Genomic DNA, 72,089 nt, shown 5'->3' with positions numbered 1-72,089 from the left:
TGTGGAGTCACATGGAGAGACAGGCTGTCAAATGAGGATATAAAGCATTGTGGTGTGGATGTGGATGTGATAGGAAGAGTTAGGAGGAATACACTGAGGTGGTTTGGCCATGTGGAGAGGATGGAGGGTGAAAGACTGACGAAGAGAGTGTATGTGGGTGAGGTGGAGGGGGGAAGAGGGAGGGGGAGGCCGCGGATGAGATGGAGGGATGGGGTGGAGAGGTATATTAGAGAGGAGGGTGCGAGTTGGGAGCAGGACAGTGAAATGGCGGGGGACAGGGCGACGTGGAGGCGATTTGTTTGTGGCCACCCTGAACAAGATTGAGGAGTCTGGCAATAGATAGATAGACAGACAGAATACATAACCTATGGGGAAGCATCAGCAAGAGGACACTGAAGAAAACTACAGTAAAAGAGAGGTGATAAAGATGTAAGGAAATTCTGTTTCCCAAACAGGGCAACTGATCAGTGGCACGCACTACCAAATGAAACAGCGTGTGCCAAAACTATTCGTAAATTTAAGGATATGTAAGATAAAAATGACTTAATATACGGGACAGTAAGAGCTTGACTCATTCCTGTAAAGATACAATTAGGTACAAACAATTACGTAAGAACACACACATTTAGTAAACATTATACCTACACTTGCACAGGCGTACCATAACTAGAAATCTTATGGACACTAACAAATCTAACGATGTCCAATACTCACCCTGTCTGACTTCTCAACTCTTGATCAATTCTCCTGGCCAATTCTAAGTCACGCTCTTCTAACTTCTGTCTGTAAAAGAAAAAAGAGTTTGCACATTTACCATATGCTTATTGCTACAATACTACATACAAACATAAATGCACACATACATACATACAGTACATAAAGTAATAAACCCTACTTGTGATCATCATCTGTTAGTTATAGTACCATATTTTTCTAATTATAAAATTATATTGTGTACAGGCAGTTGTGATTCGTTTTGTTTTGTTTTAAAAGGCTCCACCATGTTTCCATGCGTCGGCCTTGGTCACCTACTTAAAGAGGGAGGGAAAAAAAAAAACTTTCCTTAGCTTGCTTATGGTAAAAATTATAAATACCAAATGCTGATTCTGTAAAAAAAAAAAAAAAAAAAAAAAAAAAAAAAAAAGTAACTGGCAACCCTATAATCCATTTCAACGATGCTTGGTGGCCTTCACCTCCCTCCATCCTCAATAAATGCACGTGTAATGGCCAAAGATGAACAACAAACTGCTGCGTTGTATGCTATATTGAAATATTTGACAATGTCGGAGAAGAGCACCTAATTGCGCTATATTCACTGTTCAGTAGTGGTCGGAAACCTACCTCAGGCATGAGAAACAAGCCATAATGAGCAGGAAAAAAAAAAAAAAAAAAAAATTGAGTATGAAAGAAAAAGGTGAAATTTTGGATAAACATGATTGGGGGTTAGGGCCAAGCATCATCATCATCATCAACATCCAGACCTCCTTTCCCACCCTAGGGCAGGGTGAGGAGAAGCAATGCCAAAATTTGCCCAGTCCAATGGGCCATGTTTCCATTCACTCATCATTCATGCCAATGGAATCCTGGCTCTATCGGATACACCAAAAACATTCACCACATTCTGTAGCTTCACAGACACATATCCGACAGAGTCAATCTGGACGCTGCCACAATAAAAAGGGATGCCAAATCCTTGATCATGCACTTCTCCTCACAAAATTCATCCAGCCAGCTCGATCTCTTGTCAATTCCCTAGCCTCACCACCTTCCAAACCTCTCTTCCTTGCTCAGTCATCCACCATATCTCTCCACCTTCTCCTTGGCCTACCTCGCTTCCTCCCTCCTTCAAATTCGTTCAGATATACCTTTTTCACCACTCTGTTGTTATCCATTCTCTCCACATGACCATACCATCTCATTACACTCCCTTCGATTCTGATGTCCACTGAATTCCTCACTCCACACCTTTCACGAATCACATTATTTCATATCCTATCCACCCTCTGTACTCCACATACATTCCTCAGCAGTCCCATCTCCATTACTCTTACTCTTGACTTCATTTTCATGTCACACCTTAGTCTCACATCCACATGTTAAATTTGGCACTAACACTTCTTCATGTAAGCCTCGTGCAACTGCAACAATCAAGCCTCTGTTTCTTATCAGGCCTTCAATGCACCAGCTACTTCTTAGCTGGATCACTGGAGAAAAAATAAATAAAAAAATAAAATAAAATAAAAATAATGTCACAACACAAAGGCAATGCCAAGCACACGTGGAGTTACTGCTAACAGTAGGGTGACCATGTGAATACTGTATGAGCTGCGCAACGTCACCCACTCCCCACCGTTGCCACTAGCCAGGCTGATTGGCAGGGACACGTGGCAATACCGCACCGCTGGACACGGAAGTGGTCTGCTATGGACTTGATGGCACACTTAATTTACGGAACTTTTTCCAGTAATTCAATTATTTTCAGAATGGAACTTCCTTTACAGACTTTTCTCAATTAAATGGAAATACCCTTTAAACGGGTGAAAAAATTTTAAAACTCTTGTTATTTCGGGCTTCCGCTACATCGGTGTTAGTTAAATCGAGCATCTACTGCATTGCAACTTCTGCCTATCAGAAATCTTTTATTCCCACAGCTGCATCTCTCTGGAACTGTCTTCCCCAGAGTGTTAACTCCTAAAACTTCAACCTATGGCTGTTAAAGTCCAACTGTTACCAATTTTTTATGAATGGAGGACACCTGTAATCTGATTTATGGATTATTTTCTTAATTCATGTTTTTCCTTCCTCAGTTCATGTGAAAAAAAAAAAAAAAGTGTGTGTATGTGTGTGTGTACATGTACCATAGCAACTGTCAGGCAGCAGTGGCACTCTGGCATAACAGTGGATGTTTTCACTATATGGGCAAACCCCGATCTATGATACCCCTAGATGCGATACCCCGGAATAGTGATAAGGGTAGAAATACCACCCCACCCTGCCTATCGTAGGCCTACCCCTGCTTTTGCAATGGGTTTTTATTTTTTTAACGATTTTGATGATGTTTTAGACTTAAATTTTGTGCTTAAGTTGATTTATAAACTGTTTTTAGACTTAAATTAATACGTTTAGTCACAGGTGGAGTGAACACTGTCATTTGGGGTATGCCCAAAACAATTGGGCAACTAGGCGTCTCAACAAAGAATATTTCGTGTTTGACCACTGAACATCTAACCCATCACTAAATACAAAACAATAATTATACATAAGTATCAGTAATTATGAAAGCCCTAAAGGGTATATATTTCATGCATTTAAGAAAACTGTGACCAATAAATCATGTGTTTACATTCGGGTTGTTCATGGAAAAATGCTTTGAAAATACATAAGAAATTTGTAATTCAATGTTGGACCATAAAAAAGAAGAAAATAAAGGAGATCAACAACCTGAACAGTAACTAAAATAACATAAAGAGGGGCCATTGAAAAGGCTATCCCGATTGCAACATCAACTGATAAATTGTGTTTACATTTGGGCTGTTCAAGGGAAAATGCTTTGAAAATACAAAGAAATTTCTAAATAAATGTTGGAAAATAAAAGAGAAGAAAATAAAGGAGCTCAGTGACCAGAACAGTACCTAAAATGACATAAAGAGGGACTATTGAAAAGGCTATCCCGAATGCACCACTGATATATAAATCACGTTTATATTCGGGCTGTTCAAGGGAAAACGCTCTGAAAATATAAAGGAATTTCTAAATACAGTAAAACCTCAATATAACATACTTCAATAGACCAGAATTCACTTTTGTAAGGCTTGAGGAGCTACCGGACTAAATTCCTGTATGTCAGAAAAAGTCCGATAAAGCTAGAAGCAGTCCGGACTGCCTGACCACTTCAGCTATATTCATCACAATAAGGTAAATAAAAGACATGTTTATCAGCGAACAGTACAGTATTATTATATATATTATACCATTTGATTAATGTAGAGAAGTTATAACACAGTACAGTACCACAATGGTAGTCAAAACAGTATAAAAACTATACATGCAATCTAGACTAATGCCAGATATAGTCCGTTATAGTGAGGTCTTACTGTAAATGTTGGAAAATAAGAGAGAAGAAAATAAGGAGCTCAGCAACAGAACAGTAACTAAAACAACATAATGAGGGGCCACTGAAAAGGCTATCCCAATCTCATCACCGTTAAGAGAATTCCCTGTCAAAACATCAACTATTCTTCGTCACAACAATTTGCACCTTGGACAATTCTGCGTTATTCATACTTTATTATTATGCATAACAGATGTTTATTTGCTTGTCTCAGGACCGTCTGATGGTGGGATTGTATACAATGCTGCTGCTTCTTCTCTGCAATGTCTGAATTAGAGTTGGAGATCTCATTCTCCGGTGACACTGACCGGGTACAAGTGAGACAGACACTGGTTTCAGGCTTAGGTTAGCTTCTTTTACAGCTGTCAGGCCATCTAGATTGGCTTTAAACTTTTTTTTGGACTCATTTGGGTGCGCTGAGAACTTTCGGGGGAAACCCAAGGCTCAAAAACACATCCTTATACTTTACACATTAAATCTACACCGAGATATAAAGCCCCGCCTGGAGATGGGTTTTTACTTAACAAATTGCATTGTTAAACTGGGGTTTGCCTGTACGTGTACTCAATTCATTTTGAGATGGATGACTGTTTTTAGTAAATTCTGATCAGTTCCGTATCCTTTATTAAATGATGATGTTGCGAGGCAAACATAACTGACAGTGAGGGAGTGATACTGACAGAAGAAGGGAAAGACAGCTGTCTTCCCTGTTCCCAAACAGCATTGCTATATTGAACTTCAGTTGTAAAACACTGTAATTTTCTTTTTTTCTTTCAAGTGTGTATTCAAGATCTGTTCAGAAATCTGACCTTAGGCTCTAAAAAATTAAATACCTAACCTGTTGAGCCAAGACACTAATCCCCCTCAAAGTAGGTGCCTTCTGACTTGACATGTGTAGCCCAGCGTTCTTTCCACTGCCTGGAACATTTTTCAAAGTCGGTTTTCTGCATCACCTGCAGGTGCTTTGTCGCATCTGTCATGACCTCTTCTCTTGGATGATCGTTGCTAAAGCCATGCTGGAGTGTGCAAATGGCAATCCAGACTTCTGAAGACCATTATCACTGGAGATTAGACTTGGGTGTACGGGTACGACCCAGAAACCAAAGGACAGTCGTCCTAGTGGAAGCATGCAAGGTCTCCTCAGCCTAAAAAAGCACTACAGGTCCACAGTATGGTGAAATGCACTTGCATGTTGACAGTTTTTTCTACTACCATGGTATTGTGCATCACAAATATGCACCAGAAAGTCAGACTGTCAACAAACATTACTACCTAGACATTATCCATCATCTTCGTGACACAGTTTGGCAGAATAGGCCAGACCTTTGGAAAGTGGCAAGTTGGAAGCTGCACCACGACAATGCGTAGGAGCATTCTTCTCAACTGATTCAGGAATTTTTGGCCAAGCACCACATCCCGCAGGTCTGCCAGTTTCCCTACTCACCAAACGTGGCTTTGTGTGACGTTTGGTCATTCCCCAAGCTCAAAACTCCACTGAGGGGTTCATGATTTGAGAGAAGAGATCATGATGAATGTGACGAAGCACCTGCAGGAGATATGGAAAACCGAATCTGAATAATGCTCCAGGCAGTGGAAAGAACATTGGGCTACATGTGTCAGGTCAGAAGGGGCCTACTTTGAGGGGGATGTGTGTCCTTGCTCAATTGGTGAGCTACTCAGTGGAATCTCATAAATCACGTATTTCTAAACAGCGAATTCATAATATGAGTAAGTGGCAACATTATGCAACAGTTTGCAGTATCAATAATTTGCGAAATCATACGTAATTCGTGATTGGAACCTTGAAAGTGAAGGTCTTCTGGTGCACTTTTGAACATCTATTATGCTATGTTAGCACAAATGTGGTAGGTGGGGGCACTCATCATCCACTCACTCAATGCTGTAATGCTCTCAGGTGACTGCCTTTTCCTCTCCTCCTTCCTTCTTTCCATCCACTTCTGTCTTTCTTTCCTTCTACAGCTACCGTAAATTGACTTGGGACCTCCCCCCACAAGATATTAAAAAACACAGAAATCATAGTATATCACAATGTTTGTTCATGAAATGCTAATCATTAATATGATGTCATGTTTCCCTTGTTTTTTAGGATCAGTTGAATACATTTTGGCATGGTGTCACTTAGATCTCTAAAGTAATCTAAGGACATTTCTTTTGCACCAAACATTTGTCAGTTCAGTCTTGAGGTTGTCCAGATTGGGTGTCTACTTCTCTGCCATGATTTCCTTCATCTTTGCCCAGAAATTTTCTATTGGATTTAGATCTGGACTGCTGCCAGGCCAGTCGAGGACCTCAATCCGATTATCCTGAAGCCATTTTGTCACCTTTCTTGACTTGTGACATGGAGCTGAATCGTGCATGAAAAAGTTGCATCCACGAATAGCAAAACAGTTTAACAAATGATCTTTCAGAACTTGAATGTACCGGCCACCATTAATCATCAAGTTCCTAGGAAGAAAGTAGAGGCTTCCTTTTCCCTTTTCACTTGAGGAACACCCTCATACCATTACTGATTGTGGGTGCTTAACAGTCAGCACTGTGTAAGCAGGGTCATATTGACTACGGGAGGCAGTTCAATGAACCTTGGCAGAACGCACCTGGAACATTTAAAATGTGCTTTCATCGTAAAACATAACTTTTCCCCACACATCCGATGACCAGTATGCATACTTCTTGGCAAACTAAATGTGCTGCTTCTTCATGAGGTCAGTGAGAAGTGGTCTCTTGGCTGTGGTGCGGCTTGGCAAACCCAGCTCCTTCTGCAAGCGGTGTTGGATAGTTCAAATTGAGATGTCTTGTAACAGCTGGGGATGCATTCTCTTATCTGTACCTCTGGAAGTCATCCTCTTCTTTCCACCACCATCCTTGTGCTCTGGAATGACATCAGGTGGCAGGCCGCGTGCTGCAGCAAGAATCTTCATGACAGTCGACTTTGCGCGTCCAGTACGTTCACAAATTGTGTTGATAGGGATATTATCCTGCCTCTATACAATGATACGGACCCCCTCATCCCTTGAGCAGTACCTTCCAGGCATTGATAACGAGGATTAGTAAACTTGAACAGAAAGTGGAGAATTTAGTGTTAAAAGATGTGTCTAAGAATACGGAAATTACTATACAGAGTCTGATCCAGTCCAATGAGACGGCGAATGAAGAAATAAGAAATTTGAAGCGTGAAAATACTGAATTGAGGAGGAAACTAGAAAAGAGTACTAATAAAACAGAGAAGGTGAGTAATGTATTAGAAGAACATAAGGCAAAGTGGGCACACGTAGAAGAAGAACAGAAAGAAATGGTCAGCTTAAGAGAAATCATCCAGGAAGAAAGGGAAATGAATAAGAAAAAGATGGAAGAAAATGTAGTGAAAATACTGAAGAAAAAAGAGAAAATAGTGAGAGAAACTGTAGAAAGGAACAGATGCGTGGTAATATTTGGAAACAGGGAGGAGGAAGAAAAGGTTAGATTCGTGAGACTTGAGAGAGACACGAACCAGGTGAGAGGTATATTAGGCAAAATTGACCCCGAAGGAGACAAGTGGGTAAAAGAAATTGAGGAAGTAAGGAGGATAGGGCCTTATAAGAATGGGGAAACAAGACCAATGAGAGTCAAGCTGACATCAGAATGTTTAGTAAATGATATACTCAAAATGGCCTGGAAATTAAGCATAGAGGCAGGGATGGAAAATATTATAATAAGAAAAGATTTAAATGAAGAAGAAAGAGAAGTTTTAAAATCATTGAAGGATCAAGTAAAGGAAAAAAATGATAAGAGGACAGAGGAAGAATGTAATACTTTTTTTTTGGAGAGTAATGGATATGAAAATAAGGAAGCAGAAGCGAAGGAAACTAAGGGGGATAGCTATGAAAGATCAGAAATTGAGGAAGTGGTACTGATGGAGAGGAGGGAAGAGGGTAAAAAAAACATCAAAAATAATTTAAAGGTGATATACACTAATATTGATGGTTTAATATCGGCAAAGCTTGAAATTAATGATTTCTTGAGAGAATATGAACCTGATGTCATGTGCTTTGTAGAGACCAAATTAAGAGAGGATATTGATGCTCGTTTGGGAGACGGTAAATACAATCTGTGGAGAAGAGACCGAAAAGAAAAAACGGGAGGAGGAGTGATGATAGCAGTGAAGAACAACATAAATTAGATACTGTGGAAATGGGAGAAGGCAGGGCTGAAGTGAGAGATATGAAATTAGAAACTGGAAAGAAAGTTAAGAGAGATATGGCGGTAGTGTATGTTCCCCCTAAGACGAGAGCATGGAATGATGATGAATACCAGGAGATGTTGTCAGATATGGCTAGTTATTTACAAAAAACAATTGAGAAAAGCAACAATATAATATTGGTGGGTGACTTTAACTGTAAAGAGGTGAACTGGGAGGAATGGGACTCAGGAGGCAGCGAGGATTCGTGGGGCACTATATTATTAAATATAATAATGAATAATGTGATGACGCAATGGGTCAAAGAAGAGACACGGTTCCAAGGTGAGGACACACCAGCAAGGTTAGATTTACTGTTTACCAAAGAACCCGACGTAATAGAAACAATGAAATATTTCTGTCCTATAGGAAAAAGTGATCATGTGGTCATTGTATTCCAGATGATAATAGGGAACGTCGAGCCAAGAGACGAGCTTCATAGACAGGGAAGATACAACTTTGGGAAAGCTAATTTCACAGGATTGAGAAAATTTTTTGAAAATGCGGATTGGAGAAAATTCACAGAATCAAGAGAGATACAAAGGAAGTGGGATATCTTTCTAGACCTCTATAATTTGGGAGTGGAAAAATTTGTACCAAGAGTAAGAGGGAAAGAAAACAGGAAAAAGGAGTGGTTTAATAAAAGGTGTATGATAGCAAAAAGAGAGAGAGATAAGGCGTGGAACAAATGAAGAAAGAGAGGCAACACCAGAACAAAGGAAGAATATAAACGAACAGTGCAGCGAACAGACAGAGGTTGAAGGGAGTCAGTAAGAGGAGGAGAGTTAATGAGACAAAAAGCTTTTGACTCCACCCTATTGAGAAAAGCTGTATGTGGGGAGCCTCCCCACACATGAGAGTTGTACTCTACACAGAGGTGAATAAAACCTGTGTATAAAGTCAACAACTGTGAAAGGGTAAAGAAGTTATGGAGTTGGCTTAGCACACCCAATCTCTTGGAAGCAGATTTTACAAGAGATGTAATATGATCTTTCCAAGATAAATCCTGAGAGAATGAAATCCCAAGCATGTTCAAGGATGATGCAGGATTAAGCTGGATATTATTAAACATTAGTGGGTACTCCAGTGGAAGATATTGTCAGGTTGATAGGTGTAAGAACTGAGTATTTGATGCATTAATGAGAATGGGAATATGGTTTAGGTATATGTGAGGGAGTCAATGAGAATGAGAGGGCAAGAGAGGGAGTATGTCTGATGGTAAGCAAGAAGTGGAAGGAGAATATAAGAGAATGGGTGCAAGGATTGTATGGGTGAGGATGAAAGTAGGTATACAAGCGTGGGTGATTGTATGTGTGTATGCTCCGACAGAGGACAGGGAACGAGTGGCAAGAGTGAAAGATGAGTTTTGGGTGAGAGTAGAAGCATGTATGGACAAATTTGAGAGGAGCGAGAGAGTGCTTTTGATTGGAGACATGAATGGCAAAGTTGGGAATGTACGAGTGGATGGAGTGGTTGGTCAGTGGGGTGTGTCAGCTGAAGTAGATGGGAATGGTAGTGCATTGGTGGACATCTGTGCTGGTAAGAGGTTGGTAATAGCCAACACCTACTTTTGGCATAAGATGATCCACCGGTATACATGGAGAGTAATGAGAAGGATGGATGGTGAACCTGTTGAACGAAAGGCAATGATAGACTGTGTGTGTGTGGATGAGCGAATGAGAAGAGAAGTGTTGGATGCAAGAGTTCGGAGAGGGTGGGGGAATGGAGTCTCGGACCATCACTTAGTGATGGCCAAAGTAAAGCTGCAAAGAAAATGGTTGAGGAAACGAAGGGGAAGACAGGAGGAAACAGCTCCTGTGAGAAGAGTGGAGAATTTGCAAGATAGTGAGAGAATGGCAGAGTATAAGGGCATAGTGGAAGAAAGATTGAGAAGGTATGAGCTAGAGCAGATGGAAGGGGTGGAAGACGTATGTAAGATATTCACGGAAGAGATAGGCGCAACATGTGAGGTGGTTTGTGAAGTGAGGAGGAGATGCAAGGGTGTGCAAGGGACAGCATGGTGGAATGATGAGGTGAAACGAGCTGTAGAACAAAACAAGAAGGCATATAGTGAATGGTTAGCGAGTAGAGGTACGGGAGAAGATGAGAGACAGAAGAGAGAGGTATATGTGAGCAGGAGACGGGAGGTGAAGAGACTGGTGAAGGAGAGTAAGAAGAAAGTGGATGAAGAGTTCAGGAGGAATCTGAGTGTGAAATGGAGGGAGAGTAAGAAATTGTTTTGGAAGGAGGTAAAGAAAGTATGGCAGTGTGAAAGGGGAAACAGTAGGGTAGTAAAAGATAGGAATAATAGATTGTTGGTGGAGAAGAGAGAGAAATTGAGGAGATGGAAGGAGCACTCTGAGGATTTGTTGAATGTAGAGAGTGACAGTAGTGCGAGTATAAGGGGTTGGGGAATGGCTGGGAGAAGAAGAGATGAGAGGAGAGAGGAAGAGATCAGTAGGGCAGAAGTAGTGCAAGCAATGAAGATCAAGTTGGGAAAGGCCCCAGGAATTGATGGAGTCTGTGGTGAAATGCTGAGGTATGGGGGTGAGACTGTTGTGGAGTGGATATGGAAGTTATGTAGATTGGCTTGGGAAGAGGGAAGGGTTCCAGAGGACTGGAAATCAGGTATAATTGTTCTTTTACACAAAGGAAAGGGGGAGACAGAAGTATGTGGTAACCATAGGGGTATTTGCCTTCTTAGTGTGACTGGTAAAATATATGGTAGAATACTCCTTGACAGGGTTAGGCATATGACAGAGGAGCTAGTTGGAGAAGAACAAGGGGGATTTAGGAAGGGAAAAGGGTGTGTAGATCAGATATTTGTTCTAAGATGTTTAGTGGAAAAGTATCTAGAGAAGGGAAAGTAAGTGTATCCTGCCCTCATGGACTTGGAGAAAGCTTAGGACAGAATAGATAGGGAAGGTATGTGGAAGGTATTAAGAATATATGGAGTGGAGGGGAAACTGTTGAGTGCTGTGAAGAGTATGTACGAAGGAGCTAGGGCTAAGGAGCGAGTGGATGGTGAGCTGAGTGAATTCTTTGACCTCAATGTAGGACTGAAACAGGGTTGTGTGATGTCTCCATGGCTGTTTAATATATACATGGACGAGGTTGTAAAGGAGGTGCAAGGTAGGGCAGTGGATGTGGGGGTGGCTCTGATGAATGAGAGTGAGATTTGGAAGATTCCAGTGTTGTTGTTTGCTGATGATACAGTATTGTTGAGTGAAGATGAATGGGAGTTGCAAGGTTTGGTGAATGAATTTGGGACAGTGTGTAGGAGGAGGAAGCTGAAAGTTAATGTAAACAAAAGTAAAGTTACGGTGTTTGAGAGGAATGAAGTCACAGAATGTACAGTAAGGTTGGATGGTGAGGATATGGATAATGTGAGTGCATTCAAGTACTTGGGTAGTGTGATGAGCAAGGATGGAACTTTGGGGGATGAAGTGCGTGAAAGGGTGCAGCAGGGAAGGAAGGTTGTTGGTTCACTGAAAGCAGTGATGAGGAATAGAGAGGTGAGTATGGAAGTTAAGAAGTCACCGCATGATAGTATTGTGATCCCTACCCTGACGTAAGGAAGCGAGGCGTGGACCCTGCAAGAGGGGAACATGTCAAAAGTGGGAGCAGTAGAAATGAGTTACTTGAGAGGAGAATGTGGAGTGACATGGAGGGACAGGTGGACGAATGAAGAAGTGAAGGAACGTTGTGGGGTGGATGTGGATGTGGTTGAGAAGATTAGGAGAAATACACTGAGGTGGTTCGGACATGTGGAGAGAATGGAGAATGAAAGACTGACTAAGAGGGTGTATGTAGGTGAGGTGGAGGGAGGGAGAGGGAGGAGTAGACCGAGGATGAGGTGGAGGGATGGAGTTCAGAGGTATTTGAGGGAATGGGGGGTGAGTTGGGGGGAGGGTAGTCAAATGGTGGGTGACAGAGCGACTTGGAGGCATTTTGTCTGCGGCCACCCTTTGCGGGATTAGGGCGTTGGGCTATAGATAGAGATAGATAGAAGAACAACAAGGTTACTTTTACCCCAGTCAGAAATATGAACAAAGTCAGACATTAGATGTGCCATAGCCTCATCCCTTGTTTGTTGAAGTAACTGCTGAGATGGACATTGTGGGAATCAAATGGAATGGTGAAGGGTGGAGTCATCAGTATATGAATGGATGGGATTAAATGTACAGCTTAGAAGGTCACTGATGAATAAAAGGAAGAGAGTTAGTGATAGGACAGAGCCCTGAGGAACACCAATACTGACAGATCTAGAAAAAAGGTGGCCAACTACAACAGCAGCTATATAATGACCAGAAAGGAAACTACAGATGAAGGCACAGCTAGAAGGTTAGAAAACATAGGAGGGCAGTTTGGAACGAATGATTTACGTCAGACTCGATCGAAAGCCTTTGAGATGACAAGTGCAATGGCAATACTTTCGCCATACTGCCGAAAGGAGAATGACCAGGAGTCTGAAAGGTAGGTGGATTGCCAGTGGAGAGTCCCTAACAGAACCCATACCGACAATCAGAAAGAAGGTTGTGATAGGAGAGATGCTTTAAAATCTTTCTGTTAAGAACAGACTCGAAAACTTTTTAAGACATAGGATGTTAAAACAACTGGGCGATAGTTAAAGGGTTCGGAATGGTCACCTTTCTTTGGGACTGGCTGAATGAAAGCAAACTTCAAGCAAGAAGGAAAGGTACAAGTTGACAGACAATGGTGAAAGAGTTTACCAATGCGGGGTATAAGCACAGAGGCACAGTTCTTGTGGACAACAGGAGGGACCCCATCAGGCCCATATGCCTTGTTAGTACTGAGGCCAGTGATGGCAGAAAATATATCTGCTGAAGAAATTTTAGTGTCAGCCATGAGGAAGTCAGAGGGGGGGGGGGAAGTGATGGAAGAACAGCACCGGAATCGTCTAAGGTAGAATTGGAGGAGAAAGTCTGAGCGAAGAGATCTGCTTTATCAGTAGAAATAGCTACAAAGCCATCAGAGTAATAAGAGGAGGGAAGGATGAAGAGGTAAAGTTGTTAGAAAAGTTTCTGGCAAGGTGCCAGAAGGAGTGGGAAGAATTCGAGTTGGAGAGTTGATAGCATTTAGTACGGACAAAATTATTTTTAGCAGAGCGAAGAACAGACTTAGCATGATTCCGGACAGAAATAAAAAAATAGATGTGATTCAGGGGTGGGTTGGATCCGGTACCTTTTATTCCTTCTCCTTATTGTGGACAGCATTAGAACAAGTGTGATTAAACCAAGGCTTTTTCACACTAGTCAACAGATATGAGAAAGGAATGTAGGCTTCCATGCCCGAGAGAATAACCTCCGTAATGCGCATGGCACACTCAGTTGGGTCCTGGTCATGGAAGCAATAATCATTCCAGGGAAAATCAAAGAAGTGCTGCCTGAGGACCTCCTGATCAGCAGCTCCAAAGTGCCACAACCGACGTTTCTTTGGAGGGTACACAGGCCGTACTGGAGCGATAGGACAGGTTAAAGTAATAAGGGTGTGATTGGAGGAACTCAATGGAGAACAAAGATTAACAATGTAAGAAGAAGGATTAGTTGTAAAGAAGGGGTCAAGTATGTTGAAACTCTCTCCAAGGTGGTCAGGGATATGGGTAGGATGCTGTACAAGCTGCACTAGGTCATTAAGGATAGAAAAGATGTAGACTTGTTCACCAGGTGGATCAGTGAAAGGTGAGGAGAGCCAAAGGTGATGGTGAATACTGAAATCTCCTAGAATGGAGATTTCAGAGAAAGGAGAAAAGGACAGGATGTGTTCCATCACAGAAGACAGTCAAAGAATTTTTCATAGTCACTAGAATTAGGGGATAAGTAAACAGCACATATACATTCAGTCCGAGAATGGCAGGAAAGTGGAAACCAGAGTGTAGAGAATTCAGAAGAATCAAGTTCAGATGGACAGCTTAGTAGTGACCCATCTGGCTCAACGCCAAATGGACAGCTGACTGGGGATACCGATGCAACACCCGGCATTTTGCATTATTCAGCATGGTAGTTGGCTGAATTACACTGGATAGCTGAGATTATTGTAACAAGTATTACTCATAGGTTACTTTCTGTACGTATACTGTGACTTGATATGTAACCACTTTACTCCATCAGGAAACAAATCAGTACCGTATCCCACCACCATACTTTTACAGTCCCCACCCTCCTTGTCTCCCTACCATCGCCCACCCTTCCTATCCCTGTGGCTGTAGCACGATCCAAGACAGTCTATTGACTCTATTATTTCAATGTCTAGAGTTCCTCCCCATATTTTTGTGTCTATATGTTTATTTACATTGTTACCAGAGCAAAATGGTCATGGAAGGGAGGGTGACGTTCTTTTCTAAGTGACTGTACACTCACTCTGAAGATGAATCACTGAGTGACTGTACTTGTGGCTGAATGTTTCCTGCCTAGGAGTGAACAGTGTGTGGTAAGGTACCAAGCTTACACCCACATTTCACTCTCATGGTAATACAGTATGCTTGCATAGTACGCGTGATCACAGTGCGCAAATCACCTAGTACACAAGTGACCAAAAATCACAACCATAAAACTATGAAAGTGTGGGTTTAGTCTATGATACGCGAAGCAGAGGCAAGGAGTGGCCCAAAACCGCTATTTTCCCTGACTAAACGACCCCCCCCTCCCCGCACGACGCGCCAATAGTGACTTAGAGACTCGTGGGGAAGGTGCTCAAGAGGAGTCTACAGTAAGATCTCGCCAATAACAACTTCGACAATAACGTTTTCAGCAATAACGGTAAGTTAGAATAGATACCCAGTTTCTCTACTAATATTTGGATTCACTTGAATGACGGTTATTTCACGAAGGCCAAGTTGTTATACTGGCAATACGTTCATAACAAGATGAAGAATGAAACAGACAAACAAGAAAAGACGAAGGAAATTGCCAAAAATGTGAGCAGTAGAGAGGAGGAGATAGAGGATCCTCCCCTTACCACCTCTCCTGACTCACCTGCCACTGTCCCCTCCTCCTCCACTGCCCCACCTGACTCACCAGCCACCTCCCCCTCCACCTCCACAGCCCCACCTGACTTGCCTACTTCACTTGGCATACCTGCAACCCCCACCATAATGACTGCTGCTGCGTTCTGGAAGAAATGTAACATTCGATGGGCTGTAAATTTCTTCATCAAAGTCTGGAACATAACAACACTGGCAACCGTTAAACAAGCGTGGTGCAGCCAGGGCGGCGGAGGGCACTGTGTGTTGCCGCGCCTCAGAACCCCTGTTATTAAAGTCCATCAGGCTTGTTGTCTGTTGTTGTTAAGGTGACTGGCCATATTTTTGTTATTGTCGCTATATCTGTAGTGTATGTCTGAAAAATTTTCCCTTTATTATGTCTGTAAGGGTAAAAAAAAATGTCAAGGTAGCCTATGAGGGGAGTACTGCCCATATGTAATTTTTCCCATGAGATTATGTATCCATAGTGTACAATTTCACAGTGCAGGAGGACCAGGACTGCGCATCCCCTCACATACTGTGCGAGCTTACTGTACTTCCCATGGTCAATGGTAACCACTCATCTACTACTGAGCTGTGAAATAGGCTGCACAAAGGCAAGAATCTCTCCGAAGTTAAGACAGACAAACAACAGCGGAGTACATTGGGCTATATGCAGAACAGGAGGCATCATAGCACCTCATCTTTGGTAAAGTATTTTCCACATTATATACAGTATACTTTAACATTTAGTACATTATTTTCACTATTATATTGTACAGTACAGTATTAGTATCATACAAGATACTATGGTATAACATTCAGAATAAATCATTACAGTACTGGTAGTAGTATTACAAAACCCCCAAAGCCACTCAGAATATGACCCTTTATGTGCTGTCTTCACGGCAAACTATGCTGTGATTCCGACGAGTTCTGGTATGCTAAGACTGTGTGTTTGCTATGTGCTGTGTGGTGGTTCTTTTGTGTGTTCTATGGTCTGTGGTGAATGGTGGGTAATATTGTGCATAATGTGTAAGACCAATTAACTTTTTAAGTACAGAACCATACTTTTAAAATATTTTCAGTGTTGTATCTTCATGTGTAAAATTCTCCCGACAATCTGCTGCCAGAATTGTGTCCTACCTTTGATATTTCTCATTCCTCCCCAAACACAAGACAGTATTTTTAATTCAGATACTCATTTGCTGCTTGCTTCATACTGCTATGAGAAAAATTTTTAATGCAGCACCTTCTACTATCACAGCCTGCTAAGAAGTGTTGGTAAACTTTTTACTGTAAAAGTACAAGCCAACTGCAGCCAATGTTTACATTGTGCATTATATTGATCCCCCTTAGCTCTGGCTATAGTAAACCATGATTTGCAACTGGGGGACATGTATCAGTAATTTGTTTCAGTAACCTCTGACACATTACTAAACATGATATAATTACAGTACCATACTGTTAACATCAAAACTGTCACTGACTCACTCCACTAAAACTGCAATAGCCTAGATGCATGAAGAAAAAAAATTACAGAACCCTTCAAAATATTTCAAGCAAAAAAGACTAACGTAATGGAGTAGGGGCATGGACGACACCATGGATACTGGTACTGTAATTTACAATTTAGTGGCCATGGGAAAAGAAGTTTGATGGTGACATGAAAATCTGTGAATCTGCAAACACAGCCTACATCAGAAGTGCAACTGTACTGTCATACACTACTGCTGTACCAGTAAGAACCTAAATACTGCAGCTTACTAAACTGTATTACAGTATTCAAATCAAGTGTATATAAGAGACAATATGCTAACCTGAGGTGCGTAAAGATGACATGATTGTCGTAGAGCTCATCAAGCCTGACTCCTCTGTGCAACATGCGACACATTGAGCACTCCAGTGTTCCATCCCGCCGCCACAACAGCCGAGTGCAGTTGGCACAAAATGTGTGGAGACAGAGCAGCAGCTTGGGATATCGCATGGGGTCACTGATGTCATAGTCTTCAAAGCAGATGGGACATGAGAGCTCACGAGGTACCAAGTCTTCAGGACAGTAGGTTGCCATGTTAATTTTTTTTTTCTTGTTATGCACACAGAGAATTGTTTTCCTGTGAATTTTTCTTCTACTTTTTCATACTACACAGTATTCAATCATCAGCTCATGCTAATCAATATGCAATCTGGTTTACATAAAAAATTATATCACCTTCATGATGACAGCATTTTCTTTACTTATTATAGCAGTACATTAGTCATGTACAGTACAATACTTAATACACTAATTTGGGGAATCCAACAGATCAGGTTAGTTAATTCATTAGCTTAGATACGGTACAAAATAAGGCCACAACCAATATCAATACTATGGATAAAAAATCTTGATGTGATGACTTGGTAATCTGAAAAGAGAAATGATAAATATTTACCAGTACCGGTAATTCAAAACTATTCCTACATAATATACATGACTGAATATGCAGCACACCCTCGATATAATGAACTAATTGGTAACAGACCATTGACGTTAGAGCCAATAGTTCATTAAAACCGAACATCATGCTGTTCTGTAATTTCCCAGGTGTCTTGGCTTATACCAAACAGAGATCTTTAAATGCAGAGCATCATTCGGCCACACAGTCGTAAACTATAACAAACAGCTAGGTCTAAATGGCTCTTTTTCTCAATAAATGCTCTATTTATGGCTCCTCTCAAGAAAATGGTCACTCAGAGACTGATGCGGCATTCTGTAAGATGCGAAGGAGCACGTGTGTGTGTGTGTGTAATTCACCGGGTCGGTCAGGATCACTTGATGGTCGTAATTGTCAGCTTTTACCCTCCCGGAAGGGAGCTGAGAGCTCATATAGCCCGATCTAAGGGCAAGGCTGTGACCTTCACACACACACACACACACACACACACACACACACACACACACACACACACACACACACACACACGTCCCCTTGCTCAAGGGGAACAGTAGCCACCCACTTCATCAGTGAAACTTTTCGCAACCTAAGTGAGGCGCGAACTCCCATCTACCAGATGGCAAGCGAGAACGCTACCACTGAGCCAGCAAGCGGGGTGTGTGTGTGTGTGTGTGTGTGTGTGTGTGTGTGTGTGTGTGTGTGTGTGTGTATTTACCTAATCGTATTATACTGGATTTGTATTATACTGGATTTTCTACAAATATTTATTATCCACTATAGATTTAAAAACATGGAAGCTCTCTGCTCGCACCACCTCTCCCTCTAAATTATCCCAACTGTCTATAGTTCTGTTTGGAAAACTAAATTTCTTTACATCATTGAGGCATCGACTCCTCTTCAGCTTGAATTCATGTCCTCTTATTCTTCCATCATCTTTCACAAAGAGGTCCGCTCTGTCCACACATTCTATTCCTCTTACTCCTCTAAACACTGCAATGAAATGTCCCCCCTCACTTCTCTGTCTCAGAGTTGGCAATTTCAGCTTTTCTAATCCCTTCTCATAAGACAACACCCTCAAGCTTAGGGTCAATATTGTGGCAATCCTTTGTATCCTTTCTAGTCTATTGGTATGCATTTTCAATTGTGGTGACCAGATCACTACTGCATATTCCAGTCTCGGTCTTGTCATGGTCACTATTAACTCTCTCAGCATCTCTTCATCCATACAATTAAATGACACTCTCATGTTGGTCAGTACAGTATCCTCGCATCCAACACGGTAATATTGTCATGCATGGGTCACGTGTTGGACCAAAAACGTGTTGGACAAACAATAGAGCTTATGGGGAAAAATGAATTATGTCAGCAACCCTAGGAAAAGTCACCCTAAATACCTACCATATACCTATACATATATTGGTACTATTGTAATTATAATAAATGGTACTGTGCTATGAATGATAACTAACCTTTTAGGATAGTGTTGGTGGGCTTGCTGGGAATGGAAGGTGGTATCCAAGGCTGTAGGTAGTCCTACTGGGTCCCCGGAGGATGGCTGCTGGCGTCACTAGTGGGTAATGGCTGTTGCTCCTCCTCAATCTCCCTCATAAATCCTTCGAAATCACACTCAGAATCACTATCTTCGTCCACAGCCATGGAAGGTCCTGCTTCTGCCTGTCCTAGCACTCTGTAATCCTCGGCAAAGGGCATGCTTCTCACACTGTTGCCAGAGCCCCGTCTCGTGACTGTGGAAAGTGATCGCTGTCGCTGACTCGGTAGAGAATAAGGAGAAGCAACTTTGTTTATAAACTGGTACACACGCTGATGAGAAGGGTTTCAAAACGATTGATATTTATTCTAAAATATTAATATGTATTCAGTGTCAGGCTAAATGTTCAATGCTGTAATACGATACATTCTCTGTCGAGTCGCCTGGGTTTTGGTCACACTGTTTTGCCCATCGTATCCTCGGCAGGAATCCATCCAGATGAATTCCAAATGCCCGTGGTATCGTCGGAAATTTTACCACGTTACCGTTCCGATTTACCATCGTATCCTCGGCAAACCTGGTATGAAGTGCCGTGTGATAGCCTTCAGCTGCCAGGATCTTCTCTTGGTTTTTTATTATGGTCCTCACGTTGGCTTCATTCATGTCGTAGGCCTTGGCAATGTCAACTTTCCTCTCCCCTTTCTTCTTCCTCTCGATGCTTTCTAGCTTGGTGGCCTGAGGGGGGTGCCGACGCTTCTTGGGGTTCTCAGAAGGCTTCCTAGGCATCGTGAGCAGGGTAAAATGCAGTAACAAGGGCAGAAAATGCAGCAAGAAAAAAGCACCTTCCAGTGCGAATGATGCGACTGAGTGGCCCTGTGGCGGGAGAAATTTAAACAAAACATCACGTGACAGCAGAAGCGTTTTTAATTGGGCAGCATCACGATCACGTTACGATTTGCTCTCCGTGCTGGACATGAATCGTGCTGGACTAACGCGTGTTGGACGCGAGGGTACTGTACTCCTGTTTATGTTTCTCTGGCAATAGCTTATCCTGTATAGTCACACTAAGGTCCTTTCCTGTTTTTCCCTTCCCTATTATTTTATCTCCCACACTGTGCACATACCTTGGTCTCTTATTGCTGACTCCCACTTCCAATACATAACATTTATTCGTGTTGAATACCATTCTCCACATTTGACTCCACTTGTAGAGTTTATCTAGATCGTTTTGCTATTCCCTACAACAATTTATTCCTTTAATATGTTTCATAATTTTTGTATCGTCTGCAAATAAACTCATATAAGTACTCAACCCTTCAAGCATGTCATTTACATATATCAAGAATGTGACTGGGGCCAACAACAAACCTTGGGGCACTCCACTAGTTACCGTACTTACTAGTCTGTGTGTGTGTGTGTGTGTGTTGGGACACCACACTGGTCAGTGTTTCCCACGCATCCATTCTTTTACTGAACAAAATTCGTTGCATGAACATAACATTTGGCCAGCTCAAAGTGGTCGTTAAAATCGAAATTTGTCAATAGAGGGTTCAGTATATTGAGGATTTACTGTACATGGGTATGTCAGTTCCCTCCAGTTCCACATTTACATGCAGGCCAAGCTTCCAAGCAATACTGTATCTCTGAACTCGAAGACTTTGTTCAATATTTTTTTTAGATCCCTGTATTCCACAGCATGTCTCCAATAAAAGTTTCACCAAGTCAAACATAACAAACACAGCACTGCCACAATGCTTGAAACCTGAAGCCTGCCTGTCACTGTAGAACAAGGGAACTGTATATGCACTGAACAATAACAATGTTAAAGCAGCTCCAATAGTTTTCTCCACAAGACAATTTGAGATGCAAATCCATCATGAACCAAACACATGTATAACATGCCCTCATTTTACGATCAGGATGCATTTTTAAAAATGGACTGAATAACAAATTTACTAGCACTGTAACTACTATTTAAACAAGCAAATAATTGCAGAAAAGGAAACCGGGCACCAGAGTAATCATTTATTTTAAAAAATAAATAAATAATAATAATAATAATAATAACAATAATACAATAATCATCATTCATCATCATCATCCAATCCTGTGTTGCTGCATGAGAAGCGTAGGGGCCTGGGGCTAGGCAGACATTTATCCCTGAGTGGCATTATGTGAGCAATAAACCCCAAGCGCACCTTGGATAGAAACCTTCACAGGCTCAATCCGATTGGAGAGCCTTAACTCCCAACTAAACCACCAGGCACCATAAAACAGGATTAATATAAGCAGAATAATATAAATTATAGGTAAAATAGGGATGGGGTGAACAACCAGCCAAGTAACCTCCACTGACCACCAACACCTGTGACGACAATTTTAAGCAGGAATAAAGGGTTAATACACATGAAATACATGACATCTGCGGCAAGACTCTCGAATCGATTCTCTAATTTGGGATATTACCTGCTTGTTAAACAGGCAGTGGTGTAAATTTCAAGACCTCGTATTTGCGAATTCTTGTTAAGCAGTCACTCGTTACACGGGGCTTGCCTGCATAGTGATATTCTACCTAGGCTTCAAATTAACACATATACAAAAGGCAGACTTGTTCACATCACCTGGTTAAGAAATACTGAAAACCTAAATACAGTCACCTCTCGCACAACGTGTGATCCTAGTGCACAAAACTCACATAACACGGAATGCAAAATTTGAGGCCAAAAAATGGTCACAAAGCAAAAATGATAGGCATAACGCAGGTGGAGGAAGCTGGTCATTTTTTAAAAAATTGTACTACACTGTGATGATAGAGATAACGCAGCCAGAGGCCCCAAATTACGGCTGTCATAATGCGGTGGGAACAGACATAACACGGCCAGTGATAATCATAGCACAGGTTGCATCAGGCAATGACATATGGCTGTCATGTGTCTCTGTGGGGTGTCGTCACAGTCCACTGAACATTCCTGCCCCAGCTGAACCTACCTTCTCCCCTTGGTCTGGCTGGACACGTGCTCTGTGTGCTTTTTTTTTTTGGCCATGGAACTCCACTCCACCTCCCCCACAGTTGGAAAAATCACAGATTCTTTAAAAAAAAAAAAAAAAAAAAAAAAATTTTTTTTTTTTTAAATTGGATTTTTTGGATTTAAATCAGATTTTTTTTTCCAATCCAGTTTCTGCCTTTAGGAACTGTGTCAAAAGAGTACCATACGGGGTCTTTTTAGGCATGATTATATATCACTATTCAAATAAACAGACTTGGAAAATTGAAAATAATATATTATAACGTGAATGGGAAGTGGGAGTAAGGCAGTGCATCACAGGGTAGCACTTCTTGGTACACTCACACTCAGGGTTGGAAAAAATAGCATATATACATACATATATATATATATATATATATATATATATATATGAAATCTATCTATCTATCTATTGCCAGATGCCATAATCCCATTAGGGGTGGCCATTTGACTTTGAGTTATTTGTTTTACAGGGAGGGGCACTAACCCTCCACCAACCCACTTGTTGACATGTAGGAAGCACATATGTTTGGATGGTTTCTTGGCTTATAGGAAACCATTTGGCTTGTCACTCAATGTAAAGCCACCTGTAGAGGAAAGAAAAGTAATAAGAAATGACAGGAAAGATGGGAGAAATAGGAGAGGAGGGCAGGCACAGAAAAAGAATGATAAAAGGCTGTAGTATTTTATTTCGGTCAGATTTTTAAATTCAAATTGTGGTACCAATAGGTGGTGGTGACCATCATCCACTCACTTGATATAGTGCTGCCTACTTCTTCCTTAGCCTTTATCATTCTTTTTCTGTGCCTGCCCTCCTCTCTTCCCATTTCTCCCATCTTTCCTGTCACTTCTTATTGCTTTTCTTTCCTTTACAGGTGGCTTTACATTGAGTGACAACCCAAATGGTTTCCTGTAAGCCAAGAAACCATTTACAATGCTGGGTGGTAACCATGTAACCAAACCATGGGGTTATGAAAGAGATACAAGGTAGGGCATTGGATGTTGGAGCAGCCCTAATGAGAGGGCAGTGTTTGGAAACTCCTTATACTGTTGTTTGCAGATGATACTGTGTGGTTAAGTGATGATGAAGGGGAGCTGCAAGGTTTGGTGGATGAGTCTGGGAGAGTGTGTAAGAAACGGACTCTAAAGGTGAATGTAGAGAAGATTAAAGCTATGGTCTTCGAGAGAAATGAAGTCAGTGAATGTATACTGAGGTTGGATGAGAAGGAAATGGAAAATGTGAGTGCATTTAAGTACTTGGGTAGTGTGAAGAGCATGGTTGGAAGTTTAGGGGGCAAAGTGCTTGAAAGCGTACAACAAGGAAGAGAGGTTTCTGGTTGTTTGAAACTAGTGATAAGAAACAGGGAAGTGAAAAAGTTACTGCATGACAGTACTGTGATACCAACTTTAAAGTATGGAAGTGAAGCTTGGACCTTGTTGGAGGGACACAAGTCAAGAATGAGAGCAGTGGAAATGAGTTATCTGAGGGAAGCATGTGCAGTCACATGGAAAGACAGACTGACAAATGATGAAGTGAAGGAACATTGTGATATGGATGTAATAGGAAGCATTAGGAGAAACACATTGATGTGATTTAGCCATGTGGAGAGGATGAAGAGCAAGAGACTGATGAGGAGTGTGTGAGTGACATGGAGGAGGGGAGCGGGAGGGGGAGGCCAAGGATGAAATGGAGGGATGGGGTGGAGAGGTATATGAGACAGGGAGTGTAAGCTTGGGAGCAGGGCAGTGAAATGGTGGGGGACAGGATGACAGAGGCGATATGTTTGTGGTCACCCCTTATGGGATTAAGGCGTTTGGCAATTGACGGATAGATTGACTGCTACCACTAGAGGTCCTTACTGAAAAAAATAGTTTGGTAATAGCAAGAATTGGTATATCCGTACTGTGGTTATTGGAGTTAACCAAATGGCAAAGCCACGTGGTATTGTGCTTCGAACGCCAGTATATGCTTTACTTAGTCCTGCTCTTCGACAGATATATACTGTACTTAAACCCGAGCGCCTCCACCTCTTCCTACACTGACCTAACGTGTTCACCCCCCCCCCCAGAACTTCACTACAGAACGCTATCAAACTGTAATATAAGTAATTTCTAAAGCAAGCCACGATACAGCAAACCTCCATCATTCCTCACACTTTTGTCTTCCAAATTTCGGTAGAACTGTCAATACCAATGTCATACTTTTTACGGAAACAGTAATGGTGCAAATGCAACCCGCCACCATAACACAGCAACTGTTGGTCGGGCAGACGGTGTTTGGTTTCTATCTCGAGGTGATTTGCTAATAATTCTGTCTTGTATTTAGAGATTGTCGTTGTATGTACTTGCAGCATTCTACCATAATATATTGAAAAATTAATTCCAAATGGGTCTGGCTATTTATTCAAAGGTAGATCTTTATACTTAACACAATTTTCAGCCTCCTTTTAACTGAACCGGACAATGTTTTGTGTTGACAAGTACCAGTTCGGGAATTTTGGTGACAATTATTATCGCGCTTTACAATATTGGACATGTCATCTGTATTGATTGAATGTGTTGTTGACTTGAACTACTATTGGAGATTCCCTCTTCAGCGGCACTGATTACATCGTTATTTTAAACACTGGTTCTCTCACGGTATCACGAGAAACTGGTCATCTATTTTTTTTTTCTTTTTTCCATTAAGAGAGAAGGGTTTGGGCCGCTCTATTCAAGGCCAAAATGACCAATCGTTTGTCCTTCAATGGAATTACGTGAAAAATAAAATCATACGTCCCTCTGATGTAAATTATTTATGGTCCACATCCTGTCAGATATAAACCCCAGTGGTCCACATCCAGCTAGGGCACCTTAACCCGCTAGACAACATGGTTACTACAGACGACCATAGCAGTCCCTTGGATGTAAAGCCTTTATGGTCCTGTAAACCCTATGGTCCACATCCAGCTAGGATGCCTTTTTCCGGAAGACCACTAAGCGTCCATTTGTTCACACAACAATAGCCGTAGCCGCGACACTACATCGGACTGTCTGGCTTTTCACGAGAACGCGAACCCTTAGGGATAACAGGTCTCTTTGGGCCAAGACCACGGTCCAGACATTTGGTAGCTTGGATGAAGGAGCGCAGTCTGTCCAAGCATGGTAAGAACGTGGAAATTTTGGAAAGATTCGCATATTATGGTATATTGTGGTCCATAATAACGGTCGGTCAGATGATCAGATTTCTCGTCTGGCCTGCAGAACTCGGGTGCTATATTTCAAAGTCTCAATATATATTTGGACTTTTCTGTATTTGACGTTAATTGTCGTTATTTGGGTAGCAGAAAAAAAAAATCGCATTAGATGTACTGCAATAAGTGACCTCACATGATCATGGAATATCGCTGGTACTGACAGATACATAACGAGCGACTACTCCATGAGACTCGGGCCCATACCCACACAATGCGTCAGCGTCAGTTCCAGTTATATGGGCATGTGGTCCGTTTATCTGAGGTTGATCCCTCACACAAAGTTAGCTAGGAATGGAAAAGACGAAGAGGAAAGCAGGGCGATCGCTTCTGTCGACAGCCACATAGTCTCTACCTGAAGGCTTGCACGAAGCTTACCCCCCCCCCCTTCGGGTATGAGTCACGTCCAGGTTTGCCTGAACAGGCCGGCCTCTTCAGGCCACCGGTTGGGCTCGCCTGTGAGTGTACGACCCATGGCTCTACGAGTTCAACGTCCTTCCCTTTGGTATGTATAATGTGCTAGCCACCTTCTCCCGCTTAATGGAGTAAATCCAATGAGGGCTCACCTGGGAGACTTGCCTAGCTTACCTGGTTGACGTTATCATATTCGGACGCACCTGGAAAGCATACCTTGACTACATAGGACAGGTGCTGCACTACATACAAGCCGCAGGTCTGAAACTCTAACTGTCCAAATGCAACCTTGCGAGAGAATCCATCACCTTCATTGGTCACATTATCTCACGCTAGGGACTCGCCCCAGATCCTGATCTAGCCATCGCAGAGATCACCCTGCCTACTGACGTCAAAGGAGTTCGTGCCTTCCTCGGCCTCAACTCTTACTACAGGTGGTTTGTCAAGAATTTCGGCACCATCACCAAACCGCTACACAACCTGACCAGAAAAGGTGAGGCCTTCCAATGGACTGCCCTTAGGCTCGAGGCGATTGTGACACTCAAACACCACCTCGCCACGGCGCCAATAATCGCATTTCCTGGCTATACCCAGTCCTTCCGACTGTACAGCGATGTCTTCTTGGTCGCGATAGGCGCCGTCCTCGCACGAGTCAGGAAAGGTAAGCAGCACATCACAGCGTGCGCCAGCCAGACTCTGACCCCATCGGAAGTCAACTATATGCATCCACAAAACGCGAATGCCTTGACATGATCTATTGAAGCACTTCAGAAGTCCCAGCACCTGCCCTGGTTGTTAGCCAGTTATCCCCACCCCAGCTCCTTGATCCTCGTTGAATACCCCACCAGAGAACCCAGTGAGTGATCCCACTCCTGGTAGCCTACCACCTCCTCCACAAGCTCAAACCAACCACTGTCACTAGCCGAGAGCAACCATTCGACCTCCTGCCACGAGGATGTGGCTTTCAAGACGACGGAGGTGGTAAAATATCCGGGGCCCCATCATGACAGGTCGAAAGGCCTACCACAGTTTCGGCTAAAAGGGGGGGCAGGGGAAAATACACACAGCCAGATCCGAGTCACGGGGATATGAGTGTCCACCCAAGAAGGACACAGGGAGCCGGCGCATCCCGCAGCTGGAAGTCCCTCTAGCCCGGAACCACCACACCACCCATATCACTGATCGAGCCACTGGCACCAGCAGCAGCGAAGGCTCGTCAACTTATTTCTTGCTAGAGGCAGCACAACTGGGCTTGCAGCTTGGCTACACAGAAATGGGAGAAATGGCGTTCCCCCAAGCTAGACCCTGTATTACATCGTATAGCCCCGCTAGGTTACAGGAGCGCGCTACCACTCCCGGCACGGCAGTCCTGGGCAAGGCTCGAACTCACAATCCCCCGATTACGAGCTTGATGCTCTACCACTGAGTCACCGTGCCCCCTTGGCAACACAGGAGTTCCTGTGTTCCAGTGTGCTTGCTAGATGCGGCACCCCCGAGCTTACTAGAGGCGACTTGGCAATGCATCAGGCCCGACTCACACGACCCGTTTTGGTTCCGACAGGCAGTCCGTGGGCTTGACGTTGTCAGAATGTTGTGTATTCACATGACGCGTTCCCGGTCCATCCAGCACCGTCATTAAGTGTGTGTGTGCTCATTGTTGCGTGAGGATCATCGCCGGTCGGTCGCTAAGGAATTTGGCGACAATTGCTATAAGAAGAAGAGGAGGAAGAAAAAGTTCGTGGAAGGATGAGAAGGTTATGGGTACACCAGTCACTGAAAAAGAGAAGGTTCTAGGGAGAATTCTGGACCCTGAATAAAGAACTGGCAGATGATGTATTTTCAGTGGTCCTACTGAAGCAGTACCTTGGGAGTGAAATAGTATATCCTGTATTAAGGCAAGCAAACACCGAATTTTACCTGCAAAGATTATGAGTTATAATTTAATGTATAATAAACTATTGACACACTCACCTGGTTTGTTTACTTCCTCGCCAATCGCTTTCCGTATCTTTATGCAGGTTATCACAGTACTTCTTGTTAGTCACATCAAATAACTCTTCATAAGAAATCACAAGTTCGATCAGCCTTTCGTCCATGATGCCAAACAATGAACTGTATGTGTTATCTGTATTGACAAGGCAGTAACAGCGAGTCGTGGAACAGACGGGTTACTTGACGTATCCTCGGTCACATAAGCGATTACCAATTACCCGTCAGTCCGGCGTCAAGTCGCCAGCTATAATAGCCGGCCAGCAGGATTTCTCGAGAAGATATCCGTGATGTGTCTGTCGGCTGATGGACTTCTGCCGCCGTCAGCTTGACGGGTCATGAGAACAGTTACATTAGAATGCATGTAAGAAATCTCGACGGCGTTTAGCCGCCGGGCTGCCTGTCGGAACCAAAATGGGTCGTGTGAATCGGCCCTAAGGAGTAGCAGACCGTGCACTCTCCAGTGTCCAGCAGGCTTCCCCAACGTGACGGTAGAGAGTGCCCTCCTGCCTCTGGAAAAGGAATCACAGGCTTGGTGACATAAACTTGTTGTTCCGACGGTCTCGGGTCCCTTCTATACCTTCACCGCTAGACCCTCTCTGGGCACAAATCACATCGCCAGACTACGAGGGAGAAGAGCCAGACGTCGGGCCTCCACTTTTCCGGAGCCAGGTTCATAGCCTATCTCCCCCGTAGCCTTATCACCACTCATGCACCACACTGCAACACCCGTACAGACGTAGAGGTAAACCCCGGCCCCCTTCCTTTTCCAGAGAATACTCCAACGGCGAGTTTAAGTGTCTTATCCGGGACATCTCCCTCCAGATTTCCCCCTCCCCAGTTCCCATTCGCCCCACTTAACCGTTTCCTCCAGATAGATCTCGCGATCTCGGACGTAAAGCTGTGCGTAAAGGCTAAAGGGTAGTGTAATAAATTAATAATAAATCTTTCGCCTTGCCATCTGGAGTTCTTGTGTTTACCCTGTACTCTTAAGGTTTCTCGAGTGCTGTTTTGGCGTTTCTCCCTGTTTAGAAGAACCCCACTGTGCTAGGAAACTCCTAGTATAACAACTTCCTATCTAGCAAATCCCGCTTCGGTCTTCACAACATTCCATATACCAGAGTTGCCGTAGATGCAGTGTGTGCTGCAGGTGCCCGAGAAACTGCACATGGTACTGTACAGGGTCATCAGACTCATCACTGGTGAATTCACAATAATATCTACAACCAAGTCTGTCTCGTTTTGTTGGTCAAGGTATTTTACCCATTGGTGTAAGCACACTGGCTATTTAGTCAGATTTAGGACTTTTAGACGCTATAGTGTACTGCAGGGAGAATATTCGTTTGGTAGGTTTATTGGTGGTAGGATCTTAGATTATTTTTTCCTGTAGAAATTAGTTAATAATCTCGTTATCAATAAAAAAATAAAACAAATGTAATAAAAACGTAATAAAATAACAGCTACTTGGGCCTTCAGGCCAGAAGATAGGAAACAAAAAAGGGTTTCAGTGTTCATAGCGTTCAACTCTTTTTTTGCATTGCACTCAACACATCTCTTTCCTTTCATTTCTTAATAGACGTGTCCGACAACCACTGTCTTCACTGACATTTATTTAATTAAGTTAATATGGGTTAATTTACGCAGTTTCGGTGTTGGGGTTATATATGGGTAACTTTGAGTAACTCTCAGATATTCCTGAGGGCAATACAAGTTGTGAGGTACATGGAGCATTAAAATTGTTTATTTATCAGGTAAATGGAAGATTTAAGTTTTACGACTAATATGTGAATAGGTTTAATGTTTATAGTAAGAGTTTTCCGAGTTTACAGATCAATGTTACCTTGAAGGACTAGGCTACAATTGCTCTGGTAGTGGTGTGTGTGTGTGTGTGTGATGTAATTTAGTCAATAGAGGTGTTCTTCAGTATTTTAGGTATATCGATGTTGCCATATTCCTCACAGAATAAAGAGCAGCTGTGAGCCGATGATGCAGGAAATGCTGTAAGAGAAATACCGGTAGGTAAACATACACTATTTCAAGCAGCAGGCGTTTTGTCTGCGGCCACCCTTTGCGGGATTAGGGCGTCGGGCTATAGATAGAATAGATAGATAGAAAGACTACCAATTCAATTCATATTCCTCTAGTTTGTTTTCTGTATTTTCATGACTATTTTCAAGGTGGTAAAGGACATTTTCTTGCTGAATAATTCCCTCATATTATTATCATCACATTCCTTAAGCCCTGCCTCTGAATGTTTCCAGCGTAATGGAAGAAACTTACTTAGCGTTCTCAAAGGTGGAATTTGTTTCCCAGTTTCCTAACTGCAGGTTAAGTTAAATTATTATGTTGTTATAAGGTTAGCTTAGGTTTAGTTAAATGCTTAGGTTAGGACAGTCCCTTCAGCCATTACGCCAACAAATTCAAACGAGTATTCACAATGGAACAGCTAAAAACAACGGTGAAACAGATTTAACAAGAAATGTTTACTTACCAGTCCAGATATAATCAGTAAATTATAACAGACTGGGAAAGTAAAAGAACTGATTTAATAAGGTGCATCTACTGCATAAAACTTATGTTAACTGAAAAATCACTTCATTTTCGGTAAAGCTTGCTGAAACTTGGAACAACACCAGAACTGTTGGTTAATATTTAGCAGAAGCCACAGTGCAGTTTCAGCAGTGAAGTTATTCTCATCTTGGTAATGCTTAAGGGGACAGAGGAAAGTCTTTTTTTTTTTTTTTTTTTTTTTTTTATAGCTCTTCATAGCATTCTTTGAATACCAGTATCTTCTGACTGTTTTAAAGACTAAGGACTGAACAAATGACATGGTATGGATAGCTACAAGGAATGTAATGGGTGCAAATGATGAGGTGAAAGAAAGAGAGATTGTCCAGGTGCTTGAAGGTGCGAAGTGGATGTATGTGAATTAACTGAAACTAAGTGGAGAGTGGTGGATGGTGGGGGCATTTATGGTCCCTTCCCCCTGAGGACTCCGAGGTATCAATATCATGCGCCATTTTTAATTTTCAGTTTTGAAAAGGAAGTGTAGTGTGTAGTGTGCATGTAGTTTGGTGTTGACAGTTAGAGAAACGTGTATTAGAGAGCATGCTGGCCTACTCTCTGTGTTACTGAAACACTGAAAAAGTTCAGCAAAGAGGAATGGTCAGGAACTAGTCCTGAGGGCTGATGAAATGGGAGCTCCAGCTCTCCCTGTCATCAGCTTTCTACCCACCTTAGGAGTACTGCCCTGCTCGACTGGTGCTACAGCACAAATGCTTAACAAATAGTGCAGTGTGTGACATTAAATGAAGTGTCACCCCTTACGGGATTGTGGCATCTGGCAATAGATAGATAGATAGATACCATACTTTTTTGTGTGGAGTGATTGTCCAGTGGCTCTCCAACTGTTGTCCCCCACCTGGGGGGGGGGGGACATTTTGTGACGACTCGTACCGACACAACAAATTTCATTTTTTTTTTTTTTTTTTTTTTTTTTTTTTTTTTTAATAAAGATTCAGGGTCAAAGTCATCCTCCCCAACCCCATCAAACCCATGTTATATTGGCCTCATTATGAGATAAATCATTATGCGATAGGTCTTCACTTGATGCAACCCAATTGCATAATAAGGCTGGACTGTATTGAATTTGGTTCACACTTCTGTCACTCCAGGAACCATCCCTCATCACAAAATCGACATTCAGGTATCAGGTTTAATGTTGTCTTTAATTTTTTTTTTTATATGTCTTTTCTTCAACACTCGGCAGACTTATTCCACAATAATTAGTGCACTTTCTTCAGTCACCATTACATTTGTAAAGTGATGCAGTAACAGCCTTGTTCCACTCCTCTAGTGCAGTGCCTCTCATTCAGGCTTGCTAGTAAACATATATTACTCTAAGTTCATTCCATTCTTTCCATTGCATTTTATCATTTCTGCATGCCACAACTATACTTCAGCACCAGCTGGCTTCCTATCCTTATCCTCTTCTGAGCATTCTTCTCAGTTACTGCTTCCTTCTGTGTGTGCCACCAATCCCAGATGTATTTGTCACTTCCTTTCTCTCATTTCCATTCTCCAGTTTTTGGAGTATGGTAGTCTCTTTTTTCTGTATTCCGTCTGTCTGTTCCATTTTCATCCTTATCTGTTCACAAGTTTCCCACACTCATTCATATCAAGTGGAGTGTGTGAATAGTAAATTCTTGTATGAAGAAAACACCTTTTTTTTTCTTTTCTGTGTGTGAAGTATACTGATAGGTAAATAAAATGGCCATGAACCACCTTAATTAGATGGAGTTTCACAGTCTAAGTACAGTTATGGCCTTCTGGGTCTGGTTAGGTTAAGTTGCAGTATTTTTGGTTGTGTAGCTATTCAGTTAATGGTGAGTGAATGAATGTGTGACATATTACAATGGACATGCTGTTGATTAATTTTCCCTCTTGATTAATTTTCCCTCTCATGCTAGAGAGGGATGAGTTCCCAGGGTTGCATCAGTATAGCTGCCTGTAGCTGGACACTCCACTCCTGTTTTGCAGATGTCCCTCCCTCCCATCTCTGTTCCACAAAAAGAAGGTGGTGGACTGCAGGAGAGGGGCAGTTCAGGCAGCAGTCTACTGGGTTTACATTTAGATAAAGCTGGGACTGCATCTACTACTGCTGCTACTTTTCTCATTTTTTGCTTTCTGAAGCCTACTTCAGCTCATCTTTAGGTCTGAAAAAGAGATTGGGATGATGGTGATGACTACTGTATGGTAAGACACCAAAAGAAAGTAGCCTAGTTCAAATTGAATAGCTTTTCTCAGGGTAGATTAACTTGAGTGTGTGGATAAGAGGAGATACACAATCAAATGAGGAAGTATGGAGTGTTGTCGGTTTGATATGGATGTGCTGGAGTACCCTGAAATGGTTTGACCACGTGGAGAGAATGGAGCATAACACTAACTACAGTAGGAGAGTGTATGTACATGAATTGTAGTGGGAGAGGGAATAATAGACTAAGAATGAAGTGGAGAGCTATATGAATGAGGATGGTCTGAGTTGGAGAGAGGACAGCACAATGGCAGAGGACAGGGTGCCATGTAGGTGACTTGTTTGTGGCCACCTTACTCTGGAATTAAACTAAAGTGTCTGGCTATAGACAAGTATAGTTATATAGAGAGTTCCTGTAACAGAGACAAACATTATCAGGGTGGAGGTATTTGCTGTAACTTTAAATGGAAGAATACAGTTGATAAAATTTATGATAGTTTAGTTACGTGTACATTTTATTAACAGAATGGGTAAAGCCATGTCATCACTAGGCAGAAGAGCCAGACGGCCCTTGAAGGAGTTCAACTTGGAGGAGCGAGCCTTCAAGGAAATTGGCAAAGAGAAGCGTAGTGTTGCACCCAGGCATGAATCCACCGCAAAGTTGATTGAAGAGTCTGTTCTTGGTAAGTTTCTATTTCATATAGGAATCCACTAGATAAAGAAAAAAGTAACATTTGATTAAAGATGTGTTGAATGATTATGATGATTGCTGAATGACATGAAATATAATTTCATTGTTAAAGGCTCCAACATGCTTGCATGCATCGGCCTTGGTCACCTAATGGCTATTGTCCACGCTGCTTGATGTCTGGCAGCTTCCGTATTTAGTACAGTACCTTATCCCTGAGATCACATTCAGTGACCTCGTCCCAGGTCTTTATTGGTCTTCCACTTTCCGCCCTACTCCTAACTTTAACATCTCTCACTTTCTGCATCCAGATATCATCCCTCATTGTCTCCACATGCCCAAACCATCTCAATCTACCTCTTCTCATCACAACACCAATACACTCCAGTCCCATCCTACCTCTCAGCTCTTCCATCATAAACCTAGCCCCCCCGCAAGGTCTCTCACTCAAGGATGCACTGCACATCAAACTAATCAAATTGTCATTTCTGTACACTTGAGCCTGTGCATATCCTCTTCCTTTACTGCCCAGGTCTCACTACCATACAGCATTACATTCCTAACACATGCTGCATGCAAAGATCCCTTAGCACGGAGGGAGAGCCCTCACAATGTCATGAGAGGCAACAGCTCCCTGAACTTCTTCCAACCACTCCTCGCTCTAGCCACAGAGCTAGCTCCAGCCCCAACTCCAGCACGTAAGCACATAACATGTCTTCTAAATGACAAAATTCTTCCACACACTCAAGAGACTCACCAGCAAGATTAATCCTTTCACACCTGAATCTCCACTTGCTTTCCCCGACACACCTCACACATGAAATCAGCTTTATCTCACAGTCTACCTCTAATATCACTACATCTTTTATGCACCCACTTATTACAAACATTGCACAAGGTGGGATTACTTCCCACGCCCTTATGGCAAATCGCACATGGCCACTCTCCCCCTTACATGACAGTACTGCCACTATTCCTGGATACCATCACTTTTGTTTTATCTGCATTTACTCTTAAGCCCTTGTGCCCCATACCATCTCTCCACTTCCTAAATATTTCCTCCGTCTCCCTTTGATTCTCTGCAGTCAACACCAAATCAGTGGCATGCAACATCTCCCATAGGAGTCCATTTCTGAAGTGATGTGAGGGCTTCAGGTACCGTACCATGATAAAGAACAAGGGGCTCAAACCTGGTCCCTGATGCACACCAACACTCACGAAAAGCTCATCACACAAATCTTCATTCACCCTTACTTGGATGCGAGCACCCACATACATAGCCATAATCACTCTGACTAGCCACTCGATCCCAAGCATTCTCATTGCCTGCTTCACCACATCTCAAGGGACTCTGTCAGAGGCCATCTACAATTCAACGAAAACAAAGTACAGATCCTTTTTCTTCCCTATATATTTTTCCGAAGCTGTTGAACAATGAATATGGCATCAGTGGTCCCTTTGCCCAGCATTAACCCAAACTGCATCTTGTCAGTATTCACTCTTTCTCTAATCATGCCTTCTAGAACTCTCTCCATTACCTTCATTATCCAGTTCAAAAACCTTTTGCCTCTATAATTTTCTCTTTCCAGGGCATCATCCTTCCCCTTGTACACATTTACAGTTACACTCTTCCACCAATCTTCTGGGACAACACACTCATATGTAATTGTATTTATCAAGTCATTAACTAACCCCACTCCTGTAACATCTGAGGCTTTTAGCATTTCAGCAATCATCCCATACACACCTGCTGCTGTCCCCACCTACATCCTGCCAATTGCCCTGCTTATAGTAGCAGCATCAGTCAAAGACCAAGGGCCAAACATTGGATATGCTGGCTCCAAACCTTCCCTCTTCCAGACAAACTCCTCAGTTAAGAACTGGTTGTAATGCTCTCTCAAGGCATCTTTAATAACCCCACTGTTCACCACTACCTTTCCTTTGTCGTTCTTCACACGCTGCTCACCTCTGATATCCCGGTTTTTCCTCTTCATCTGTTTTGCCACCTTAAATATCACATTCTTCCTGTCCACGCTCTTTAGGTTATCAAGTAAAAGTCTCCGAGACTTAGGTTTTGCCCTGTAAAACCTTTTTCATGCCCCACTCTTGGCAGCCAAGTATTCCTCTTTGTTACTACCCTTTTTCCATTCCTGGAAAATGCCTTCATTTCTCTTTAACTGCAGCCTCTACACCCTCATCCCATCACCAAGTTACTTTTTGTTTTGGGAGGGTCCCTTGTTCATCCACACACTGAATCAGTAACTCTTAGGAGATTGTTCTTTAGAGCTGTGTACTGTTCATTAACACTTCTGTCTGTGGCCCCTAGTTCAGCCACCACTCTTCTCAGTGTAGAATGCATCCCGTACTGCTTGGTTTTTCAACTTCTATAAGTCCTCTTTTTCAGCACCTACTGCTTAACCTCTAGACGCTGGGGGATTTCCGATGTCGCACACTCCTCCCTACAGGGGATTTCCGTGATTTTTGAAAAAATACCCTTACTTCAAACCTTACTATCTCCCAAACTATAACAGCTAGAGAAAAAAATTAAAGATACATAAGACTCACTAACTCTTCCTCTTTCAATTGAAAATATCCCCACGTCTCCAGCTGGCCCCATCGATGAGTAAGGATAAGTTAAATCTTAAAGGGTGGCGGGAAGACGCATGCAGCTATATACGTCAACTGGCGTTGCTCCGTGGCCGAAATTGTTACGGCTATACATGTCAACCGGCGCGTAGGGGTTAAATACCACATCACATATCAGTGACTTGTGTTGCTGCACACACTTCTTACTCCCTGTAACTTTAACATCTCTCACCAACCTCCTATCTGCCCTCCTTACCAGGAAATAGTCTATCTGGCTACTATTTGCCCCAGACTTATGTAATCAACCTACTCTTTTCCTAAAATGTGTGTTGCACACAGTCATGTTCATTGCCTCCCCAAACTCGAGTATCCTTTCCCCCTCCTCATTTCTTGTACCATATGCACATACCGCATGTACCCCCTCATATCCTTGAGCTGCTTCACCTACAAGACCATTTAAATCCCCTCCCAAAACTGCAATTTCAACATCTTCCATACAGTATTAATCTTTGTCAACCTGTGTGTGTATCCTTTCAGTTAATTTGCATTTTGAATTATATGAATTTGATTAGTAATGGTAGTTTACAGTAACCTAAAGAAAACATGGATTGATATGAACATTGTTTGTTATGGCATATTGTTTGTCAGTGCAGTTCTTGTAAATGTTGCATTTTGAATGGGTCATAATTATTGATTGTTATTTTAAACCGTATGGTGCTGCAAGGGTGTCAGCTTGTAAGAAATGAACAGCTTAATGGGACATGTATTACTGTACTGTACAGCTACTGTAATTTGGTAATGAAGGACCAAATCATATACAGGCATACCCCGGTTTAACAATGCAGCTAGTTAAGTAAAAACCAATCATTAGGCAGGGTATTGTATCTCAAGGTAGATTTAACATGTAAAGTACAGGGATGCATTTTTGAGCCTTGGGTTTCCCCCCCAACCAAGTCCTAAACCCACCCAAATGAGTTCAAAAACAAGTTTCAAAACAATCTAAATGGCTTAATAGCTGTGAAAGAACCTAACTTAAGCCTAACACCTATAAAGAATTTACTAAAACCAATACATAAAATCTGAAAATTGTCAAATATAAGTCTGGAAAAGATCAGGCTTAGTAAACTGTACCCCAAAATGGCTATGTTCACCCCACCTGTGGCTAAAACATTAATCGAAGTCAAAAAACAGTTTATAAATCAACCAAAACACACAGTTTAGCCAAAAATATCTTCAAAATTGTTTTTTTTTTTTAATCAAAACCCATTGTTAAACCAGGATTTGGCCATTGTGAGGCAGGGTGTGGTGGTATTTCTACCCTCATCGTTAAGCCAGGGTATCACATCTAGAGGTATCGTATATCGAGGTATACTTGTATGAGTGTGTTATCCCCGATGGGGGATGTGGAAGGTGTGTGGGAGATATTCACAGAAGAAATCTATGCAGCATGTAAGGTGGTGTGCGGGGTGAAGAGAAGACGAAAGAGGGTGCAAGGAACAGCATGGTGGGATGAGCAGGTGAGACAAGCTATGGCACAAAAGAAAAAAGCATATAGTGAGTGGTTGAGAAACAGGGGTGTGGAGGAAGTTGAGAGAAGGATATGTAGAGAGGAAGAGAGAGGTGAAAAGATTAGTATAAGAGAACAAGAAGAGAGTGGATGAAGAATTTGGAAGGAACTTGAGTGTAAAGTGGAAGGATTGTAAGAAAATGTTCTGGAAAGAGGTAAAGAGAGTTAGACAGGGTGTTAAAGAAATTTTTCTGGGAGTGGAAGATAAAATTGGTAGATTACTAGTGGAGAAGGGAGAAAAAGTGAGCAAATGGAGAGAACACTTTAAGGAATTGTTGAACATAGAATGAAAGTAATGCGAGTATAAGTGGCTGGGGAATGGCTGGGAGAAGGAGGGATATGAGAAAAGAGGAAGAAATCAGTATGATGGAAGTTGTGGAGGCAATGAAGGAACTTAAGAAAAGGAAAGCCCCAGGAGTTGATGGAGTGTGTGGTGAAGTGCTGAAGCATGGGGGAGAGATAGTAGCAGAATGGATGTGGAAGATGTGTAGATTGACCTGGTAGGAAGGTAAAGTCCTGAAGGATTGGAAGTCAGGTATAATTATTCCCCTGTACAAAGGAAAAGGGGAAAAAGAAGTGTGTGGCATTCATAGGGGAATTTGCCTTCTTAGTGTAATAGGAAAAGTATATGGTAGGATACTTATCAACAGAGTTAGGGAAATAACAGAGGAATTAGTTGGAGAAGAACAGGGAGGTTTTAGGAAGGAAAATAGTAGTGAAGATCAGATATTCATTCTTAGGTCTTTACTGGAAATGTTTCTAGAGAAGGGAAAGAAGTTGTATGTGGCCTTCATGGATTTGGAGAACGTATATAACAGGGAGGATAGACAAGGATTGTGGAAAGTATTAAGAACATATGGAGTAAATGGGAAGTTGCTGAATGCTGTGAAGAATATGTATGAGGGTGCTAAGACTGCAGTGCATGTGGATAGTGAACTGAGTTAATTTTTCTATTTGAAGGTTGGATTGAAACATGGGTGTGTCATGTCTCCATGGTTGTTCAGTCTGTATATGCATGGGGTTATAAAAGAGATACAAGGTAGGGCAGTGGATGTTGGAATCGGTTTTAATGAGAGAGGGCAGTGTGTGGAAACTCCCTGTACTGTTGTTTGTAGATGATACTGTTTTATTAAGTGAAGACAAAGGGGAGCTGCAATGCTTGGTGAATGAGTTTGGGAGAGTGTGTAAGAAATAGAATATAAAGGTGAATTTAGGGAAGGGTAAAGTTTTGGTCTTCAAGAGAAATGAAGTCACTGAATGTACAATGAGGTTGAATGAGGAGGAAATGGAAGATGTGAGTGTGTTTAAGTACATTGGTAGTGTGATGAGTAAGAATGGAGGTTTAGAGGGTGAAATGCTTGAAAGGGTACAGCAAGGAAGAAAGGTTGCTGCTGTTCGAAAGCAGTGATAAGAAACATGGAAGTGAGCATGGAAGTGAAAAAGTTACTGCATGACAGTACAGTATTGTGATACCAACTCTAACTTATGGAAGTGAAGCTTGGACCTTGTTGGAGGGACAGAAGTCAAGAGTGAGAGCAGTGGAAATGAGTTATTTGAGAGGAGCATGTGGAGTCACATGGAGAGACAGACTGACAACTGTGGAAGTGAAGGAGCATTGTGGTGTGGATGTGGATGTGATAGGAAGCGTTAGGAGAAACAGTGAGGTGGTTTGGCCCTGTGGAGAGGATGGAGAATGAGAGACTGACAAGGAGGGTTTATGAGAGTAAGATGGAAAGGGGAGGCCAAGGATGAGATGTTTGGATGGAGTGGAGAGATATATGAGAGAGGGGGATGGGAGCTTGGAACAGGGCAGTGAAATGGTGAGGGACAGGGCGACATGGAGGTGATCTGTTTGTGGGAGAGGGAGGGGGAGGCCAAGGATGAGATGGTTGGATGAAGTGGAGAGGTATATGAGAGAGGGGTGTGTGAGCTGGGAGCAGGGTAGTGAAATGGCGGGGGAGTGGGCAACATGGAGGCAGTTCATTTGTGGCCATCACCAATGGGATTAAGGCATCTGGCAATAGATAGATGTTGTCTCAGATGACTAGCTGAAGAGTGTGATTGTAAATGTGTACACGGGGAAGGGTGATGCTCTGGACAGATGCTGCTCTCAGGTGTCTGCCCTACTTCTCCATCCTTCTTTCCTTCCATCCTCCTATGTCTTTCTTTCTTTCTTTCATTCTTTCCATGTCCTTCTGCCAACATGTGATTTACACTCCCCCATCTGTCTTTCTTTTCTTCATTCTTTCCTCATTCTTCTGCCTGTGGGTGACTCAACACTGAGTGACAAGCCAAATGGTTCCCTGTACACCAGGAAACCATTTACTCTGCTGGGTGGTAACCATGTAACCGAATTTTGGTGGCTGGTGGTTTAGTGGGTAATTACGGCACTCCAATCGGATTGAGCGGGTGAAAATTTATATCCCAGGGGTGGTTGGGGTTTATTGTTCACGTAATGCCATTCAATGATGAGTGAGGCTGGTCCCTCATCTTAAACGTCAGGACCAACTTGCCTAGCCCCAAGCTCCTACGCACCTCATGGGGTAACATAGGATTGGATGATGGATGGATGGATTGATGGAAAACTTTTGGACCACATAATAAAGATAATGGAGAGAGCTCTGTGAGGTATAATTAGAGAAAGAGTGAATATTGGTGAGATGCAGTTTGGTTTTATGCCAGGCATAGGGACTGCCGTTGCCATATTTATTGTTTGATAGCTTCAGGAAAAATATATAGGAAGGAAAAGGGATCTGTACTTTGTTTTTGTTGATTTAGAAAAGGTCTTTGACAGTGCCCTTAGGGAGGTGGTGAAATGGGCATTTAGATCAAGAAGTGGCTAAGAGTGGTCATGACTATGTATGTGGGTGCTCACACCCAGGTGAGAGTGAATGGAGATTTTAGTAATAAGTTTTCTGTAAATTTAGGTGTGCATAAGAGATCAGTTTTGAGCTCTTTACTGTTTATCATGGTGCCCAAAGTCCCCTCACATGGTTTCAGAGTTGGTCTTCCATGGGAGATGTTGTACGACGATGATTTGATGTTGATTGCAGAGAGTGAAAGGGAGGCAGAGGAAAGATTTAGGAAGTGGAGAGATGGTATGGGGCACAAGAGTTTGAGAGTAAATGCATATAAAACAGAGGTGACAGTATCTAGGGTTGGTGACAGTACAGTACTGTCAGAGAAGAGGGAGAGTGGCCATGTATGGTTTGCCACAAGGATGTGGGAAATAATTCCACATTGTGCAGTTTTTGTGATAAGTGGGTGCATAAGAGATGTAGTGGTATTAGAGGTAGACTGCATGATATTTTCCACTATAACAGAATTTTTTTCCTGTGATTTGTACTTTTTTATCATAACAAGCATACATACACGAAAACTCTCAATACAAAATAAGGCATTGGTTTTATCATGAAACAAACTTTTTGCCTCCATTATTCACGTAAATAGACAGAGCGGTGGCGTGAGGCATGACGCACAGCATTTCCTCCTCCCTCCCTCCCTCCTCCACCTCCTTCCTTCCTAGACTCCCTACCTTCTCTTCCATCTCCTCATCCGTACCATTGTCCCCCTCTCCAGGATCGTCAATACCCTCTGAACCATTCCCATCATCGGAATTAGCAGATGAATGTACAGGGGGAAACGATCTGCACACAGTGGAGGACTCACGTCCTCCACCCTCCTCACACGATGCATAAGTATCGACATTCTCTATGGTGGTCGCATTCCTGAGAGGAAGTCACTTTCTCCACTCACAAGTGGCGATAATGTCACCTCGAGTTCTATCCCTGTTGCACTAAGGCCTTTTCTTTTCTGGCCATTGGACTTCATTGATATTGAAGTCGGCGGATGTGGGCGCTCAGCCAAGGGTCCGAACACAGGGAAAACTTTTTGCGTAGGTCTGTCCATTACGGAGGAAAGCAGGTAACTGGAACATGACTCAGATGCGTGCAAGAGGGTTGCCAGTGGCTGCTTGTAGTAGAAATAACCTGTGGAATATTCAAACTGCCGCAAAACGCTAAATCATGTATACCGGGTATGTGTCACCCGAGCATCCCCAGGTCATCACGCATACGTCACCCGGACACAGTGGGTTAACATTACTCTGTTTAGTCAAGCAGACCTATAAACCACAGCCAAGCAATTACCATGGTCAAGCAGACCCATCAACCACAGACAAGAAATCACCACTGCAGGGCCATACCCTGCTGTGACATGAAGACATGAAAAAAAAAAAATGACTACACAAGAAAAATCCAGTGGACACACAGAACATGATGGTAGAATGGAATAAAATCATGGTACAGTAATCTAGAATAAAATAAAAGTCATGATTCGACCATCCCTTATCAGTCTTACCCAGAACTTCTCGCATCTCCAGAGTCATCATTACCCTCTTCATTTTTCCTGGTGGAGGGGCCATCATCACACTCCCTAGGAAGAGGCATGCAAAGAATAGCAAGGTCTGAAGCAGGTAGGGAACAACCACAAAAGCCATGATGTGCGTCGCTATAGCAACTGTCCAAGAAGAGATGTTTACTCCATTGTCACCATGCAGGAACTGAAAATGACTGAGGGGGTTTCTGGTGGTCGCCTGGTGAATTACCCAGCCAGACAGGGTGGCACAACCGGGCTGTTCCTGCCTGGCTGGATGTGAAAATGTTCATGCGGCCATAATTTCCACCTTGATGCAAGCATTTTGCCCGGATATTATGAAAAAATGTACAGAAAATTGTTTCGAACAGCCAGATCACAGCATCTGGGTATTGGATTGTCTGGGTAATGGCTATCTGGATATTTGAGAGATTACTTTTTTTATTCATGTAACAAAAAAATTCACACACAGGTCTCCCTCGCTTTACGATTGGTATGCATTCCTAGAAATGCAGTCGTATACCGAAATATCGTACAGCGAACTTAAGGTTTAATGGGAAAAATAGGGATGTGTTCCTGGACTCGTATATAAGAAACCCAACACAAGTGATCTAATATGCAATAATAACGATGCTTTATGTGCTGCAGTGCATATGAATGAACATTTGCAGATATAAACGCATGAAATAGCATAAACAACAACATGAAATATGGTACAGTATGAAGAGCAGGAAAAATAGTAATATCCTGGGCACTGATGAACACAGACCAACAGAGTTTGTAAGCTGAACGAGCGTGCAGGTGAGACTGGACAGTGATGCGGTTTTGGGACAATTTGCCGTCAAGTCAATTTACCATCACAAAAATAACAAGATAATTTGCCGTCATTAAGGAAGACAGCTATGGGTGATGCTAGAATAAAATTAAAGGGCGACTGCATTGAGGAAGAAACAAGTTAATTATTGACTAAAGATGCAACTAATAAATAATATCCAAAGCCTACGCTATTGAACATAGACTTTGATGGATCCCCCTGAAATATTAAAGTATTGATTGATTAATAGTAAGTATATTTATAGAATGACGGGGAATTGTCCATGTTTTGAAGGCGAATTGCCTGATGCTGAATTGACTTGATGGAGAATCATCTCAGAACCAGTGATGCTTGGTTGGCGGAAGCACGGGAAACTGTGTGCGCGGGGTGGGTATGCCACACAACTCTCAGGTGATCTGCCTGTGAGCAGGGGATTTCTCCACATCACCTATTGTAAATGCGGGGGAGCTCAGTCATAAAACAAACGATTGGTACTAAAAACGAACGATCGCAAATGCAAAATATCGTAAAATGAAACATCAAACAACGAGGGAGACCTGTAATGTACAGTACAAACGACAAGTACTGGTAATGAAGATAAACATGCGAATAATTTTTCAGCTAGGAGATGTGTGATAGTTAGCACACTGCTCCTGCTTGAGCCCCTGCATTACTACTCTGCCTCTGTGGTTGAGGAAGGGGTGTATGTGACCCCTTACTCTCCCTCTGTGCTGACCCTAATCCTACCTGTTATTGATTGATATGTAGTTTGGTTGTGCCATTTAGAAGGTCCAGCAAATACAATGAATGCTGCTCTAATTAATAATAATGTTCCATTGCCAAGCATAATGGAAAACTAAATTCTTGTGATTGAACCACTTAAAAAATAGATGCTCACATCCACTCACTCGATGTAGTTCTGCTTTGGGTTTCTTCCTTTTCCTCTTGTCCTCCCTTCTTCTGTCTTTTTTTCCTTCATTCTTTTGACTTTCTTCTGCCCACGGGTGACTTTACACTCCCTCTTCTGCATTCTTTCCATCATTCTTTCCCCTTCTTTCTTCCCATGGGTGACTCTACACTGAGTGACAAGCCAAATGGTTTCCGGTACACCAGGAAACCATTTACTACACTGGGGGGTAACCATATAACCATATTATAGCGCCTTGTGGTTTAGTTGGTAATTAAGGTGCTCCAATTGGATTGAGCCTGTGTAGGTTTATATCCAAGGAATGGTTGGGGTTTATTGCTCACATAATGCCACTCAGGGATGAGTGAGGCTGGTCACTCTCATCTTAAATGTTAGGAGTATATCATAGATAAATTTTGAAATATTTGTCTGCTTTGCATTCCAGCCCAGCCTGATGAAATGAAGAGAAAGCTTGAAGAGAGAGATGATCAGTTGTTGCAGAGACTAAGGAGTGTTTATGTCACCTCACAGGACATCACAGTGAGTGTTTGGTTTAGTTGCTGGATGTGATGCATCATAAACTACTTGTCTTGAGTCTTGTTCATTTGATGTTCAACATACATATGGATGGGGTGATGAGAGAAGTAAAAACACAAGTAATGGAGAGAGGGATGGCATTGGTAATGATTGGTGATGGATGGAATATCTCAAATTTGTTGTATGCTGATGCTGCAGTACTACTCGCAATTACTGAATAAGAACTTGTTAGACTAATGGAGAGTTTATTTATGACTGTGAGCATCGTTCCATGAGAGTAAATGTAGAAAAGAGTAAAGTGATGGTAATTGAGAGAGAAGGTGAATCCCAGTGTGATGTTGCAGTGAATGGAGAGAGACTGGAATTGGTGAGAGAGTTCAAATACAGTTGCTCCCCACAGACCGCGAGTTCAGAGTATGCAATCCTCATTGTACGTGAGAACCTATTTTTTATTGAATTTTAGTGTATTTTTTAATAGTGACGCGAATTGAACTCGTAATAGGCGAGACGGCAGTGAAGAGAGGCCCATATCTGGGGTTTACACAGAGCACATGACATTGCCACCCCAAGAAGCACCAACCACCAGTGATGGAGAGTGGAGACTTGTCGATGCGCCATTTCCTGGGGAGGATCAAGAAGATGATGCGATGTCTGAGGTGTCAGAAATAGACTTTGAAGGATTTGTGAATGAAGTGAGTGCTTTAGCTAGTGAAAGTGTCGAAAGTGCTGGTGACTAGAATGGTGTGGAAGGTGGAGTGTCGGGTGGTGCAGGAGTTGCACACTAGGGTTGAGACAATTCGTCGTCGTCAATTCGCTGTCAGACAACTCCCCGTCAAAACATGGATGATTCCCCGTCAGTATACTTATTATTAATTAATCAATCTATCTATCTATCTATCTATTGCCAGACGCCTCAATCCCGTTTGTGGTGGCCACAAACAAATCGCCTCCAAGTCGCCCTTTCCCCCGCCATTTCACTGCCCTGCTCCCAACTCACACCCCCCTCTCTCATATACCTCTGTACTTTAATAACTATATTTCAGGGGGATCCATAAAAGTCAATGTTCAGTAGCGTAGGCTTTGGATATTATTTATTAGTTGCACCTTTAGTCAATATCGACTAAAGGTGCAACTTATAAATAATAACCAAAGCCTATGCTATTGAACATAGACTTTGATGGTTATTAAAGTATTGATTAATTAATAATAAGAATACTGTATTTGTAGAATGAGAGGGAATTGTCCAGGGTGCAAATTGTCCTGACGGGGAATTGTCTAACTGCGAATTGACTTGACAGCAAATTCTCTCCTGCACCACTCGACACACCACCTTCCTCACCACTCTCGTCACCTGCATTTTCGACACTTTCACTAGCTAATGCACTCACTTCGTTCATAAACCCTTCAAAGTCTATTTCTGACACCTCAGACATTGCATGATCTTCTTGATCCTCCCCAGGAAATGGCTTATAGACAAGTCTCCACTCTCCACCACTGATGGTTTAATTAACTTGTTTCTTCCTCGCTGTAGTCACCTTTGAATTATTCTAGCGTCACCCATAGCTGTCTTCATTAATGACAGGAAATTGACTCAATGCTGAATTGTCCTGAAACCGAGTGGTGCAGGAGACAATTCGCCTGTTGTCCTCTTAGGTTAAGGTGAGCAGCCATATTCTTGTTGGTTTAGTTAAACCATATCCTTGTTGAATTAGTAAAACCATAATCTTGTTGGTTTACTTTATCTTAGGTAATATGTCTGAGATAGTTTCCCTGCACAGTACAATACTTAGGTCTGAAAAGAGTCTCAAGGGTTGCCTATGATGGGGGGTGCCGCCCATATGTAATTTTTCCCATAAGTTTGTGTATTCAGAGTACACGAATTCTTAATAACGCGACGTCCAAGGAGTGGTTGGGGTTGATTGCTCATGCAGTGCAACACAGGGATGAGTGAGGCTGGTCACTCTCATCTTAAATGTCGAGACCAACTGCCTAGCCCCGGGCTCCTACGCTCCTCTTGGGGTAATGTAGGATGATTGGATGATGGATGGATGGATGGATATATAATACCACAACACATTTATCCTCTGCTAACAATATGTACATCATTTGCACAACACAGGTTTTTCTTAATGTGGTATAATTCCCAAATAAGATCTTCTTTAGTGCCTTGCTAAAGTGATCACATATCAGCACTCCATTGGTTTCATATCACTTTGAACCAGACTGCAGTAGCAGAAGCAGCAGTATCGTCCTTATAACATAATCATCATCAAGCAGCAGGAGTAGCAGAGGCAGCAGTATCATCTTCATAATACCATCATCATCATCATCATTGTCATCTTTGCTGTTGTCATCATTGCAGTTTTTGTTGTCATTCTCATCAGAGTATCTCATAATTGCACTTTTTTTCCACAGCCATCTCAGAAGCTGTCCTCTTCACGGCCATTACCTGCAGATCGGTCACACGTAGTTGACCCAGAGTATGGATACTTCGAACCTAAGGTCAGTTGTGAAGGCATGTGAAATGATTGCCGCATTTTTTCTTTTACAGTAAGTCCTCAGTACTGCACATTCCTGATATATATGTTCCTCTTGCTGCAGCCACAGGGGTGGCTGAACATAGAGCTACTTCTAACTTTGTCAGTCACTCACAGAGTTACTGTACCTTTTTGGAGAATGGGGTGTAGGCCTTTTGGGGTGTGGGTTAGAGGGAAAAAAAATTGCTCAGCAGTAGATCTCCACCTCTTCCTAGTTTCAGGCAGGGTTGGACCTCTGAAGGTTGCCCCCCAGTGGGGTCCCAACCAACACCAGTATGCACAGCACATAGTTTTTAACCTAGGAAAACGAAATGTTGTAGACAGGAAGACGTTCACTTGTGTCAGGTGATAGGCAGGTTGTGACCCCTGATGCATCCCACCTAGGGGAGGGGGGAGGGATGCACCCTCTAGGAGTCCTGGCCAGAGCCATTATAGTCATAGTTTTATACCTAGGAGCACAAAACTTTGCATACAGGCAAACCTTCAGTTGGGTCAGGCTTAGACAGGAAGGACCCATCCTGGAGGATTGGAAGTCAGGTATAATTATTCTCCTGTACAAAGGAAAAGGAGAAAAGAAGTGTGTGGTAATCATAGGGCCATTTGTCTTCATATTGTTATAGGAAAAGTATATAGTAGGGTATTTATTGACAGAGTTTGGGAAATAACAGAGGAATTAGTTGGAGAAGAACAGGGAGGTTCTAGGACGGGAAGAGGTTGTGTAGATCAGATATTCATTCTTAGATCTTTAGTGGAAAAGTTTCTTGAGAAGGAAAAGGAGTTATATGCAGCCTTCATGGATTTGGAGAAAGCATATAACATGGTGGATAGACAAGGATAATGTAAAGTATTAAGAGTATATGGAGTAGATGGGAAGTTGTTGAATGCTGTGAAGAGTACGTACGAGGGTGCTAAGGCTGCAGTGCGTGTGGATAGCGAACTGAGTGAATTTTTCTCTTTGAATGTTGGATTGAGGCTGGGATGTGTCATGTCTCCATGGTTGTTCAATCCATGTATGGATGGGGTTATAAAAGAGATACAAGGTGGGGCAGTGGATGTTGGAGCAGCCCTGATGAGAGAGGGCAGTGTTTGGAAACTCCCTGTACTGTTGTGTGCAGATGGTACTGTGTTGTTAAGTGAAGATGAAGGGGAGCTGCAAGGCTTGGTGGATGAGTTTGAGTGAGTGTGTAAGAAACGGAATCTAAAGGCAAATGTAAGGAAGAGTAAAGTTATGGTCGTCAAGTGAGGTGAAGTCAGTGAATGTACAGTGAGGTTGGATGAGGAGGAAATGGAAAATGAGAGTGCATTTAAGTACTGTACTTGGGTAGTGTGATGAGTAAGGATGGAAGTTTAGAGGGTGAAGTGCTTGAAAGTTCACAACAAGGAAGAAGGGTTGCTGATTCCTTGAAAGCAGTGATAAGAAACAGGGAAGTGAGCATGGAAGTGAAAAAGTTACTGCTTGACAGTATTGTGTTACTAACTCTAATGTATGGAAGTGAAGCTTGGACCTTGTTGGAGGAACACAAGTCAAGAGTGAGAGCAGTGGAAATGAGTTATTTGAGAGGAGCATGTGGAGTCACATGGAGAGACAGACTGACAACTGAGGAAGTGAGGGAGCATTGTGGTGTGGATGTGGATGTGATAGGAAGCGTTAGGAGAAACACATTGAGGTGGTTTGGCCATATGTAGAGGTTGGAGAGTGAGAGACTGATGAGGAGAGTGTATGTGGGTGAGGTGGAGGGGGGGAGAGGGAGGGGGAAGCCAAGGATAAGATGAAGGGATGGAGTGGAGAGGTACTGGACATTCAAATTGTTTGGATTGTGGGAATGTTCCCCTATTGTGTTCAGTCTAGCAAAGCTCCAATTATCGATGCACCAGATAACAGGGTATGGGCACTCATACCCCGATATCCGGCAGCATTGTGTACCAGTGGGAGTGTTCAGTCAGCAAGTATGTCAGGTATTGATGAAATTTTCCCCATAAGATACTGAAGAAAAGCCAGAGGTGCATTCCAGAACCAAACCCAAACTCTCATACACCATAATAAACTCTTTGAGATTTTTGACCCTCTGCCAATTGTACCTCTGCCAGATTCAGCCGGGCGCACATACAGCGTGCCATTGTGCAGCGATATTTGTACTTAATTGGCCACTGTACACTGGCTTTTTATGGTAGACTAATGTATGTAATGTATGCTCTTTATCATAGTATGGTTGAAAAAGGTAAATGCGATAACTAAAAGGCCAATAAGACGAGTAGAAGTTAGCCAGAAAGGAAGAAATGCACACCCTTCCATAGAAAAATATTTGTAAAAAAAAAAAGTATTAATGTGAAATTTGATAGCACCATGTCAATCTACAGTAAATTCCTTTTCTATTGATATATAGGTTATGGCAATCTATGTTAGTTTTCACAGAGAAAAGTGAAAGCTCTCGCTGTCATGCAGGCAAATATCCATGCTGGTAATACTGATATTATTCATGGTAAAAACCTATTTATTATGCATATCTGTCTGATGTACTCGTCACTGTAAAAGCAGCTAATTGGAAAAGGATAAACAGGATAGTGTATGTGGAACAAGGCCAGGTAGGAGATGGTGAACATGCAAAAAACAAATATTGTTTCATATGACTTGAATTCGAGTCATCAGAATCTCAACGGTTGGATTTGCGATGATGTGAAATCACGTCGTCGGAATCTCAAAGGGTTACTAGAGACTGACAAAGAAACACCATAGGTAATGTTATTATCCTCGTAAACAATACTAAAGGCAAAAAATGGCACATCAAACATCACATGCAGGAGAGCTGGCAGTGTGCCAAACAGAGGTAGGGGAGGGTGGGGGGATGGGGAGGGAGACAAGCAGGGTTGGGGGAGGGTGGAGGGATGGGGAGGGAGACAAGCAGGGGTGGGGGAGGGTTGGGGGATGGGGAGGGAGACAAGCAGGGGTGGGGGAGGGTGGGGGGATGGGGAGAGACAAGCAGGGATGGGGGAGGGTGGGGGGATGGGGAGGGAGACAAGCAGGGGTGCGAGAGGGTGGGGAGATGGGGAGGGAGACAAGCAGGGGTGGGGGAGGGTGAGGATATGGGAAGGGAGACAAGCAGGGGTGAAGGAGGGTGAGAGGATGGGGAGGAAGACAAGTGGGGGTGGAGGAGGGTGGGGGGACAGGGAAGGAGACAAGAAAACCAAACAGCCCTACTACCCCCCCCCTCCACCCCAGTCTCACTCACTCACTCACCCACGTACTTACCACTCTTATGGACTCTCACTAACTCACTCACTCACCCACATACTTACCACTCTTATGGACTCTCACTCACTCACTCATTCACTCACCACTCTTTCTCACTCACTCACTCACTCTCTCTTTTACCACTCTTACTGACTCTCACTCACTCACTCTTACCACTCTTACTGACTCTCACTCACTCACTTACTCATTCACTCACCACTCACTCACCACTCTTACTGACTCTCACTCACTCACTCACTCATTCACTCACCACTCACTCACTCACTCACTCACTCTTTCACACACACACACACACACACACACACACACACACACACACCGCTCGCTGGTGCAGTGGTAACGTTCTCGCTTGCCAACTGGTGGACGGGAGTTCGCGCCTCGCTCAGGTTGCGAAAAGTTTCACTGACGAAGTGGGTGGTTACTGTCCCCCTAGAGCAAGGGGACGGGTGTGTGCGTGTGTGAAGGTCACAGCCTTGCCCTTAGATCGGACACTATGAGCTCTCAGCTCCCTTCCGGGAGGGTAAAAGCTGACCATCATGACCATCAAGTGATCCTGACCGACCCGGTGAATTACACACACACACACAGAGCCAGTCATGCAGCTGGCAGTGCACCAAGTGGGGGTGTAGGAGGGTGGGGGGATGGAAAGGGAGACAACCAGGGGTGGGGGAGGGTGGGGGGACAGGCAAGGAGGCAAGAAAGCCAACAGTCCTACTACCCCCTCCCTGCCTTAGTCTTGCTTACTCATACTCACTCACCCTCTCACTCACTCACCCACCACTCACTCATTCACTTACCCACTCACACTCACCCACCACTCACTCACTCACTCACTCACTCACCCTCTCACTCACTCACCCACCACTCACTCGCTACTCACCCACTCACACACACACACACACACACACACACACACACACAGCCAGGCAGGTAGCTGGCAGTGTGTCAAGTGGGGGTGGGGGAGGGTTGGGGGATGGAGAAGGAGACAACTGGGGGTGGAGGAGGGCAGGGGAACAGGGAGGGAGACATAGCTGGCAGTGATGAGTGTGGTGGGGGATGGAGGAGGGATGGGGGGGGGAGATGAGAGTGGATGGAGGGAGGGAGGGAGGACAGGGAGAGCCTCATTTGAAACCTAGGGAGAGGCAGGGTGTTAGACTGGAGGGGAGGGGTGTCGGACTAGCAAGAGGATAGAAATTAAAATTGTTTGGATTGTGGGAATGTTCCTTTATTTCATGTGTTCGGTCTAGTGAAGCGCCGGTTATTGATGTGCCGGATAACGGAATATGGGTGTATCACTAACTCAGCTGTCTTCGCAACACTGTATGTGGATGTACTCTATTTAAGTTAATCTCAGAGGGTATGATTTATATGAACACAGTATCTGTTCCAGTGTGCATGTTGTATCTGGTGTGTCCACACATTTGTTTCATATTGGTAGGCAGTAGATGTATGGCAGATGTATTAGATCAGTGATATCCTGTGCCTCCCCACCTTTCCATCTGACATTCAGTACAACGCCCTGCAGACCATACAGAATAACTCTCATTGCATCACCACTAGCTGCACCAAAACCATTCCCTCAACTCACACTGAAGCTAATGGTCTCCTTTTTAGAGACTACCTTAATATGAGTGGTGCATAATTCTGTGCGGCAGCCTGTGCCAGTACACAGCACCCCTGTCATTTACTTGACTGAGACACACATCACACCTCAGCACATAAATTAATCACCATACAAACATTATCAGACCCTCTGCAACAGCATGCCATCACCAGACATTCCAACACTGGCAGTGAAGAAACATCTGTATGCATCACGCACAGGACAGTACGAGTACAACTTCTCAAGCAGAACAACGTATTACAAGATGCCCCTCCTGACTTCCACCCATTGGAGTTGTCCTTAAATAGACATGATCGAGTTAATCTAGCTAGGCTTAGATCAGGACCTCACCCGGCTGTCTTCAGCAACCAGCTTAGATTTGGGTTGAGTGGAAACACAGATGACACATGCCCTTACTTGTAGAATAGGCCCACGCAACATAACACACATAATGGAGCACTGCACAGCACATGCCACACTAAGACGCAAACAGCATCAGCAGTGCAGGGACCCTATGGGGCATCCCTGTAGAAGCAGTTGCTTACCTGCAGTTGACAAGTTTGCTTGATCAGATGAACAATAACAACAGCAACATCAAGATTGCGTGCTACCGTAGACCCTGGGAGGTACAGTACATTTACTACCATGAAAGGGAATTGGGACTGCAAGTCCAGCCACATAGTCACCACTTATAGGCAGGAAACCCAGCCACAGGTCTGTAGATTCAAAGTCCAAGCAGAAACACTCACATTATTACAAATCTTTTTACGCATATGAGATTTCTTTTTCCCCAGCAGGTGTTGGGAAGTAATTAACTGGTTTTGGCACTTGGTTTAGATTCCAGTTCACAGAAAATGTCAGCACTATCGTGGCCAACCTCAGAATGGAGATGTCTTGGGAAGAAGCATGGTGCTGTATATATTTGATGTGATTTTTAATTTTTATTTGAATTAGCATTTAGGAAGATGGTTGTATTTTTTTCAGACATTAACTTTTTCCGTCAGAATATTCCTTATGGAAAAGCAACATTGAGAGACATAGTCCAGGTGATATCAAAACATCAACAAGACCCAGAGCTCTGGACACCAAAGAAACTGGCCCTCGAGTACAGACTTGACATTGGACTAACAGGTTAGTTGAATTGAGTGATTAACCTATTTGATGTTTATTATTGTTAATACTGTTTTGTTTTACCTCCCTCTTTTCATTCCACCAGTTTGTATTATCATCATCATCATCATTGTAATTGTCTTCTTCATGGTCAACATTGCTGTAATCATTGTCATCATGATCATTATTTTCATCATCATCTTTGTTGTATCCCAGTTCCTTCAAGGGGTTAGTTAGGATTCTTCGTCATCATCATCATCATAGTGTTACTCACTTATTGCCCCATCCGAAGTACAGGGGCTTCTCAGTCCAGACAGTAAAGGCAAGAACAGAAACAAGAAAAACAGAAAAGCTTGTCACTGATCCAGTCACTCATTGTTCATGGCTCCATTAGGGTATGCCTTATATAAACATGCTTTCTTTTTCTTCTCTTTTGTGAATTAGAGCCTTTCTGTCAACTGACATTATAAAAAAGTAGGTGCAGCCCTGGCCTCCTCATAATCTTTATATCGAGTTCTTGCGGTGAAACCAAGCATTTTGTTTGCCTTGTTACTGGCTGCTATACACTGTTTTGAGTTTTTGTGTCATTACTGATAATAACTCCTATATCCTTCTTTTCATTTACTTCCATCAGTGGGGTACTGAACATGCGATATTCATATTTAATGTCTTTATCGCCAAAGGGCATTACTTTACATTTATGTACAGTAAATTTCATTGGCATTTTTCACTCCAGTTTATTTACTTTTCCAGGTCATTTTGTTGAGAGAAAGGATGGAACTTTAATTTATTACAGGTAGTATTGTGATGAGAAGGGGTAGATTGAAATAGTTTGAGTATATAGAGAGGATGGAAGATGATAACTGGGTGTGGAGGGTGAGAGGTTTGAACATAGGGAATGGAGTTGTGAGAGGAAGACCAAAAAAATACTTGGGGAAGGGGGGGGGGGAGGTCAAAGAGTGTGACCTCAGGGTTCAGGGACTGAATAGAGAGGCTGCTAGAAACTGAACAGGGTGGAGAGCTGCGGTTAGGTAACCAAGGCCAACACATACAAGCATGTTGGAGCCTATATAAATGAATGAATGAATGCATTATTCTGAGTATCAAAGAAAGATTTAAATTGCCTTTGGATAGACTTTTGAAACTGGGGGCATAGATATAGCCTTCATTAACCCCATGAATCCAGTGGCATCTTTTTGCACTTTATTCTTGCTGTGTTCAAATGATTATATTGAATGTAGTAGAAGCTTCTCAAACTAGGTAGGTTAGTTATATTCTGCATTAATCCATTCATTCACTATAAGAAGCCTCCCCCATACTAGACAAAAATGTGGAGGTAATAAGAATAAACTAAGAATGATGTCATCATATTGAAGGGGATAATGTCTTCACGGTAAGATGTCTCTCCTGAACTGAATATTATCGTGTAGTGATAGCAAGAATAATATAGAACGCACTATTGGATTGAGAGGTCTAGTTCAGTAATCCCTCAATTATCCGGACGTCCATTATCTGAATGATCCGTTAGCCAGACGTTGTAATCTGGCTGTATTAAATCATTATATGTACATTTTTTCATTTTATCCAGACAAAATGCTTGCATGTGGGTGGAAATTATGGCTGTGTGAACATTTTTGCTCACCTGGGTGGGAATAGTCTGATGGTGCTGCACTGTCTGGCTTGGTACTGTATTTCACCCACCATCCGCTAGAGACCCCCTTGGTTGTTCCCAGATCCTACCTGGCAACTGCATAGTGAACCGCTCCTCTCAGACAGTTGTCATGGCGATGCGTGTGGTGGCTTTTGTGGTTGTTCCCTACTCATCAGGGTATGCCACTAGACCACACAGGATGTACTGTACAGTGCAACAGCTTCACCAGCCGCAGTGCAACAGTCAGAGTCAAGGAGCTAACGGGTTATTCAGCATAACACCTTGGGAGGAATCGTGAGTGTTGATGGTGATTTTATTCTAGCTTACTGTACTGTTCCGTGATTTTATTCTATTTTACGATGATTTTATCCCACCGGCAGGATAGGGCTGGCGGCACAGGGTCCTCCCGATCGCCATCAAGCGACTGTTGCTATTTCCGGGAATGCTCGTCGGTGAAGAAGTGACACTGTGGCCTTATTCTTTACCAACATCCGCGGCCTTACCACAAATTTAAACTCTGTTCATTTTTTCCTTCAGTCCATATCCCCTTTGGCTGTTTTCCTCACAGAACCACAAATCTCACCCTCTACCAATATATCTCCATTTTGTTTTCCCGGTTACCATCTCCTTACAAACTTCCATAACAAGGGCGGCACCTGTTGTTATATCAAATCCCAATATGCAGTTGACACTATTTTAAACTTCACTTCATCTAGTTTTGATTACTCATTATATAAATTAAATTGTCAAAACATTACCAAATATATTTGTGTAGTTTATCGTTCCCCCAATGCTTCTTCGGAACCCAGTGTATTTGATTCCATATCCACTCAGTTGAGTAACCTTGACCTTGCCCTTGGCACCGAAATTACCATTTTGGGTGATTTTAACATACACAATGTTGAATGGTTATTGCATTCTGCCCGGACTGACGACGCTGGTCTAGAGTGCAAGCTGTTTGCAGAATTGTTTAATCTCACCCAGTTGGTAAAGCAACCAACCAGAATACCTGATAATCCTGACCATAATGCCCATCTCTTGGATTTATTCTTGACAAATAATCCAGATCAATACAGGATAGAGGTACTGTCACCACTTGGATCCTCTGACCACAATCTCATCAAAGCCTCGTTAGTTAACCCTCCCACATCTCCCCGTTCTGAACCTGTCAGGGTGACCCGATGGCACTTTGATAGGGCAGAGTGGGATGGATTTAGAAATTATCTTGCTGATGTTCCATGGCTGTCTTTATTCTCTAGTGATCCCAATTCTTCCCAGTCCCACATTTGCGACTTAATACTAGTTGGTATGGATTTATTCATACCAAGTCAACAGTTCACTAAAAGATCGAACTCTCCAAAATGGTTTGATGGCAACTGTGCCAGAGCAACAGCCCAAAAGTCATTAGCATATAACTCTTACTTAAAATAAAAAACATCTGAATCACTCTCCCAATTTAAAATTGCTAGAAATCATGCAAAAGCTGTATTAAATCTATCTAAATCAAACTTTCTTCAAAAGCAAGCATCAAAATTACTTAACAACCCTAATGACAATAGAATATTCTGGTCAACTCTTAATTCTTTCAGTAATAACTTTAACAAGTCATCTTCCATTCCCCCACTAAAATCTTCAGTTGGCAACATTACAAATGACCCACATGGGAAAGCAGATATCTTTGCCAGTACCTTTGCCAGAAACTCTACCATAGATGATACCAGCCAGAATGTCCCAGTACTGGAACTTGATTCTCCTGAAATTGCCCCACTTAAAATACAGACAAGATACATAAAATCCATCCTAGACAATTTACCTACCAACAAAGCTCCACGCCCAGATGGAATTCCGCCAATTGTTTTCAAAAAGTGTTCCCCTGAACTTGCCTCTGTCCTGGCTAAATTATTCAGACTATGCATATGTACTTCATTATTCCCAAATTCATGGAAAGAAGCCAATATCCACCCAGTTCCGAAGAAAGGAAGTTCATCTGACCCCTCCAATTACAGACCAATAGCTGTCACATCTTCTCGTGGTAAGGTATTTGAAACTTTAATTAATAAGCACATTGTTAAACATCTTGAATCCAACAACTTAATTAGTGATAGACAATATGGTTTTTGCCACGAAAGATCCACCGTTGACATAATCTGTTAACTCATATCATCTATCAGTCAATTGATCTTTTTGGAGAAACTCATGCAGTAGCTCTTGATATCTCTAAAGCTTTTGACAGAATATGGGACCGTTCCCTGCTGTCCAAACTCCCTTTCTATGGACTAACGTCTTTTGTTCCTTTGATTTCTTCATATCTTAGTGACAGGAAAATAAGAGTAAAAGTAGATGATGTATAGTCCAATTTCCACTTAATTAACGCCGGCGTGCCGCAGGGATCAGTTCTGGCGCCAACCCTATTTCTGGTTCATATTAACGCCAACGGCCATACCACGTTGAGTACACTGCTTCCCATCCGATCAGCGAAGTTAAGCAACGTTGGGTCTGGTTAGTACTTGGATGGGTGACCGCCTGGGAACACCAGATGCTGTTGGCATCCCTACATGTCAAGCGGGGTTGGTGGAGGATTAGTGCCCCTCCCTGTAAAAACAATTAACTCTAAGCCCTTGGCCACCCCGTTTGGGATACATGGCGTCTGGCAATGAATGAATGAATGATTAATGATCTCATCTGTCACAGTCATGTGCGCTCTCAGCTTGAATATTGCTCACCCTTGTGGAATGGTTGTGGAGAGGTTGCATTAAGACAACTAGACAAAATTCAGAATAAAGCTGTAAGAATCATTAACAACCCTGCCATTACATATAAACTACCTTCCCTGCAAGTAAGAAGGAATGTTGCCTCCCTTGCATTATTTTACAGGTATTTTTTTGGCAAATGCTCAGGCGAAGTTGCGTCCATGGTGCCACCTCTCCATGCCTTCCCTCGTGCTACACAGGCATCTGGTAGCACTCATGACTGGAATGTCACTCAGCCATATTACAGAACTTCTGCCTATCAGAATTCTTTCATTCCCTGAACTGCATCTCTCTGGAACTCGTTTCCCCAGAGTTGTTTCCCACCAAATTTCAACCCACAACTGTTCAAGTCTAACTGTTAGATATTTTACGAACAGAGGACACCAGTAATCTGGTGTAGGGATTTTTTTTTTTAATCATTTGTTTTTCCTTCGTCCGTTCTGTTATTTAAAAAAAAAAAAAAAAAAAGTTTATCATTATGTTTTGTGTGCCCAGTGCATTTTTCTTGTGTAGCAGTTTTTTTCATGTCACTGCAGGGTGTGACCCTGCAGTGGTGATTGCATGTCTGTGGTTGATGGGTGTGCTTGATCATGGTAATGGCTTTGCTTTGGTTTATAGGTCTGCTTGACCAGATAGGGTAGTGTTAAACAACAACAGGGAGAAGTTTTGTGCAATGTTCTGTCGTGGCCTTTTACAGTGACTTTCAAAGTTAGGTTATGTATGAAGGGGGACCAGGGGAAAAGTCCATTATCTAGACAGATCCACATTCCGGACATGCCTATGGCTCTATTACGTTGTGTAATTGAGGGATTACTATACTGCCTCTCACATCACACCATACCCCGATATCCGGCAGTGTTGTGTACCAGCGGGAACGTTCAGTGAGCGAGTATGTCGGGTATTGAAGCAGTTTTCCCCATAAGATACTGAAGAAAAGCCAGAGATGCGTTCCAGACCCAGACCCAAACTCTTGTATACCTTACTCAATCAAGAGAGACTGACACAGAAGCTCCATAGGAAATGTTATCCTCATAAACAGTGCTATTGCTAAAAATGGCACATCAAACATCACATGCAGGAGGGTAGGCTGGTGGAATGTGTAGTGTTCAACACTGCTCCAGGGCAACTAAACAGCCAGGAAGGTTGCTGGCAGTGTGCCGAGTGGGGATGAGGAGGGCGGGAGGATGGGTAGGGAGGCAAGTTGGGGTGGGGGAGGGTGGGAGGACAGGGAAGGAAGCAAGAAAGCCAAACCTCCCTACTATCCCCCCGCAGTCTCACTCACTCACTCACCACTATCACTCACGCACTCACTTACCACTCTCACTCACTCATGACTCTCAGTCACTCACTCACTCACACACCACTATCACCACTACCATTCTTTCACACACACACACACACACACACACACATACACACGGGAGACAAGCGGGGGTGGGGGAGGGTGAGGGGATGGAGAGCCAGACAACCAGGGGTGGGGGAAAGCAAGAGGACAGGGAGTAAGACATGCCTGGCAGTGCTGAGTGTGGTGGGGGATGGAAGAGGGATGGGGGGGGGAGAAGAGAGGGGATGGAGGGAGGATGGGAGGACCAGGACAGCCTTGTTTTATACACAGGGAGAGGCGAGGTGTTGGACTGGAGAGGCAGGGTGTCGGACTGGAGAAGCAGGTATTGGACTAGTGAGGTGGCGGACATTGATACTGTTCGGATTGCGGGAATGTTCCCCTATTTCTTGTCTTCGGTCTAGTGAAGCGTCGGTTATTGATGCACCGGATAACGGGGTTTGGGTGTACAGGACAACATAGGTCATTAGATACATTATGTTAGATTTTTAATTATAATATGGTATTGCATTCTTTAAGGAAAATCTTGGTATTTTTGCTTACATATACTTGTTATGACATAACAGTGATACTGAGTTTTCACTACCTTCCAGAAAAAGTCCTGCATCACTTCCGAACATTTGTTCTGATAATGCCTGAGGATAGCAAGGATACCACGGTGACCCCTCGCCTGCTCAAAACCATTCCTTTCACTGCACCTGAGAGTTTGAAGCAGTTGCCGGGGCTTGCTGGTAAGGGAGGAGAAGTTGGGGGAATTGAAAGCACGAGTGCAGTGAAAAGCTGATGAATATTTGAAGAGTATGCATTGTGTAAAATGAGCAGGTGCAGTAAGGGACAAAAGTTTTCCTAATTTTTCTCCTTGACTACTACTTACTTTCCTCTGGTGGCAGATGTTCTTAAGCTGAGAGGGGCTTAGTATGTTTCCCAGCCCTTAGATAACAATCAAGGGCAAAAGCCTAACATTCCACTACATCTTCAGTGTTAGAACATAACAGTTACTTTCCTCCATGACACATTATTCAGTGGGAATTGTCAGTGGACAGCAAAACATACTAAGCCTCTCTCAACTTAGGAGGTTAGTCAGAAGTGAGAAGTGAAAAGTAGAAGAGAAGAAAAATCATGCAAACGTTTGTTCCCAACTTTACACATGAAGGTCCTGTAGGGATAGGGCTTTGTTGCTCCTGAAATGTATATATTGTATACAGTAATGTGGACTGCAAAAATAAGTGATTGTAAAGTTGTGAATGGTATTTGGAAATTCTCACGTGGGATTATTTGGAAGAGAATGTGGTAGTGATAGTAATGTTGAACTCTCTTAATTCAGTGACACTGTATTGTATTTTTGTTACCTCCAGATAATTTTATCAAGCTTAGAACACCCAACTGAACAATAAAATATCAGGTGGAGGCAATGAACATAGTACAGTAATATACCGTACAGAATTATTGTTATGGACACTTCATAATTTGCTCTTTGTTTGCAACTCCAACATAATACCTACAAACAAACACTGAACATCTCAAAAGAAGTGTCAAGAGCCAGTGGTGGGAGTGACACTGCTGAGATTTTAGGTGAGCAGTTGGCCGAACACCTCTAGTTTTCAAACTCATTAGTGATTAGGTAGTGCCATTCAAGGTTAATAACTAGTAGTTAATTGTTAACCACTAATGTTAAACTTGGAAATGTTAGCATTGGATCTCAAAAGATAACATTTGCCAGTGCCTAAGAGATCTAGCCTATCAACCACAGATTTTGAAAAACTAATTTTGCTGAAAAATAAACAAAAGCATGAACACTGGGTGTAGTACAGTGAATATAGGCTAGTCATATCAGGCCTGGGCAATTATGAATAAAGGTTTTAAAATTTTCAATGTAATTTTCCATTGCCAGTTTGATTATATTTCAGTTAACCTGCAAGTTTGTTTGCCCACACAGCTATGGTTGTTTTGGGGACATTTGTCATTGCAACATACTTGACTGCAGGTGTCGCATTTTTTCTTTAACGTTTGTTTTAATGTTTGTCCTGTTATCATCATCACATATAACTATGAAAAACAAAATTCTGCACATGGTACAGTGGTAAGCTGTTATGCTAAAGCAAAGTTTTACTTATTGTATACATTATCTTGGTTGGCAATAATTAGGCTTAAGCATATTTTCCAAGTATTGTACTCAGATAAAGGCACTTGTTACAAAAATATTGTTTGTTTGTAAACTGTGGAGGATAAATTACAGGTATTAGCAACAGTGATGTTACGGGTACTGCTAATTTTTCAACTGATTAGCAGTCACTTTTAAAACTCTTTATCAATCATGGTAGTTGCTCTTTATGGTAGATGGCATCACTGGAGTGAAATGTGGCTGCAAGCTTGGTAACTAGCCACATGATCATCAGTGTTAATCAGGGAACATTCAGTCACAAGCACAGTCACTTAATGATCTGTCCTTTGAGTGACTTTACATAATCAAAGTCCAAGCTGAGATTCTCACATTGTTACACATCTTTACTACACATCTCAAATTTCTTTTTCCCAGCAGCATCCAGGAGCTGTTGGGAAGTAATAAGCTAGTTTTGACACTTGGTCTAGCTTTCAGTCCATAGAAAACATCAGCTTTACCATGACCAGCCCCATTATGGTGAATCCTTGAAGGGAAGCATGGCATCATTTTTATGTTGTGTGTTTGAAAGTGTCACTGATTTTAGTAATCATACACACCACTGGTTAGAGCCATATTTGATCACATTAGGAACATTATGCTATCCTATCTGTGCATTTGATGCTAACTGTTGCATTCATAGCATATACTATGTCTGCGTGAGCATCCACTAGTTATGACTAAGTTGGAACCAGCCCCCCACCCCCTTGTGTGAAGTTTGCAATTACTGTATGGAGTATCACTTGTGACCAGAAAATATATTGAATTCATTAAGTGTGAGAGATCCATCCTAAGCTGAATACAGCCATATGATTGCAGCCAAAATGAAAATGTATAAATGCTCAAAGAGTAAAAGAAATTATTGTTCTGTACACCTCAAAAAAGTATCGGTCCCTTTGGGTACGATGGTTATGAAAATGACCAAATTCTGCAGACACACATAAATCTATAAATCTGGTGCCTCAAAACATATACCACCCAGTATGTGAATTTTATTTCGATTTTGAGTTCAAATGATTACCAAAGAATATTTTCACTTTTAATCACAGGATGCCCCATATATCACAATGTTTTGTCCATGTTTCAGAATGATATGTGCTGTAAGAGGGCCGATACTTTTTTGGTTGACTGTACAAACAGGCAGTGGATTTGCTATTGTGCTGTAGAAAAAAAAATAAATAAAAGTATTAAAATAATATGGAGTTCATGTACTTCCCAGCAATGGGCAAAGCTAATTGTTGTACAGTATTGTATTAATCTCTTCTCACAAATGACACACAATATTTTTTTTTCCTGCTTTTACCAGACAGTTTTATTAAACTTAGGGCTACCTTCTCACAGTGAAGGGGTTAGACACAGTCACCATAAATCTTCTCCACAGTGAATGATCTAAAAACTAAGTGAAATATAGTTGTCAGGTAGTAGTAAGAATAGACTGAGAATTACATCCTCATACTGATGGAGCTAAGTCAGGAAAAATAACTTAGCAGAAAAATGAGTCAGGCTAAGTCAGGCAAATTGTATAGTACCAGCGTTATTATGTTTATAAAGATTCAGCACTAGTTTGTTGCTGTAGAAAGAACTTTTTATTTACTGAAAATATGTAAGTATGTATGTATAACTGCTAAGATACACATACATAGTATCATAAAGGAATTGTTGAACATAGAGGATGGAAGTAATGCAGGTATAAGTGGTTGGGGAATGGCTGGGAGAAGGAGGGTGGTGAGAAGAGAAGAAGAAATCAGTGGGATGGAACTTATGGAAGCAATGAAGCAAGTTAAAATGGGGAAAGCCCCAGGAATTGATGGAGTGTGTGGTGAAATACTGAAGCATGGGGGAGAGATAGTAGTAGAATGGATGTGAAAGATGTGCAGATTGACCTGGGAGCAAGGTAGAGTCCTGGAGGATTGAAAGTCAGGTATAATTATTCTCCTGTACAAAGGAAAAGGGGAAAAAGAAGTGTGTGGTAATCACAGGAGCATTTGCCTTCTTAGTGTAATAGGAAAAGTATATGGCAGGGTACTTATTGACAGAATTAGGGAAATAACAGAGGAATTAGTTGGAAAGATACAGGGAGGTTTTAGGAAGGGAAGTGGTTGTGTAGATCAGGTATTCATTCTTTGATCTTTAGTGGAAAAGTTTCTTGAGAAGGGAAAGAAGTTGTATGCAGCCTTCATGGATTTGGAGAAAGCATATGACAGGGTGGATAGACAAGGATTGTGGAAAGTATTAAGAATGTATGGGATAGATGGGAAGTTGTTGAAGACCATGAAGAATATGTATGAGGTTGCTAAGGCTGCAGTGTGTGTGGATAATGAACTGAGTGAATTTTTTTCTATTTGAAGGTTGGATTGAAACAAGGATGTGTCGTGTTTCCTTGGCTGTTCAATCTGTATATGGATGGGGTAATAAAAGAGATACAAGGTAGGGCAGTGGATGTTGGAGTGGCTCTAGTGAGAGAGGGCAGTGTTTGGAAACTCCCTGTACTGTTGTTTGCAGATGATACTGTGTTGTTAAGTGAAGATGATGGGGAACTGCAAGGCATGGTGGATGAGTTTGGGAGAGTGTGTAAGAAACAATCTAAAAGTGAATGCAGTATAGGGAAGAGTAAAGTTATGGTCTTCGAGAGATGTGATGTCAGTGAATGTACAGTGAGGTCGGATGAGGAGGAAATGGAAGCTGTGAGTGCGTAGAATGATGAGTAGGGATGGAAGTTTAAAGGGTGATGTGCTTGCAAGGGTAAAACAAGGAAGAAAAATTGCTTGTTCCTTGAAAGCAGTGATAAGAAACAGTGAAGTGAGCATGGAAGTGAAAAAGCTACTACATGACAGTATTGCGAGACAAACTTGAACATATGGAAGTGAAGCTTGGACCGTGTTGGAGGGATAGAAGGCAAGAGTGAGAGCAATGGAAATGAGTTATTTGAAAGGAGCATGTGGAGTCACATGGAGAGACAGACCAACAAATAAGGAAGTGAAGGAGCGTCGTGGTGTGGATGTGGATGTGATAGGAAGCGTTAGGAGAAACACACTGAGGTGGTTTGGCCATGTGGAGAGGATGGAGAGTGATAGACTGATGAGGAGGGTGTATGTGAGTGAGGTGGAGGGGGTAAGAGGGAGGGGGATGCCAAGGATGAGATGGAGGGATGGAGTGGAGAGGTATATGACAGAGGGGTGTGTGGACTGGAAGCAGGGCTATGAAATGGCATGGGACAGGGTGACATGAAGGCAATTTGTTTGTGGCCACCCCGTACGGGCTTAAGGCGTCTGGCAATAAATAGATAGATCATCATCATTATCATCATTCTGACCCCCTTTCCCACGTAAGGGCAGGGTGAGGTGGGGTCCTGAAAGCCAGAAAAAATTAACAGAATGAGATACCAATCAAAGTCTGCTAAATGAAATGGGCCACACCAACCATTCACTTACCATTTAAGCCACCATAATGCAGGCTCCAACTGACAGGTCAATAGAGTACTTATTCCACACATAGCTTTACATTAACCTATCCAGCAGTGTCAATTTGATGACTGTCATTTTAAAACAGGTGCCAAACCCTGGTCATAGACTCTGCACAAAATTCATCCAGTTAGCTCAATTGCTTGTCAGTTCCCTAAGCTTCAAGAGCTGCCATACCCTTCTCTCTCACACACTCATTTGCCATGTCTATCCACCTCTTTCTTGGCCTACTGTGCCTCCTTCCACCTTCTAACTTGGTCAGATATTCCCTTTTCATCACTTTATTCACTCCCATACTCTCCACATGTCCACACCATCTGTGTATTCTCTCTCCAGTTCTGGTGTCCACAAATTACCTTACTCAGTATCTTGTAGGAATCATGTTATTTATTATCCTCTTAATTCCCTGCACACTCCACACATTCTTCAAGAGTCCCATCTCCATTGCTCTTACTTCTGTATTTTCATATTCATGCCACACCATAGTCTCACATCCATACACTAGACACTAAAACCCCATGCAAGTCTTTCACATCTGCCATATTCAGACCTCTGTTTCTTATCAAGGTCTTTACAGCACCAGCCATTTTTCCCTGTTCCACGTTACCTTTCACTTCTTTTGCATATACTGGTACAGTATACTCGTCTCTTTTATAACTTCACCCAATTACTTAAACTCTCTCAAAACTCTCAACCATTAAAGTTTCTCTCTCTCTCTACATTCAGTGTAACACTAGGAGTAATCTGCTATCCCAACAACCATCGCTTACTTTCAAGGCAAACCACTCAGAGACATCTGCAAAACTGCATCAGTCTACCAAACTCACCTCCAACTTGCAACCAAAACCCCATCATCTCCTTACATCAGACCTGAGATACTCAAGCCTTCACCATTCATTACCAATACTATCCCTCCCTCCATTACTCATGTTTTGACTGCTCTCATAACACCATCAATACAAATATTGAACAGCCTTGAGGATATCACACAACCTTACCTCATACCAACAGTGATCCAGAACCAATCACTTAGTACAGGCAGTCATGATTAAGTCAACAGTTTTCATACAAATAGTGCCTGCACTGTGAATTAAGGGAATACCTGGCATATTAGTTTTATAAACAGCAATGAAACTTTAGTAGACAATTAATCTGTAAAGAAAAAAAAAAAAATGAAAAAGGTAACACAGTGAGAACTTCCTGTACAAGCAGTTCTTCATCCATCCATCAACCAATCCTATGTTGCCCCATGAGGAGTGTAAGAGCCCAAGGCTAGGCAAACTGGTCCTGATATTTAAGATGAGAGTGACCAACCTCACTCATCCCTGAATGGCATTATGTGAGCAATAAACCCCAACCATCTTTTGGATATAAACCTACACGGGCTCAATCCGATTGGAGCTCCTTAATTACCCACAAAACCACCAGGCACCATAATTTGGTTATATGGTTACCACAGAGCATAGTAAATGATTTTCTGGTGTACAGGAAACTCATTATACAATAAGTCGAATATGCATTCCAAAACTTCACAAGCTTTCCCTTTTAACTGGTAATGTATTTCTGAGAAAACTGAAGAATCTGCATTTTAGGTATCCACAGCACTTTAACTGGCAATATTCCTGTCATTTACTGCACACCTGAAGCAAAAAAAAGAACATACAAAAAGCAATGCTGATGATGACTTAATTTACTACTCTAGGACAATAGTGAACAGACAGCATTATGTCATCCTAATACTGTATTTCATTAATACAGACATTCTCCTTACTGGTCACTCTTGATCTGGAAAATTACATTTACACTTGTGTGCTAAAGTTTTTGGCCACCCTTTAACTCAAACCTTGGCTCAATAAGTCATTGCCAGGGTTTCACACTGAGTGAAGACATGTCGTACAGTAATGTATTAAGACAGCAGGTTGAAGCTTTGCTAGACTGAATGAAAAACAGTTTATAATTACACTTTCACTTATTCAGTTCAGGAAAATCCAAAAAGCAGGTCTTTATTTCAGCTAAAAATAGTGGTAGAGAGTGGGCACAAACTACGGTTCATGGGTGTGCTGTTAGGGAAAATGTTACATTGTTAAACACGACAGTTATTACAGTACAGTGTCATTTTTTATTATTACTAAATTACAACAGTATCTTTACTTATATCTAAAAATCTATTAAGCCCTTACAAAACAAGTATTCTTTCCAAGATTTCTGACATTAGTTTACAGCTGACTCTTGAGGTTTGCATAAAATCATACATTCCATGCTACAACACTACAATATTTCATTCATTCATCATCTAATCCGGTGCTGTCCCACACGAAATGTAGAAGCCAGGGTCTAGGCAAGTTGGTCCTGACATTTAAGATAAGAGTTACCAGCCTCACTCATCCCTGAGTGGCATTATGTGAGCAATAAACCGCACCCACCCCTTAGATATAAACCTGCATTGGCTCAATCCGACTGGAGCACCTTAACTGCCCACTGAACCACCAGGTGTCATAAGTAGGTTATATGGTTACCACTCAGCATAGTAAATGGTTTCATGGTGTACAGAAAACCATTTGGCCTGTCATTCAGTGCAAAGTCACCTGTAGACAGAAGGAAGAGGAAAGAATGAAGGAAAGAAAGACAGAAGAGGAAGGATGGAAAGAAAGAAGAGAGGAAAGGGCAGGCACCCAAGAGCAGCACTACATTGAGTGAGTGGATGGTGAGTGCCCCCACCAACCACATTATTATTATTATTATTGTTATAGGAAGCGTTATGAGGAACACACTGAGGTGGTTTGGCCATGTGGAGAGAATGGAGGGTGAAAGACTGACGAAGGGAGTGTATTTGAGTGAGGTGGAGGGGGGAAGAGGGAGGGGGAGGCCGAGGATGAGATGGAGGGATGGGGTGGAGAGGTATATGAGAGAAGGAGGTGTGAGTTGGGAGCAGGGCAGTGAAATGGCAGGGGACAAGGCAACTTGGAGGCGATTTGTTTGTGGCCACCCCAAACGGGATTGAGGCGTCTGGCAATCCATCATCCAATCCTACATTGCCCCACAGGGAGCGTAGGAGCCCGGGGCTAGGCAGTTGGTCCCGACATTTAAGATGAGAGTGACCAGCCTCACTCATCCCTGAGTGGCATTACATGAGCAATCAACCCCAACCACCCCTTGGATATAAACCTTCACCGGCTCAATATGACTGGAGCGCAATAATTACCCACTAAACCACCAGGTGCCAAAATTTGGTTATAAGGTTACCACCCAGCATAGTAAATGGTTTCCTGATGTACAGGAAACCATTTGGGTTGTCACTCAGTGCAGAGTCATCCACAGGCAGAAGGAAAAGGAAAGAATGAAGGAAAGAAAGACCAAAGAGGGAGTGTAAAGGCACCCGTAGGCAGAAGGACAAGGAAAGAATGAAGGAAAGAAAGACAGAAGAGGACGGAAGGAAAGAAGGATGGAAGAGAGGAAAGGGCAGACACCCTAGAGCAGCACTACATTGATTAAGTGGATGGTGAGTGCCCCCACCTACCACTAATTGTTGTTGTTATTATTGTTATTATTATTACAGACTATTATTATTATTATTTATGTGTCTGACTCTGGGCACAGGCTTCACAGCCTGTTCCCAAGGCACAGTAGTCCTCCCACATACCATACACCTTCACATGTCTGTTGCAAAATACATGTACACAACCCTTGCATTGATGTAACTCAAGTATGATCAATGGCATGTTAGGGAGCATGCACTGCAAAAAGTACAGTGGTGGCATACACAGTAATAATGGCGACCATATCTTTAAACTACCGACTGCCTGTCAAAGGAATGAAACTGTCACTTAGTAGTCCTTCAGTCACTGCTCAGCAGAGCATGCTATGAAAAGCACAAAGGTTCCCATCAATTAAAGGTGTCAAGTTGTGACTGATATATACTGTACGACAAGTCATATTATCTTAAATACTATTCACGAATGCCACAAAACTCAACACCCAAGTACACTTGAGTCCTGTAACTATGCATTCTGTATACTGTACAGTACTATTTATCATCATCATAAAACACCATTCGATTAACAAATAGTTGATGGAGGGAGCCTGAGCAACAAAAGTCAAACAATAGTGGATGCCAGCAACTTTGTGTCCACTGAAAATGACCATTCAATCTGATGTTCCTATGTACCGTAATTACAGTATCGCACAACTATAGACGCGGAGCATGACTCTGAGGTTGTCATTATCATACCATGGCAACCTGCCATTCAAAACTGCATCCGATTTTGTATCATATTATATATGAACCATATTATTATGCGCGAATATATTATACACGAATATTATTATACATGAATTACGTGTCTCATACACAAAATCAGACGCACTTTTGAATGGTAGGTTGCCAGGGCACGATAATAACAACCTCAGAGGCGCATGCCGCGACTATAATAAGGAATGAGAACAGAATGAATTATTCATTCATTCATCCATCATCCAATCCTGTGTTGCCATATGAGTAGCATAGGAGCCAGGGGCTAGGCAAGTTGGTCCTGACATTTAAGATGAGAGTGACCAGCCTCATTCATCCCTGAGTGGCATTACTCGAGCAATAAACCCCAACCATCCCTTGGATATGAACCTACCCAAGCTTAATTCAATTGGAGCACCTTAATTACCCACTAAACCACCAGGTGCCATAATTTGGTTATATGGTTACCACCCAGCATAGTAAATGGTTTCCTGGTGTACAGGAAACCATTTGTCTTGTCACTCAGTGTAGAGGCACCTGTAGACAGAAGGAAGATGAAAGAATGAAGGAAAGAAAGACAGAAGAGGAAGGAAGGAAAGAAGGAAGAAAGAGAGAAAAGGCCAATCACCTGAGAGCAGCACTATATTGAGTGAGTGGATCACTATCATTATTATCATAACTATTTCTCATTAATAAATACCCTTAAGACAATCCATAAAAAAAAGAAAACAACAAAAGCAGAAAAATCAACAGAGTACCCAGCATTGCAGGACATACCCTGTACAGTATTTATATCTATTCACTCATTGCTCTGATCTCTGACATTCTCATATACATTCATTCATTCATTCATTGCCAGACGCCATGTATCCCAAACTCATATACAACAATAATAATACTGTGCTAGGGTTGTTGTTGTTGTGGTCACAGGCTCATCTGGATGTAAACCCATAGACTGGAGCCTCAAACTGTTCTTCTTCCTGCAGTCCAATATTCCCTCAAATGGATGGAGTTGAGGGATGTTTGATAATTAGGCAGTAGAGCCATCCAATACTGGTGCCACAATGTGATGGCATCCCTCTCCCGCACCCATAATAAGGGTAAGAGATGAAAGCAGAAGAGGTAAAAATGGCAAAAGCTAAGCACAAACTGTACTACTCCCATTGATGCAAATGGGACTCAAGGCTAAGCTTCCATATTCTGGAACATGATAAACCTATGCCCGTGACAGCAATTTTTACAGGGTATGCTGCTAATTCTCTTACTTTCACTTTTTTTTTTTTTTTCTGCATCTTACCTCACTTCTCATTCATCCAGTCCCTCCATTTCATACTCAGTCTCCTCCTCACCCTCTCTCCTTTCACTTGAATCCAGGGGCGTACCTAGAGATTTGGGGGCCCGGGGGGCTAAGGTCTTTGCAGGGCCCCGCAAAGAACCTAGCCCCCCAAATTCTCAACACTTATCTAATATCTCAGCCAGGGTTGTCGGGATGATAAATATACAGTATATATTTTTAAATATTAATAAAAAAAGCTTATAAATTTTTTAATTTTTTTTTGGGCCCCCCCTCAATTGGGGGCCCGGGGGGCAGTTTCAAACAGCCCCCCCATCCCCCCCTCAGGTACGCCACTGCCTGAATCTCGTAGTCTTCTAGTCAATTGTCTCCACTAAACCACCAGACTTCCTAAATATTAACAGTAATAGCACCCTGCCCTGGGGTGGGAAGGGAGGTCTGGATGATGATGATAATAATAATAACAATAATAATAATAATAATAATAATAATATTAATTGGTGGTAGGTGTGGGTGCTCTCCATCCATTCACTTGATGTAGTGCTGCTCTCGGGTGTCTGTCATTTCCTCTCCTCCATCTATCCTCTTCCGTCTTTCTTTTCTTCATTCTTTCCTCGTCCTTCTGCCTATGAGTGACTTTACACTCCCTCTTCTGTCTTTCATTCTTTCCTCTTCCCTCCACCTATGGGTGACTCGACACTGAGTGACAAGGCAAATGGTTTCCTGTACACCAGGAAACCATTTACTATGCTGGGTAGTAACCATATAACCAAATTATGGTGCCTGGTGGTTTTGTGGGTAATTAAGGTGCTCCAATTGGACTGAGCCTGTACAGGCTTATATCCAAGGGGTGGTTGGGGTTTACTGCTCATGTAATACCACTCAGCGATGAGTGAGGCTGGTCACTCGCATCTTAAATGTCAGGACCAACCTGCCTAGCCCCGGGCCCCTACGTTTCTCTTGGGGCAACATAGGATTGGATGATAGATGGATGATAATAATAATAATAAATTCATAAATAAATAATAAATTCAATAATAAATTCATAAATAAAAGAGGTACAAGTTAGGGTAGTGGATGCTGGAGTGGCCCTGGTGAGAGAGGATATAGTGTTTGGAAACTCCCTGTACTGTTGTTTGCAGATGATACTGTGTTGTTGAGTGAAGACGAAGGGGAGCTGCAAGGCTTGGTGGATGAGTTTGAGAGAGTGTGTAAGAAACGGAACCTAAAGGTGAATTTAGGGAAGAGTAAAGTGATGGTCTTTGAGAGAGGTGAAGTTAGTGAATGTACAGCGAGGTTAGATGGTGAGGAATTGGAAAATGTGAGTACGTTTAAGTATTTGGGTAGTGTGATGAGTAAGGATGGAGGTTTGGAGGGTGAAGTGCTTGAAAGGGTACAGCAGGGAAGAAAGGTTGCTGGTTCCTTGGAAGCAGTGATAAGAAACAGGGAAGTGAGCATGGAAGTGAAAAAGTTACTACATGACAGTATTGTGATACCAACTCTAACGTACGGAAGTGAAGCTTGGACATTGTTGGAAGGACACAAGTCAAGAGTGAGAGCAGTGGAAATGAGTTATTTAAGAGGAGCCTGTGGAGTCACATGGAGAGACAGGCTGACGAATGAGGATATAAAGGAGCGTTGTGGTGTGGATGTAGATGTGATAGGAAGCGTTATGAGGAACACACTGAGGTGGTTTGGCCATGTGGAGAGGATGGAGGGTGAAAGACTGACGAAGAGAGTGTATGTGAGTGAGGTGGAGGGGGGAAGAGGGAGGGGGAGGCCGAGGATGAGATGGAGGGATGGGGTGGAGAGGTATATGAGAGAGGGGGGTGTGAGTTGGGAGCAGGGCAGTGAAATGGCGGGGGACAGGGCGACTTGGAGGCGATTTGTTTGTGGCCACCTCAAACGGGATTGAGGTGTCTGGCAATAGATAGATAGATAGATAAATTCATTCATTCATCATCCAATTCTACACTGAAACCTTACTCATCTCCCCCACAAACACTCCCACGTCAGGCCATTTGTCCCACAGATTCGTGGGAAATTCCCACGAAGTGGCATCCTGATGGAACTGTCTATTGTCATTTGCATATAAAGTGGCCACCGATACCTTCCCGATTTCATGTTCAACTACCAATTTGTTTCGGTTTTACAATTCAATTCGGCAAAAATTAGTTTTTGTTTTTTTTCCCAGCTATTGTTCCATGCGTGGTCACTTCAGGATTTCTATTGATTATTATATGTAGAACTAAAGCGAATATAATTAACAGAAACGTCGGTAAGTGTAGAAGGAATGCCATAAAAATACGACTCAAGTTCGGGGAACTACAACATGGCGGCTAAGGAAGAATTCATTGAAGAAATCTTTAACTCGAGTAGTTCTGCGAACGAAGACGAAATAGTTCACATCATACTGAATGACGAAGAGAGTCAGTGTCCCGAGGCTGGAAGTGCTGCGCTTGATAATTGCACTTCACAGGTCATAGCCGAGGGAGATGACACAGATAATCAGCAAGACAGTGGTCAGTAGTATATGCCATTTTGTTCACTGAATTTTGCTAGGTAG

At 42.5% G+C, this 72,089-nt stretch overlaps 2 protein-coding genes and 1 non-coding gene across 6 annotated transcripts in view; all 3 read left to right on the top strand.

The window, feature by feature from the left end:
* The first annotated feature begins 33,192 nt into the window (after positions 1–33,192).
* LOC145414617 (NADH dehydrogenase [ubiquinone] 1 alpha subcomplex assembly factor 4) lies at positions 33,193–61,697 on the top strand. The gene is made up of 5 exons (XM_080284382.1): positions 33,193–33,349; positions 44,048–44,142; positions 46,555–46,641; positions 52,534–52,660; positions 58,976–61,697. Exons 1-5 carry the CDS (start codon positions 33,193–33,195, stop codon positions 59,164–59,166), a joined length of 657 nt encoding a protein of 218 aa, XP_080140508.1. The 3' UTR covers positions 59,167–61,697.
* On the top strand, positions 56,720–56,838 carry LOC145390433 (5S ribosomal RNA). The gene has a single exon (XR_013895626.1). It is a non-coding gene; the product is annotated as a 5S ribosomal RNA (ribosomal RNA).
* A 10,157-nt stretch (positions 61,698–71,854) lies between the features above and the next one.
* Positions 71,855–72,089, top strand: part of LOC145412343 (transcription factor AP-2 gamma-like) — a 106,701-nt gene continuing 106,466 nt past the window's right edge. For all 4 annotated transcript variants that reach the window (XR_013899857.1, XR_013899814.1, XM_080283031.1 and 1 more), the window contains exon 1: positions 71,855–72,045. Coding sequence is in view for 2 of the 4 variants with exons in the window: in XM_080283031.1 (XP_080139157.1) it covers positions 71,856–72,045 (190 nt within the window). In the remaining 2 variants the exon portion in view is untranslated. The remainder of the gene's footprint in view (positions 72,046–72,089) is intronic.

The sequence above is a fragment of the Coenobita brevimanus genome, chromosome 1 (genome assembly GCF_032717465.1).
Source record: "Coenobita brevimanus isolate Jiangsu-jjx chromosome 1, ASM3271746v2, whole genome shotgun sequence".
Lineage (NCBI taxonomy): Eukaryota > Metazoa > Arthropoda > Malacostraca > Decapoda > Coenobitidae > Coenobita > Coenobita brevimanus.
This window is presented reverse-complemented; position numbering and strand designations above follow the sequence as displayed.

Excerpts from the sequence above, each read along its gene's own strand:
- LOC145414617 (XM_080284382.1), top strand. The coding sequence starts at position 33,193 with ATGGGTAAAGCCATGTCATCACTAGGCAGAAGAGCCAGACGGCCCTTG. Across the intron at positions 33,350-44,047 it reads GATTGAAGAGTCTGTTCTTG|CCCAGCCTGATGAAATGAAG; the intron begins GTAAGTTTCTAT and ends TTTGCATTCCAG. Across the intron at positions 52,661-58,975 it reads ACTTGACATTGGACTAACAG|AAAAAGTCCTGCATCACTTC; the intron begins GTTAGTTGAATT and ends ACTACCTTCCAG.